Raw genomic sequence first — 70,525 nt, 5'->3', positions numbered from 1 at the left:
ACCCAAAACCATTTGGGTACCTAAAGTCAAGAACTAAACTTGTTTTGTAGGTTTATGCATCCGGGGGCTCAAGTTGGATACTCGACAACGGGTGCACAAACCATATGACAGGGGAGAAAAGGATGTTCTCCTCCTATGAGAAAAACAAAGATCCTCAACGAGCTATCACATTCGGGGATGGAAATCAAGGTTTGGTCAAAGGTTTGGGTAAAATAGCTATATCCCCTGACCATTCCATCTCTAATGTTTTTCTCGTAGATTCTTTAGGTTACAATTTGCTTTCTGTATCTCAATTATGTCAAATGGGCTACAACTGTCTTTTTACCGATATTGGTGTCACTGTCTTTAGAAGAAGTGATGATTCAATAGCATTTAAGGGTGTGTTAGAGGGTCAGCTGTACTTAGTAGATTTTGATAGAGCTGAACTCGACACATGCTTAATTGCTAAGACTAACATGGGTTGGCTCTGGCACCGCCGACTAGCCCATGTTGGGATGAAGAATCTTCATAAGCTTCTAAAGGGAGAACACATTTTAGGACTAACAAATGTTCATTTTGAGAAAGACAGGATTTGTAGCGCATGTCAGGCAGGAAAGCAAGTTGGAGCCCATCATCCACACAAGAACATCATGACGACCGACAGGCCACTAGAACTCCTACACATGGACCTATTCGGCCCGATTGCTTACATAAGCATCGGCGGGAGTAAGTATTGTCTTGTAATTGTGGATGATTATTCTCGCTTCACTTTGGTATTCTTTTTACAGGAAAAATCTCAAACCCAAGAGACCTTAAAGGGATTCTTGAGACGGGCTCAAAATGAGTTCGGCTTAAGGATCAAGAAAATTAGAACCGACAACGGGACGGAGTTCAAGAATTCTCAAATTGAAGGTTTCCTTGAGGAGGAGGGCATCAAGCATGAGTTCTCTTCTCCCTACACGCCACAACAAAATGGTGTAGTGGAGAGGAAGAATCGAACTCTACTGGACATGGCAAGAACCATGCTTGATGAGTACAAGACTTCGGATCGGTTTTGGGCCGAGGCGGTCAATACCGCTTGCTACGCCATCAACCGGTTATATCTACACCGAATCCTCAAGAAGACATCATATGAACTCCTAACCGGTAAAAAGCCCAACATTTCATATTTTAGAGTTTTTGGCAGCAAATGCTTTATTCTTGTTAAAAGAAGTAGAAAATCTAAATTTGCTCCTAAAACTGTAGAAGGCTTTTTACTTGGTTATGACTCAAACACAAGGGCATATAGGGTCTTTAACAAGTCCACTGGACTAGTTGAAGTCTCATGTGACGTTGTGTTTGATGAAACTAACGGCTCTCAAGTGGAGCAAGTTGATCTTGATGAGATAGGTGATGAAGAGGCTCCTTGCATAGCGTTAAGGAACATGTCCATTGGGTATGTGTGTCCTAAGGAATCCGAAGAGCCTCCAAAAGCACAAGATCAACCATCCTCCTCCACGCAAGCATCTCCACCTGAAAGTCGCCTAGAGGGGGGGGTGAATAGGGCAAAACTGAAATTTACAAATATAAACACAACTATAAGCCGGGTTAGCGTTAGTAATAAGGAAACAAGTCCGCGAGAGAGGGCACAAAACAAATCCCAAGCGAATGAGCAAGTGAGACACGGAGATTTGTTTTACCGAGGTTCGGTTCTTGCAAACCTACTCCCCGTTGAGGAGGCCACAAAGGCCGGGTCTCTTTCAACCCTTCCCTCTCTCAAAACGATCCACGGATCGAGTGAGCTTTCTCTTCTCAATCTCTTGGAACACAAAGTTCCCACAAGGACCACCACAAGATTGGTGTCTCTTGCCTCAATTACAAGTGAGTTTGATTGCAAAGAAAGGATCAAGAAAGACGAAAGCAATCCAAGCGCAAGAGCTCGAAAGAACACAAGCAAATCACTCTCTCTAATCACTATGGCGTTGTGTGGAATTTGGAGAGGATTTGATCTCTTTGGTGTGTCTAGAATTGAATGCTAGAGCTCTTGTAGTAGTTGGGAAGTGGAAAACTTGGATGCAATGAATGGTGGGGTGGTTGGGGTATTTATAGCCCCAACCACCAAATGTGGCCGTTGGGAGGCTGTCTGCTCGATGGCGCACCGGACAGTCCGGTGCACACCGGACAGTCTGGTGCCCCCTGCCACGTCATCACTGCCGTTGGATTCTGACCGTTGGAGCTTCTGACTTGTGGGCCCGCCTGGGTGTCCGGTGCACACCGGACATCTACTGTTCCTTGTCCGGTGCGCCAGTATGGGCGCGCCTGCCATCAGCGCGCGCAGAGCGCGCATTAAATGCGCAGCAGGTAGCCGTTGGCGCGGAGATAGCCGTTGCTCCGCTGGTCCGGTGCACACCGGACAGTCCGGTGAATTATAGCGGAGCGACTGAAGTGAAATCCCGAGGCTGGCGAGTTCCTGAGGCCGCGCTTCCTTGGAGCACCGGACACTGTCCGGTGTACACCGGACAGTCCGGTGAATTTATAGCGCGCCGGCCTGGAAAATTCCCGAAGGTGGCGAGTTCGCGTTGAAGTCCTCTGGTGCACCGGACACTGTCCGGTGGTGCACCGGACACTGTCCGGTGTACACCGGACAGTCCGGTGCTCCCAGACCTGAGGGCCTTCGGTTGCCACTTTGCTCCTTTGTTGAATCCAACACTTGGTCTTTTATTGGCTAAGTGTGAACCTTTTACACCTGTATAACTTATGCACTAGAGCAAACTAGTTAGTCCAATTGTTTGTGTTGGGCAGTTCAACCACCAAAATGAATTAGGGACTAGGTGTAAGCCTAATTCCCTTTCAATCTCCCCCTTTTTGGTGATTGATGCCAACACAAACCAAAGCAAATATAGAAGTGCATAATTAAACTAGTTTGCATAATGTAAGTGTAAAGGTTGCTTGGAATTAAGCCAATATAAATACTTACAAGATATGCATGGATTGTTTCTTACTTATAACATTTTGGACCACGCTTGCACCACGAGTTTTGTTTTTGCAAACTCTTTTGTAAATCCTTTTCAAAGCTCTTTTGCAAATAGTCAAAGGTAAATAAATAAGATTTGCAAAGCATTTTCAATTTTTGAAATTTTCTCCCCCTGTTTCAAATGCTTTTCCTTTGACTAAACAAAACTCCCCCTAAAAGAGATCCTCCTCTTAGTGTTCAAGAGGGTTTTGATGTATCATTTTTGAAATACTACTTTCTCCCCCTTTTGAACACAATAGGATACCAAATGAAAAATATTCAATACTGAGTTTTTGAAATTTGAAATAGGTGGTGGTGCGGTCCTTTTGCTTTGGGCTCATTTCTCCCCCTTTTTGGCATGAATTGCCAAAAACGGAATCATTAGAGCCCTCGAAGTTACATTCTCCCTCTTTGGTCAAAACAAATGAGTGAAGATTATACCAAAGATGGAGTCCCTTTGCTTGGTGCTCATGTTTTCTCCCCCTAGAACGGAGAGTTGCTTGGAGAGACGGCGAAGGATGAGTTACGTAGTGGAAGCCTTTTGTCTTCGCCGAAGACTCCAATTCCCTTTCAATACACCTATGACTTGGTTCGAAATAGACTTGAAAACACATTAGCCATAGCATATGAAAGAGATATGATCAAAGGTATACAAATGAGCTATGAGTGCAAGTTAACAAAAGAAATTCCTAGAATCAAGAATATTTAGCTCATGCCTAAGTTTGTTAAAAGATTGTTCATCAAGAGGCTTGGTAAAGATATCGGCTAATTGATCTTTAGTATTAATGTAAGAAATCTCGATATCTCCCTTTTGTTGGTGATCCCTAAGAAAATGATACCGAATGGCTATGTGCTTAGTGCGGCTATGCTCGACGGGATTGTCGGCCATTTTGATTGCACTCTCATTGTCACATAGCAAAGGGACTTTGGTTAATTTGTAACCGTAGTCCCGCAGGGTTTGCCTCATCCAAAGCAATTGCGCGCAACAATGACCTGCGGCAATATACTCGGCTTCGGCGGTGGAAAGAGCGACCGAATTTTGCTTCTTTGAAGCCCAAGACACCAAGGATCTTCCCAAGAACTGGCAAGTCCCCGATGTGCTCTTCCTATTGATTTTACACCCCGCCCAATCGGCATCGGAATAACCAATTAAATCAAATGTGGATCCCCTAGGATACCAAAGCCCAAACTTAGGAGTATAAGCCAAATATCTCAAGATTCGTTTTACGGCCGTAAGGTGAGCTTCCTTAGGGTCGGCTTGGAATCTTGCACACATGCAAACGGAAAGCATAATGTCCGGTCGAGATGCACATAAATAGAGTAAAGAGCCTATCATCGACCGGTATACCTTTTGATCCACGGACTTACCTCCCGTGTCGAGGTCGAGATGCCCATTGGTTCCCATGGGTGTCTTGATGGGTTTGGCATCCTTCATCCCAAACTTGGTTAGAATGTCTTGAGTGTACTTCGTTTGGCTGATGAAGGTGCCCTCTTGGAGTTGTTTGACTTGGAATCCTAGAAAATACTTCAACTCCCCCATCATAGACATCTCGAACTTCTGTGTCATGATCCTACTAAACTCTTCACATGTAGACTCGTTAGTAGACCCAAATATAATATCATCAACTTAAATTTGGCATACAAACAAGTCATTTTCAAGAGTTTTAGTAAAGAGTGTAGGATCGGCCTTTCCGACTTTGAATCCATTTGCAACAAGAAAATCTCTAAGGCATTCATACCATGCTCTTGGGGCTTGCTTGAGCCCATATAGCGCCTTAGAGAGCTTATAGACATGGTTAGGATACTCACTGTCTTCAAAGCCGGGAGGTTGGTCAACATAGACCTCTTCCTTGATTGGTCCATTGAGGAAGGCACTTTTCACGTCCATTTGATATAGCTTAAAGCCATGGTAAGTAGCATAGGCTAATAATATGCGAATTGACTCAAGCCTAGCTACGGGTGCATAGGTTTCACCGAAATCCAAACCTTCGACTTGGGAGTATCCTTTGGCCACAAGTCGAGCTTTGTTCCTTGTCACCACACCATGCTCATCTTGCTTGTTGCGGAAGACCCATTTGGTTCCTACAACATTTTGGTTAGGACGTGGAACTAAATGCCATACCTCATTTCTGGTGAAGTTGTTGAGCTCCTCTTGCATCGCCACCACCCAATCCGAATCTTGGAGTGCTTCCTCTACCCTGTGTGGCTCAATAGAGGAAACAAAAGAGTAATGTTCACAAAAATGTGCAACACGAGATCGAGTAGTTACCCCCTTATGAATGTCGCCGAGGATAGTGTCGACGGGGTGATCTCGTTGAATTGCTTGGTGGACTCTTGGGTGTGGCGGTCTTTGTTCCTCATCCTCCTTGTCTTCCTCATTTGCATCTCCCCCTTGATCAATGCCATCATCTTGAGGTGGCTCATTTGCTTGATCTTCTACTTCATCAACTTGAGCTTCATCCTTATTTTGAGTCGGTGGAGATGCTTGCATGGAGGAGGATGGTTGATCTTGTGCATTTGGAGGCTCTTCGGATTCCTTAGGACACACATCCCCAATGGACATGTTCCTTAGCGCGATGCATGGAGCCTCTTCTTCACCTATCTCATCAAGATCAACTTGCTCTACTTGAGAGTCGTTAGTCTCATCAAACACAACGTCACATGAGACTTCAACTAGTCCAGTGGACTTGTTAAAGACCCTATATGCCCTTGTGTTTGAATCATATCCTAGTAAAAAGCCTTCTACAGTTTTAGGAGCAAACTTAGATTTTCTACCTCTTTTAACAAGAATAAAGCATTTGCTACCAAAAACTCTAAAATATGAAATATTTGGCTTTTTACCGGTTAGGAGTTCGTATGATGTCTTCTTGAGGATTCGGTGTAGATATAACCGGTTGATGGCGTAGCAGGCGGTGTTGACCGCCTCGGCCCAAAACCGATCTGAAGTCTTGTACTCATCAAGCATGGTCCTTGCCATGTCCAATAGAGTTCTATTCTTCCTCTCCACTACACCATTTTGTTGTGGTGTGTAGGGAGAATAGAACTCATGCTTGATGCCCTCCTCCTCAAGGAAGCCTTCGATTTGAGAGTTCTTGAACTCCGTTCCGTTGTCGCTTCTTATTTTCTTGATCCTTAAGCCAAACTCATTTTGAGCCCGTCTCAAGAATCCCTTTAAGGTCTCTTGGGTTTGAGATTTTTCCTGTAAAAAGAATACCCAAGTGAAGCGAGAATAATCATCCACAATAACTAGACAGTACTTACTCCCGCCGATGCTTATGTAAGCGATCGGGCCGAATAGATCCATGTGTAGGAGCTCCAGTGGCCTGTCGGTCGTCATTATGTTCTTATGCGGATGATGAGTGCCAACTTGCTTTCCTGCTTGGCATGCACTACAAATCCTGTCTTTCTCAAAATGAACATTTGTTAGTCCTAAAATGTGTTCTCCCTTTAGAAGCTTATGAAGATTCTTCATCCCAACATGAGCTAGTCGACGGTGCCAGAGCCAACCCATGTTAGTCTTAGCAATTAAGCAAGTGTCGAGTTCAGCTCTATCAAAATCTACCAAGTACAGTTGACCCTCTAACACTCCCTTAAATGCTATTGAATCATCACTTCTTCTAAAGACAGTGACACCAATATCAGTAAAAAGACAGTTGTAGCCCATTTGACATAGTTGAGATACAGAAAGCAAGTTGTAATCTAAAGAATCAACAAGAAAAACATTGGAAATGGAATGGTCAGGAGATATAGCAATTTTACCCAAACCTTTGACCAAACCTTGATTTCCATCCCCGAATGTGATCGCTCTTTGGGGATCTTGGTTTTTCTCATATGAGGAGAACATCTTTTTCTCCCCAGTCATGTGGTTTGTGCACCCGCTGTCGAGTATCCAACTTGAGCCCCCGGATGCATAAACCTACAAAACAAGTTTAGTTATTGACTTTAGGTACCCAAATGGTTTTGGGTCCTTTGGCATTAGACACAAGAACTTTGGGTACCCAAACACAAGTCTTGGAGCCCTTGTGCTTGCCCCCAACATATTTGGCAACTACCTTGCCGGATTTGTTAGTTAAAACATAGGATGCATCAAAAGTTTTAAATGAAATGTTATGATCATTTGATGCACTAGGAGTTTTCTTTCTAGGCAACTTAGCATGGGTTGGTTGCCTAGAGCTAGATGTCTCACCCTTATACATGAAAGCATGATTAGGGCCAGAGTGAGACTTCCTAGAATGAATTCTCCTAATTTTGCTCTCGGGATAACCGGCAGGGTATAAAATGTAACCCTCGTTATCCTGAGGCATGGGAGCCTTGCCCTTAACAAAGTTGGACAATCTTTTAGGAGGGGCACTAATTTTGACATTGTCTCCCCTTTGGAAGCCAATGCCATCCTTAATGCCCGGGCGTCTCCCATTATAGAGCATACTTCTAGCAAATTTAAATTTTTCATTCTCTAAGTTATGCTCGGCAATTTTAGCATCTAATTTAGCTATATGATCATTTTGTTGTTTAATTAAAGCCATGTGATCATGTATAGCATCAATATCAACATCTCTACATCTAGTACAAATAGATACATGCTCAACAGTAGATGTAGAGGGTTTGCAAGAATTAAGTTCAACAATCTTAGCATGAAGAATATCATTTTTATCTCTAAGATTGGAAATGGTAGTATTGCAAACATCTAGTTCTTTAGCTTTAGCAATTAAATTTTCATTTTCTACTCTAAGGCTAGCAAGAGAAATGTTCAATTCTTCAATCCTAGTAAGCAAATCATCATTATTATCTCTAGGGTTGGGAATTGAAACATTGCAAACATGAGAATCAACCTTAGCTAACAAATTAGCATTTTCATTTCTAAGGTTGTCTATTGTTTCATGGCAAGTGCTTAGCTCACTAGATAATTTTTGACATTTTTCAATTTCTAGAGCATAAGCATTTTTTACCTTAACATGTTTCTTATTTTCTTTAATTAGACAATCCTCTTGGGAATCCAAAAGGTCATCCTTTTCATGAATAGCACTAATTAATTCATTTAATTTTTCTTTTTGTTCTATGTTAAGGTTGACAAAAAGGGTACGCAAGTTATCTTCCTCTTCACTAGCATTATCATCACTAGAGCTTTCATATTTAGTGGAGGATCTTGATTTTACCTTCTTTTTGCCGTCCTTTGCCATGAGGCACTTGTGGCCGACGTTGGGGAAAAGGAGTCCCTTGGTGACGGTGATGTTGGCGGCGTCCTCGTCGGAGGAGGAGTCGCTTGAGCTTTCATCGGAATCCCATTCCCGACAAACATGGGCATCGCCGCCCTTCTTTTTGTAGTACCTCTTCTTTTCTCTCCTCTTTCCCTTCTTGTCGTTATCCCTGTCACTGTCACTTGATAATGGACATTTTGCAATAAAGTGACCGGGCTTACCACACTTGTAGCAAACCTTCTTGGAGCGGGACTTGTAATCTTTCCCCCTCCTTTGTTTGAGGATTTGGCGGAAGCTCTTGATGACGAGCGCCATCTCCTCATTGTCAAGCTTGGAGGCGTCGATTGGTTGTCTACTTGGTGTAGACTCCTCCTTCTTTTCTTCCGTTGCCTTGAATGCGACGGGTTGAGCTTCGGATGTGGTGGGTTCGTCAAGCTCGTTGATTTTCCTCGAGCCTTCGATCATGCACTCAAAACTTACAAAATGCCCGATTACTTCCTCGGGGGTCATTTTAGTATATCTAGGATTACCACGAATTAATTGAACTTGAGTGGGGTTAAGGAAAATAAGAGATCTTAGAATAACCTTAACCACCTCATGGTCATCCCACTTTACGCTCCCGAGGTTGCGCACTTGGTTCACCAAGGTCTTGAGCCGGTTGTACATGTGTTGTGGCTCCTCCCCTTTGCGAAGCCGGAACCGACCGAGCTCCCCCTCGATCGTTTCCCGCTTGGTGATTTTGGTGAGCTCGTCTCCCTCGTGCGCGGTTTTGAGCACATCCCAAACCTCCTTGGCGCTCTTCAACCCTTGCACTTTGTTATACTCCTCTCTACTTAAAGAGGCGAGGAGTATCGTTGTTGCTTGAGAGTTGAAGTGCTCGATTTGGGCCACCTCATCCTCATTATAATCCTTATCCCCTATGGATGGTACCTGTGCACCAAACTCAACAACATCCCTTATACTTTTGTGGAGTGAGGTTAGATGAAATCGCATTAAATCACTCCACCTAGCATAATCTTCACCATCAAAAGTTGGTGGTTTGCCTAATGGGACAGAAAGTAGAGGTGCATGTTTAGAAATGCGAGAATAGTGTAGGGGGATCTTACTAAACTTCTTACGCTCTTGGCGTTTAGAAGTTACGGAGGGCGCATCGGAGCCGGAGGTCGATGTTGATGAAGTGTCGGTCTCGTAGTAGACCACTTTCCTCATCCTCTTTTGCTTGTCCCCACTCCGACGCGGCTTGTGGGAAGAAGATTTTTCCTTCTTCTCTTTGTGGTGAGAAGAAGATTTCTTCTCCTTCCCTTTGTTGGAGGAGATCTTCTTCTTCTCCTTCCTCTTGGTACGGGACTCTTCCGATGAAGTGCTCCCGTGGCTTGTAGTGGGCTTTTCGCCGGTCTCCATCTCCTTCTTGGCGTGATCTCCCGACATCACTTCGAGCGGTTAGGCTCTAATGAAGCACCGGGCTCTGATACCAATTGAAAGTCGCCTAGAGGGGGGTGAATAGGGCGAAACTGAAATTTACAAATATAAACACAACTATAAGCCGGGTTAGCGTTAGTAATAAGGAAACAAGTCCGCGAGAGAGGGCACAAAACAAATCCCAAGCGAATGAGCAAGTGAGACACGGAGATTTGTTTTACCGAGGTTCGGTTCTTGCAAACCTACTCCCCGTTGAGGAGGCCACAAAGGCCGGGTCTCTTTCAACCCTTCCCTCTCTCAAAACGATCCACGGATCGAGTGAGCTTTCTCTTCTCAATCTCTTGGAACACAAAGTTCCCACAAGGACCACCACAAGATTGGTGTCTCTTGCCTCAATTACAAGTGAGTTTGATTGCAAAGAAAGGATCAAGAAAGACGAAAGCAATCCAAGCGCAAGAGCTCGAAAGAACACAAGCAAATCACTCTCTCTAATCACTATGGCGTTGTGTGGAATTTGGAGAGGATTTGATCTCTTTGGTGTGTCTAGAATTGAATGCTAGAGCTCTTGTAGTAGTTGGGAAGTGGAAAACTTGGATGCAATGAATGGTGGGGTGGTTGGGGTATTTATAGCCCCAACCACCAAATGTGGCCGTTGGGAGGCTGTCTGCTCGATGGCGCACCGGACAGTCCGGTGCCCCCTGCCACGTCATCACTGCCGTTGGATTCTGACCGTTGGAGCTTCTGACTTGTGGGCCCGCCTGGGTGTCCGGTGCACACCGGACATCTACTGTTTCTTGTCCGGTGCGCCAGTATGGGCGCGCCTGCCATCAGCGCGCGCAGAGCGCGCATTAAATGCGCAGCAGGTAGCCGTTGGCGCGGAGATAGCCGTTGCTCCGCTGGTACACCGGACAGTCCGGTGCACACCGGACAGTCCGGTGAATTATAGCGGAGCGACTGAAGTGAAATCCCGAGGCTGGCGAGTTCTTGAGGCCGCGCTTCCTTGGAGCACCGGACACTGTCCGGTGTACACCGGACAGTCCGGTGAATTATAGCGCGCCGGCCTGGAAAATTCCCGAAGGTGGCGAGTTCGCATTGAAGTCCTCTGGTGCACCGGACACTGTCCGGTGGTGCACCGGACACTGTCCGGTGTACACCGGACAGTCCGGTGCTCCCAGACCTAAGGCCTTCGGTTGCCACTTTGCTCCTTTGTTGAATCCAACACTTGGTCTTTTTATTGGCTAAGTGTGAACCTTTTACACCTGTATAACTTATGCACTAGAGCAAACTAGTTAGTCCAATTGTTTGTGTTGGGCAATTCAACCACCAAAATGAATTAGGGACTAGGTGTAAGCCTAATTCCCTTTCACCACCAACTCAAAATGAGGATGAAGCTCAAGTTGATAAAGTAGAAGATCAAGCAAATGAGCCACCTCAAGATGATAGCAATGATCAAGGGGGAGATGCAAATAAGGAAGACAAGGAGGATGAAGAGCAAAGACCGCCACACCCAAGAGTCCATCAAGCAATCCAACGAGATCACCCCGTCGACACCATCCTCGGCGACATTCATAAGGGGGTAACTACTAGATCTCGTGTTGCACATTTTTGTGAACATTACTCTTTTGTTTCCTCTATTGAGCCACACAGGGTAGAGGAAGCACTACAAGATTCGGATTGGGTGGTGGCGATGCAAGAGGAGCTCAACAACTTCACTAGAAATGAGGTATGGCACTTAGTTCCACGTCCTAATCAAAATGTTGTAGGAACCAAATGGGTCTTCCGCAACAAGCAAGATGAGCATGGTGTGGTGACAAGGAACAAAGCTCGACTTGTGGCCAAGGGATACTCCCAAGTCGAAGGTTTGGATTTCGGTGAAACCTATGCACCCGTAGCTAGGCTTGAGTCAATTCGCATATTATTAGCCTATGCTACTTACCATGGCTTTAAGCTTTATCAAATGGACGTGAAAAGTGCCTTCCTCAATGGACCGATCAAGGAAGAGGTCTATGTTGAGCAACCTCCCAGCTTTGAAGACAGTGAGTACCCTAACCATGTCTATAAGCTCTCTAAGGCGCTTTATGGGCTCAAGCAAGCCCCAAGAGCGTGGTATGAATGCCTTAGAGATTTTCTTATTGAAATGGCTTCAAAGTCGGAAAGGTCGATCCTACACTCTTTACTAAAACTCTTGAAAATGACTTGTTTATATGCCAAATTTATGTTGATGATATTATATTTGGGTCTACTAACGAGTCTACATGTGAAGAGTTTAGTAGGATTATGACACAGAAATTCGAGATGTCTATGATGGGGGAGTTGAAATATTTCTTAGGATTCCAAGTGAAGCAACTCCAAGAAGGCACCTTCATTAGCCAAACAAAATACACTCAAGACATTCTAAACAAGTTTGGGATGAAGGATGCCAAACCCATCAAGACACCCATGGGAACTAATGGGCATCTCGACCTCGACACGGGAGGTAAGTCCGTGGATCAAAAGGTATACCGGTCGATGATAGGTTCTTTACTCTATTTGTGTGCATCTCGACCGGATATTATGCTTTCCGTTTGCATGTGTGCAAGATTCCAATCCGACCCTAAGGAATCCCACCTTACGGCCGTAAAACGAATCTTGAGATATTTGGCTTATACTCCTAAGTTTGGGCTTTGGTATCCTAGGGGATCCACTTTTGATTTGATTGGTTATTCGGATGCCGATTGGGTGGGGGTGCAAAATCAATAGGAAGAGCACATCGGGGACTTGCCAGTTCTTGGGAAGATCCTTGGTGTCTTGGGCTTCAAAGAAGCAAAATTCGGTTGCTCTTTCCACCGCCGAAGCCGAGTACATTGCCGCAGGCCATTGTTGCGCGCAATTGCTTTGGATGAGGCAAACCCTGCGGGACTACGGTTACAAATTAACCAAAGTCCCTTTGCTATGTGATAATGAGAGTGCAATCAAGATGGCCGACAATCCTGTCGAGCATAGCCGCACTAAGCACATATCCATTCGGTATCATTTTCTTAGGGATCACCAACAAAAGGGAGATATCGAGATTTCTTATATTAACACTAAAGATCAATTAGCCGATATCTTTACCAAGCCTCTTGATGAACAAACTTTTACCAAACTTAGGCATGAGCTCAATATTCTTGATTCACGCAATTTCTTTTGCTAGATTGCACACATAGCTCATTTCTATACCTTTGATCATATCTCTTTTATATGCTATGACTAATGTGTTTTCAAGTCTATCTCAAACCAAGTCATAGGTATATTGAAAGGGAATTGGAGTCTTCGGTGAAGACAAAGGCTTCCACTCCGTAACTCATCCTTCGCCGACGCTCCAAGTCACTCTCCATTCTTGGAGGAGAAAAAGCATGAGCATCAAAGAAAAGGACTTTGTCTTTGGGAGAGAGTAAGAGCCCAAAGCAAAAGGACCGGACTTCGTCTTTGGTATAATCTTAACTCAATCATTTATGGCCAAAGGGGAAGATAGCACTTCGAGGGCTCTAATAACTCCGTTTTTGGCGATTCATGCCAAAGGGGGAGAAAGTAAGAGCCCAAAGCAAAAGGACCGCACCACCCCACCAATTTCAAAAACTTCGTGTTTTCAAAGAATTTTATCAATTGTATCCTTTTGAGTTCAAAAGAGGGAGAAAGTAGTATTTCAAAATGATATATCAAAACCCTCTTGAACACTAAGAGGAGGATCTCATTTAGGGGGAGTTTTGTTTAGTCAAAGGAAAAGCATTTGAAACCGGGGGAGAGAATTTCAAATCTTGAAAATGCATCTCAAAATCTTATTCATTTGCCTTTGACTATTTGCAAAAGAACTTTGAAAAGGATTTACAAAAGAGTTTGCAAAAACAAAACATGTGGTGCAAGCGTGGTCCAAAATGTTAAATAAGAAAGAAACAATCCATGCATATCTTGTAAGTATTTATATTGGCTCAATTCCAAGCAACCTTTGCACTTACATTATGCAAACTAGTTCAATTATGCATTTCTATACTTGCTTTGGTTTGTGTTGGCATCAATCACCAAAAAGGGGGAGATTGAAAGGGAATTAGGCGTACACCAAGTTCCTAAATGATTTTGGTGGTTGAGTTGCCCAACACAAATAATTGGACTAACTAGTTTGCCCAAGTGTATAGATTATACAGGTGTAAAAGGTTCACACTCAGCCAATAAAAAGATCAAGTTTTGGATTCAACAAAGGAGCAAAGGGCCAACCGAAGGCACCTCTGGTCTGGCGCACCGAACTGTCCGGTGTGCCACCGGACAGTGTCCGGTGCACCACCGGACATGTCCGGTGCACCAGAGGACTCCAACGTGAACTTGCTACCTTCGGGAATTTCCAGAGGCTCTCGCGCTATAATTCACCGGACTGTCCGGTGTACACCGGACAGTGTCCGGTGCGCCAAGGAAGAGCGGCCTCAGGAACTCGCCAGCTTCGGGAAACTCTAACGGCTAGTCCGCTATAATTCACCGGACATGTCCGGTGTGCACCGGACTGTCCGGTGCAACTCCGGAGCAACGGCTATCTCCGCGCCAACGGCTACCTGCGGCGCATTAATTGCGCGCGCAGCGCACGCAGAAGTCAGGCGTGCCCATACTGGCACACCGGACAAGGAACAATAGATGTCCGGTGTGCACCGGACATCCAGGCGGGCCCACAAGTCAGAAGCTCCAACGGTCAGAATCCAACGGCAGTGATGACGTGGCGGGGGCACCGGACTGTCCGGTGTGCACCGGACTGTCCGGTGCGCCATCAAACAGACAGCCTCCCAACGGCCACTTTTGGTGGTTGGGGCTATAAATACCCCAACCACCCCACCATTCATTGCATCCAAGTTTTCCACTTCTCAACTACTACAAGAGCTCTAGCATTCAATTCTAGACACACCAAAGAGATCAAATCCTCTCCAAATTCCACACAACGCCATAGTGACTAGAGAGAGTGATTTGCTTGTGTTCTTTCGAGCTCTTGCGCTTGGATTGCTTTCTTCTTTCTTGATTCTTTCATTGCAATCAAACTCACTTGTAATTGAGGCAAGAGACACCAAACTTGTGGTGGTCCTTGTCGGAACTTTGTGTTCTAAGTGATTAAGAAGAGAAAGCTCACTCGGTCCGTGGGATCGTTTGAGAGAGGGAAGGGTTGAAAGAGACCCGGCCTTTGTGGCCTCCTCAACGGGGAGTAGGTTTGCAAGAACCGAACCTCGGTAAAACAAATCCACGTGTCACACTCTTCATTTGCTTGTTATTTGTTTTGCGCCCTCTCTCGCGGACTCGTTTATATTTCTAACGCTAACCCGGCTTGTAGTTGTGTTTATATTTGTAAATTTCAGTTTCGCCCTATTCACCCCCCCCTCTAGGCGACTATCAGAAACAAGTGGGGCAACTGGTGGGACTTTTGGTTTTATGTTTCTTGTAGGGAAGTCGAAGATCTGCCTGGGCTCCCTCCGGCCATTCTGTGCTCTCAATGCTATGTGGCGTTCCCTCGATTCGAGGTGGCGGAGGATGATGAGGACGAAGGGGCCCTTCGGTACGCTGCCCGCATGAGTAGCGGGCGCGATTTGGTTGAAGAATTTATCGGCTGTGGAGTGTGGCTCTTGGCACACGGCTGGGTACTTGGCGAAGTGTGCCCCCATCGGATGCCGACCCTGGGCGATCAGTTGGTGCAAAGTCCATCCTTCGCTGTGGATTTACGCGGCCAGAACCTGACCGCGTTTGTGCGCGAAGTGGAGGCCGAGGTCGCAAGGATTGTAGGGCGATATGTGCTGAAGACTGAGAACTTGCGGAGTTGGGATATCCGCGGTTCGAATGTTCGGTTGAATCGTGTTTTTGAGTTGAACCGTCTGCCATATGGCGGCTACCCGAGAGACGATGATGCCGTTGTTGGTGACCGCCGGGGAAAAAGGGCGGTGGCAGCGGTTGACGAAGGCCCTTCACGGGGAGCAGTACCAGCTGCGTCCGCTAAGAAGAGGAAACTAGGTACAGCAGTTGAGGGGTTGGGGGCTTCCGATCGTTTTGCTATGGATTTATTGGGAACTTGTGCGGCTCCCGGGGAGAGGATGTCTTCGCCCGAGCTCCAGGAATCTTCCGCGCGAATGCTGAAGGTTACCGGGGGTCGCTGGCCTAGGAATGTTTCGATCCCCCGGGCGGCGAGCGAGGACATTCGTACGTCTCGATTAGCTCGTGAGATGAAGATTTTTCCTTGCGGGCGGAATGTTGCTGCTGTTGTATCGGTAGTGATGGAAAAGGATCGCCAAGACGCGGCGCAGAAACGTCGGGCGTTCGCGAGGGTCGGGGACCCGCGCCGCGAGGTAAAGATGGCGTGGGGGGTCGCGAAGTCTGCCACCCCCGACACCAGCAAGCCTCCGTTGGGCGCGAACTCCACCGCCCCCGACCTCAGCAAGCCGCTCCCTGTCGTGCCCGCACAGGAGCGAAGGCCTCCATCCCCGCCACGTACTGCTGAGACGGAGGTGGGTGGGGCCGAGGTCTCCATGTATATTTCCGTAGATGACTATCTTGTGGGCGGCGTCGCGATGTTCGACGCCCATACAGGGCGGGGACCTGTTGGTGAGTTTTTTTGGAACTGGGTGTTTGACGAGACTATGGTGCAGGATCGGAAGCTGGGCAACTGTTGTTGTCTCGGCGCCGGTGGCGGCTGGGTCGGTCACCGTGGTGACTGGGCCGAAGGGGTCTTCGCAGGACCCATGGTCCAAGTTTTGCGCCAGCGGCGAGATCGCTTCGGCCGCCACCGCTAAGGACGTGGCGGGCTCAGTTGCGCAGCAACTGAAGCATGTAAGTAGCCTTCAGCGGTGTGTTCTTCTTATATGACTTCGAATTTGATGGTGTTTGATGCCAGGCGGTCGCCTTCGCCGAACGGATTGCGTCGGGGGCCCTGACCTCGGAGTTCGCTGCCGAAAGGCGACGACTCGAGGGGAGGATTGAGCGCCTCTGGACGCAGCACACTAAGGCCGTGCGGGACAAGTCGGCCGCGGAGAACAAGAGCCGCAACCTGATGGAGAAGTTGTCGGCTGCGGAGGCCGAAAAAGAGGACCTCGGCCGCCGACTGGCGGTGGAGAAGGAGGATGCTGACAAGGCCTGCACGGAGGCCCAGGCTGCATGCGCCGATGCCAACCTCGCTCTCCAACGTGCTGCGGAGGCGAGCCACGGGAGCCTGCACAGCTATCTGGACAAGGCGGAGGCCTCTACCCGCACAGAGGTTGACCAAGCGCGTGCGTTGCTTGTGGACGCGTATCGGCAGCTTGGTGCGCGTACGGCCCCCTTTGTTGCGTCCGGTAAGGAGGTGGGCTTCCGCTTTCTCGGTTGGTTGCAAGAGGAATTGGAGGTGCTTCCGTCGATCGTGACAGGTCTCATGTCCTTCGCCTCGCTCATCACCCGTGAGGGAGCCGCGAATGCCTTGTCCCGTGAGGAATGCAGGCACTTCGAAGTCTTTGATCGATCCGACGAAGACTTCAACCGCGAAATCTTCTAGGTCGAAGACGTGGTGCTAAAGCGGTCTGCTGGGGCGCTTTATGATAGGATGTGGGGCCCTCACGGTCGTGATACTGTCCGGAAAAGGTCTGACCGGGCGATGGAGCAGGTACATATTGTTATTATTTTATTTTATTTGTTTTTAAGAATATGTACTTGTATGTGGTGCTATTTTTGTAGATGGCGAATGATGAGGAGGTTGACGACTTGGGAGGCCTGGAGAGCATGATACCTCTGGCGGAGGGTGCAAGGGCGGGGATTGGGGAGCAGCCGGCGCCGCCAACTGGTGCTAGCGAAGACAACCCTGTGGTCGCCGCCGCGTTGCCTGAAGACACTTCGGTGGTAGCCGTGCGAGCTGCCGAAGACCCTGCAGCGTCAGCCGGCCCTTCGCAGGTGGCGGGATAGAGTTAGGGGCGTTGGATGTAGGGTTTTATTTTTTGATACTGAAAATCGGTTGCTGTGCAGGTTCCGACATCTGGGCCTGCGCAAGCAATCCCTACTGATGGTACTAATTTTGTAGCGGCCGCGAACGCAGTGCCTGCTAATGGTAGTTTGTCTGATTTTGAATTTGGGTCAGTGATAGGGGCGACGACAAGAAGGGAAAGAGGAGAGAAAAGATGAGGTACTACAAGAAGAAAGGCGGCGATGCTCATGTGTGCCGCGAGTGGAACTCCAACGAGAGCTCCATCGACTCCTCCTCCGACGAGGACGCCGCCAACATCGTCGTCACCAATGGACTGCTCTTCCCAAACATCGGCCACAAATGCCTCATGGCAAAGGATAGCAAAAGGAAGAAGGTAAAATTAAGATCCTCCACTAAATACGCATCCTCTAGTGATGTAGATAATTCTAGTGATGAGGAGGATAACTTGCTTACTCTCTTTGCCAACTTAAACATGCAACAAAAAGAAAAATTAAATGAATTGATTAGTGCTATTCATGAGAAGGATGAACTCTTAGACACCCAAGAGGACTTCCTAATTAAAGAAAACAAGAAGCATGTTAAGGTTAAAAATGTTTATGCTCTAGAAGTAGAAAAATATGAAAAATTATCTAGTGAGCTAAACACTTGCCATGATATTATTTCCAAACTTAGGAATGAAAATGTCAAACTAATTGCTAAGGTTGAGAAATCAAATGTTTGTAATGATTCAATTGACAATCTTAGAAATGATAATGCTAATTCTATTGCTAAGATTGAAAAATTAAATGCCACTCTTGCTAGCCTTAGAAATGAGAATGAAAAATTAATTGCTAAGGCTAAAGAATTAAATGTTTGCAATATTTCTATTTCCAATCTTAGAGATGAAAATGCCATATTACATGCTAAGATTGTTGAATTAAATTCTTGTAAACCCTCTACATCTACCGTTGAGCATGTTACCATTTGCACTAGATGTAGAGACATTAATGTTGATGCTATTCATGATCATCTAGCTTTAATTAAGAAACAAAATGGTCACATAGCTCAACTTAGTGCTAAGATTGATGAGCATGACTTAGAAAATGAAAAAATTAAATTTGCTAGAAGCATGCTCTATAGTGGGAGACGCCCTGGCATTAAGGATGGCATTGGCTTTCAACAGGGAGGCAATGTTAAACTTAATGCCCCTCCTAAAAAATTGTCAAACTTTGTTAAGGGCAAAGCTCCCATGCCTCAGGATAACAAAGGTTACATTTTGTACCCTGCCGGTTATCCCGAGCACAAAATTAGGAGAATTCACTCTAGGAAGTCTCACTCTGGCTCTAATCATGCTTTTATGTATAAGAGTGAGACATCTAGTTCTAGGCAATCAACCCGTGCTAAATTGCCTAAGAAGAAAACTCCTATTGCATCAAATAATCATAACATTTCATTTAAGACCTTTGATGCATCATATGTTTTAACTAACAAATCAGGCAAAGTAGTTGCCAAATATGTTGGGGGCAAACACAAGGGCTCCAAGACTTGTGTTTGGGTACCCAAGGTGCTTGTTTCTAATGTGAAAGGACCCAAGACCATTTGGGTACCTAAGAACAAGGCCTAAAATTGTTTTGTAGGTTTATGAATCCGGGGGCTCAAGTTGGATCATCGATAGCGGGTGCACAAACCACATGACAGAGGAGAAAAAGATGTTCTCCTCCTATGAGAAAAACCAAGATCCCCAAAGAGCGATCACATTCGGGGACGGAAATCAAGGTTTGGTCAAAGGATTGGGTAAAATTGCTTATCTCCTGACCATTCTATTTCCAATGTTTTTCTTGTAGATTCTTTAGATTATAACTTGCTTTCAGTTTCTCAATTATGTAAAATGGGCTACAACTGTCTTTTTACGGATATAGGTGTTACTGTCTTTAGAAGAAGTGATGATTCAGTAGCATTTAAGGGAGTGTTAGAGGGTCAGCTATATTTGGTATATTTTGATAGAGCTGAACTCGACACTTGCTTAATTGCTAAGACTAACATGGGTTGGCTCTGGCACCACCGACTAGCCCATGTTGGGATGAAGATTCTTCATAAGCTTCTAAAGGGAGAGCACATTTTGGGACTAACCAATGTTCATTTTGAGAAAGACAGGGTTTGTAGCGCATGTCAAACAGGGAAGCAAGTTGGTGTCCATCATCCACACAAGAACATCATGGCGACCGACAGGCCGCTTGAGTTACTCCACATGGACCTATTTGGCCCGATAGCTTACATAAGCATCGGCGGGAGTAAGTATTGTCTTGTAATTGTGGATGATTATTCTCGCTTCACTTGGGTGTTCTTTTTGCAGGAAAAATCACATACCCAAGAGACCTTGAAAGGATTCTTGAGACGGGCTCAAAATGAGTTCGGCTTGAGGATCAAGAAAATAAGAAGCGACAATGGGACGGAGTTCAAGAACTCACAAATTGAAGGCTTCCTTGAGCAGGAGGGAATCAAGCATGAGTTCTCTTCTCCCTACACTCCACAACAAAATGGTGTAGTAGAGAGGAAAATAGAACTCTATTGGACATGGCAAGGACCATGCTTGATGAGTACAAGACTTCGGATCGGTTTTGGGCCGAGGCGGTCAACACCGCATGCTACGCCATCAACCGGTTATATCTACACCGAATCCTCAAGAAGACATCATACGAACTCCTCACCGGTAAAAAGCCCAATGTTTCATACTTTAGAGTCTTTGGTAGCAAATGCTTTATTCTTGTTAAAAGAGGTAGAAAATCCAAATTTGCTCCTAAGGCTGTAGAAGGCTTTTTACTAGGATATGATTCAAACACAAGGGCATATAGAGTCTTTAACAAGTCCTCTGGACTAGTTGAAGTTTCTTGTGACATTGTGTTTGATGAGACTAATGGCTCTCAAGTAGAGCAAGTTGATCTTGATGAGCTAGATGATGAAGAGGCTCCATGCGTCGCGCTAAGGAACATGTCCGTTGGGGATGTGTGTCCTAAGGAATCTGAAGAGCCTCCACATACACAAGATCAACCACCTTCCTCAATGCAAGCATCTCCACCAACTCAAGATGAGGATCAAGCTCAAGATAATGAAGAAGAAGATCAAGAAGATGAGACACCTCAAGAGTAGAGCAATAACCAAGGGGGAGATGCCCATGATCAAGACAAGGAAGATGAACAAGATCTAAGACCGCCACACCCAAGAGTCCACCAAGCAATCCAACGAGATCACCCCGTGAACTCCATCCTCGGCGATATTCATAAGGGGGTAACTACTCGATCTCGTGTTGCTCATTTTTGTGAACATTACTCTTTTGTTTCCTCTATTGAGCCACACAGGGTAGAGGAAGCACTTCAAGGTTCGGATTGGGTGCTGGCGATGCAAGAGGAGCTCAACAACTTCACAAGGAATGAGGTATCGTATTTAGTTCCACGTCCTAACCAAAATGTTGTAGGAACCAAGTGGGTCTTCCGCAACAAGCAAGATGAGCATGGTGTGGTGACAAGGAACAAAGCTCGACTTATGGCCAAGGGATACTCACAAGTCGAAGGTTTGGATTTTGGTGAAACCTATGCACCCGTAGCTAGGCTTGAGTCAATTCGTATATTACTTGCTTATGCTACTTACCATGGCTTTAAGCTTTATCAAATGGACGTGAAAAGTGCATTCCTCAATGGACCAATCAAGGAAGAGGTCTATGTTGAGCAACCTCCCGACTTTGAAGATAGCGAGTACCCTAACTATGTATATAAACTCTCTAAGGCGCTTTATGGGCTCAAGCAAGCCCCAAGAGCATGGTATTAATGCCTAAGAGATTTTCTTATCGCTAATGGATTCAAAGTCGGAAAAGTCGATCCTACTCTCTTTACTAAAACACTTGCAAATCATTTGTTTGTGTGCCAAATTTATGTTGATGATATCATATTTGGGTCTACTAACGAATCTACATGTAAAGAGTTTAGTAGGATCATGACTCAAAAATTCGAGATGTCTATGATGGGGGAGTTGAAGTACTTCTTAGGATTTCAAGTGAAGCAACTCCAGGAGGGCACCTTCATTAGCCAAACAAAGTACATTCAAGATATACTCAACAAGTTTGGGATGAAGGATGCCAAGCCCATCAAGACACCCATGGGAACTAATGGACATCTCGACCTCGACACGGGAGGTAAATTCGTAGATCAAAAGGTATGTCGGTCGATGATAGGTTCTTAACTCTATTTATGTGCTTCACGACCGGATATTATGCTTTTCCGTATGCATGTGTGCAAGATTCCAAGCCGATCCTAAGGAAGTTCACCTTAGGGCCGTAAAACGAATCTTGAGATATTTAGTTTATACTCCTAAGTTTGGCCTTTGGTACCCTAGGGGATCCACATTTGATTTAATTGGTTATTTCGATACTGATTGAGCAGAGTGTAAAATTAATAGAAAGAGCACATCAGGGACTTGCCGGTTCTTGGGAAGATCTCTGGTGTCTTGGGCTTCAAAGAAGCAAAATCCTGTCGCTCTTTCTACCGCCGAAGCCGAGTATATTGCCGCATGTCATTGTTGCGCGCAATTGCTTTGGATGAGGCAAACCCTCAGGGATTATGGTTACAAATTAACCAAAGTTCCTCTTCTATGTGATAATGAGAGTGCAATCCGCATGGCGGATAATCCCGTTGAGCATAGCCGCACTAAACACATAGCCATTCGGTATCATTTTTAAGGGATCACCAACAAAAGGGGGATATCGAGATTGCATATGTTAACACCAAAGAACAATTAGCCGATATCTGTCGACGTTTTGACCCCGGGGGGTCCCTGGACCGACGAGTAAATTGTCGCTGCGTGTCCCAGCCCAGATGGGTCGACGCGATACGGAACACAAGGGGGAAAACAGTAAGGGGAAACCGCGGCCTCGTGTTGTCCTGCGCCCAAGGCGGGTGCGCTTGCAGTAGGGGGTTACAAGCGTTCGCGTGGGAGAGAGAGAGAGAGCGTGAGCCTGTGCATCAGCCCGTCCTCCCGCGCGACCACCTTCTCGTACGAGAGCCCTGGACCTTCCTTTTATAGATGTAAGGAAAGGGCCCATGTGTACAATGGGGGTGTAGCAATGTGCTAACGTGTCTAGCAAAGGGGAGCCAGAGCCCTATGTACATGCCGTCGTGGCTGTCGGAGAGGTGTTGCTGTCCTGTTCATGTGATGTCGTGGCCGTCGAAAGAGCGCTTGAGCCCTGTGGAAGTACAACTGTCGGGGCTGTCGGATCCTTGCTGACGTCTCCTTGCTTCCGTAAGGGGCTGAGAACCGCCGTGGTCATGGAGCACGCGGGGTGCCATCATTACCTGTTTTACCGGGGCGAGCCAGATGGGACGCCGGTCTTGTTTCCCGTAGCCTGAGCTAGCTAGGGGTAGGGTAATGATGCCCCCCCCTGTGACGTGGTCGGTCCGAGCCCGAGGTCGGGCGAGGCGGAGACCGTCTTCCGGAGTTGAGGCTGAGTCCGAGCCCTGGGGTCGGGCGAGGCAGAGATCGTCTTCCGGAGTTGAGGCTGAGTCCGAGCCCTGGGGTCGGGCGAGGCGGAGATCATCTTCCGAGGTCGAGGTTGAGTCCGAGCCCTGGGGTCGGGCGAGGCGGAGACCGTCTTCCGAGGTTGAGGTTGAGTCCGAGCCCGGGGGTCGGGCGAGGCGGAGACCGTCTTCTGGAGTCGAGGTTGTGTCCGAGCCCTGGGGTCGGGCGAGGCGGAGTCCGTCTTCCGAGGTCGAGGTTGAGTCCGAGTCCGGGGGTTGGGCGAGGCGGAGACCGTCTTCCAGAGTCGAGGTTGTGTCCGAGCCCTGAGGTCGGGCGAGGCGGAGTCCGTCTTCCGAGTCGAGGTTGTGTCCGAGCCCTGGGGTCGGGCGAGGCGGAGTCCGTCTTCCGAGGTCGAGACGGGGGCCGAGCCCTGGGGTCGGGCGAGGCGGAGCTTCCTATGGCGCCCGAGGCTGGACTTAGTTGCTGTCGACCTCACTCTGGCGAGTGGCACACCAGTCGGAGCAGGGCAGGCGACGCTGTTTTCCTGTCAGGTCAGTCAGTGGAGCGGCGAAGTGACTGCGGTCACTGCGACCTTATCGACTGAGGAGCGTGCGTCAGGATAAGGTGTCAGGCGATCCTTGCATTGAATGCTCCTGCGATACGGTCGGTTGGCGTGGCGATCTGGTCAAGGTTGCTTCTCCGCGAAGCCTGCCCGAGCTGGGCCTCGGACGAGTCGAAGGTGCGGCCGTTGCTTGAGGAGGCCCCCAGGCGAGGCGTGAATCTGCCTTGGTCTACTGTTCCTGCCCGAGGCTGGGCTCGGGCGAGGCGAGATCGTGTCCCTTGAGTGGACGGAGCCTTGACCGGAATCGCGCCCATCAGGCCTTTGCAGCTTTGTGCTGATGGGGGTTACCAGCTAAGATTAGGAGTCTTGGGGGTACCCCTAATTATGGTCCCCGACAATATCTTTACCAAGCCATTAGATGAGCAAATTTTTACCAAACTTAGGCATGAGCTAAATATTCTTGATTCTAGGAATTTTGATTGATATTTTGCACACATAGCTCATTTATATACCTTTGATTATGTCTCTTTCATATGCTATGACTAATGTGGTTTCAAGTGCATTTCATGCTAAGTCATAGATTGAAAGGGAATTGGAGTCTTCGATGAAGACAATGCTTCCACTCCACTCCATCGATTTATTCATCCTTCGCCGTCACTCCACATCGCTCATACATTATTTACCATAGGGGGAGAGAGTAGTTAAAAGGGCTCTAATGACTCCGTTTTTGGCGATTCATGCCAAAGGGGGAGAAAGTATTAGCCCAAAGCAAAAGGACCGCACTACCACCAATTTAAAATTTTAGTCTTTCAATTTGTATTTAAAGAAGTTTTTCAAAAGAGAATTTCAAATTGGTATCTTATTTGTGATATAATTTCGAATTGTTATACCCTCTTCAAAATTAATATCTAAAACCCTCTTGAACACTAAGAGGAGGATTTCATTAAGGGGGAGTTTTGTTTAGTCAAAGGAAAGGCATTTGAAACAGGGGGAGAAAATTTCAAATCTTGAAAATGCTTCTCAAAATCGTATTCATTTACCTTTGATTATTTGCAAAAGGACTTTGAAAAGAATTTACAAAAGAATTTGCAAAAACAAAACATGTGGTACAAGCGTGGTCCAAAAATTTAATATGAAGAAATCAATCCATGCATATCTTATGAGAATATATATTGGTTCAATTCTAAGTAACCTTTGCACTTGCAATTATGCAAACTAGTTCAATTCTGCACTTTTATATTTGCTTTAGTTTGTGTTGGCATCAATCATCAAAAAGGGGGAGATTGAAAGGGAAATAGGCTTACACCTTTTTCTAATTGATTTTGGTGGTTGAATTGCCCAACACAAATAATTGGACTAACTAGTTTGCTCCAGTCTATAAGTTTTACAGGTGCCAAAGGTTCACAATAAACCAATAAAAAGACCAAGAAAGGGTTCAAACAAAGAGAGAAAAAAGACAACCAAAGTGTGCCCTGGTCTGGCGCACCGGACTGTCCGCTGTGCCACCGGACAGTGTCCGATGCACCACCGGACAGTGTCCGGTGCACCAGGGAACCAAACTCTGAACTAGTCACCTTCGGGATTTGTAGGAACCACTCCGCTATAATTCACAGGACTATCCGGTGTAGCACCGGACTGTCCGGTGTGCCAGCGGAGTAACGGCTACTACAGCGCCAACGGTCGCCTGCAACCGCATTAAATGCGCTACAGTGCGCGTAGAAGTCAGGCACACGCCAGAAGACGCACCAGACAGTCTATAGGACCTGTCCGGTGCACCACCGGACTGTCTGGTGGCCCAGAAGACAGAAGCTCCAACGGTCGAACCCTAACGGTTGGGTGACGTGGCTGGCGCACCGGACAATGTCCGGTGGGGCACCAGACTGTCCAGTACGCCATTCGACAGCAGCCTTCACCAAACGGCTAGTTTTGTGGTTGGGGCTATAAATACCCCAACCACACACCATTCATAACATCCAAGTTTTCAGACTTCCTACACCTTATAAGAGCTATAGCATTCAATACAAGACACACCAAAGAGATCAAATCCTCTCCCAAGTCCAAAGATCATTCCACAAATAGTGACTAAGTGAGAGAGTGACTTGTGTTCATTTGAGCTCTTGCGCTTGGATTGCTTTTCTTTCTCATCCTTTCTTGTAATCAACTCATTTGTAACCAAGGCAAGAGACACCAATTGTGTGGTGGTCCTTGCGGGGACTTAGTGTCCCGTTTGATTGAGAAGAGAAGCTCACTCGGTCTGAGTGACCGTTTGAGAGAGGGAAAGGGTTGAAAGAGACCCGGTCTTTGTGACCACCTCAACGGGGAGTAGGTTTGCAAGAACCGAACCTCGGTAAAACAAATCATCGTGTCTCACTCTTTGTTTGCTCACGATTTTTCTTTCGCCCTCTCTCTCGGACTCGTTTATATTTCTAACGCTAACCCCGACTTGAAGTTGTGCTTAAAGTTTGTAAATTTTAGATTCGCCCTATTCACCCCCTCTAGGTGACTTTCACTTTGCACTCACCGGTGCACGCTACACTAGCTACAGTAGACGCGGAGCTGGTCACTCGACACTAGATCTAGAGGTGCACTCTTGTATCAATAAACGCAGAAGACAATACTATTTAGATAAGAAAAATGATAATATATGATGTATAGAGATGGAAAATAATACTTTATTGAGGTAGTGGGGTATAGAGGATTGATTTAGAGTGAACTGTTGTAGAGGATACATAATATAGAGGGAGATAGAACGATGACGTGGCGCGTGATTAGGATATAAAGAGAAGAAAATAGAGTGAACAACTAAAGGTAGTCTTACGTGCCGCGGCCGTGGCTGTAGCCCCGGTCGTAAATCCGCCACTTCGTGTTGCTGTGTTGAGTGAGAGTGACGGGCGGATCTGCGCGACCGCGACCCAGCGTACACTTTGGATGTGTCAACTCGACGGTAGCGGACGATCAAGATTGGATTGCCCGCTGGCTAAAACTTTATCTCGACACCTACAAACCTACAATAAAATTTGTGAATGTAATTTATAAAAGACTATCCACACTCACATTACTCTAAATTCGTATTCTAGAAATAATATTATAACCTCGTCAACAAGATTATCTACTCTACACCATAATCTTCGCAGTTATATTTATTTCATATATCCCCTCTGTTGCAGAGGTCATGGAGTACTTTATGTGACTAGCAAGTGCTTTCTTCCATATGTGATTGACATTTCCAACTAATACCTTGTTCGGTTATTTCTATTATATATAGATTGGATGAGATTGGAAAAAAATTAGAAGAACTTTGATTTGTTTATGATTTAAATCCACCAACTTCCACTCAATCTATATGGATTAAGAGCCCTAACTGGTCTAATATTAAATAGAGATGAGATTTTGATCCATCCTGTATTGGACCGCTGATGCTTTGGTGGGCTGGCCCCTGGTGGCGACTGGCGAGTACCCCGGATTGCATCCGAGCGAGTAGCGGACGGCCAGGATTTGGATTGGAAGGAGAGGGAAGGGAAGAAAAGCCCCTTTCTCTCACTGCTCTCCCCACTCCCCACCCCACTATTCCTTTCTGCTGAGCTCAGGAAATCCCCTCTGGTCTCCCCGTCCCCCATTCCACCCGCCGCCGCCGACGCGCCGCGCCTGTTCAAGGTGAGTCCACCACCGAGGCCCCTCTTCTCCGCGTACCCTGTTGTAGCTGCCTCCCTCGCGAGGTCCGCGGTTTCTTTTGGCCTTTTGCTCCGTTTACTAGGCTACGGTAGTGTAGGGTAGGGTAGGGTTTGGTCCGCTGCTGATGCCAGCGAGGCTCCATCGGTTCATTTGCATTGCTCGATTGCTTGGTGTCGGTATCGCCGTTCGCCGTTGTGTTGGCTGCGCTTTCAATCTGTGCCGCGCTGCGCTTTCTCCCGTTGTTTCGTGGCCTATGCTAGACTAGGCTAGATTTAGTTTATCCCTCCGGCGACCACAAGCCCGCCCTGCCTGTCTGGCGTTTCGGTGGACTCGAGCGCGAACAATCCACCTACACTGGGTTTCTGGATTCGCATGGTTGTGTCCTCGCCAGTGACGTACTGCCTGTGTGTGTGGCTCCTTTGACTCTTTTTCCCCTCACGCAGATGAATGTGGAGAAGCTCAAGAAGATGGCGGGTGCTGTGCGCACTGGAGGAAAGGGCAGCATGCGCAGGTGCCTCATCTTCCTCCTCCTGTCCTCTGCGGTGGTAGTGATCGGTGCATTTACTTTTCACCTAGCTAATCGTAGGCTACTTGATCTGAGCCTGCACATTAAAGTGTCATGTGTGAATGGACGAATGGCTGCACTATATTCATCGTCATGACTCATGAGTATCTTCGCGTCATTACAGTTCACATAGTTTTTTTGGTAACGTTTCATAGATACAAAAAGGTAATATTAAACCGTGTGATTTGGTTAACGTATGGATGGAAAAGAAAAGGTAATATCTGAACTGTGGTTGTCGTTTGCGCATTCTGTTGTGCAAAATGGCAGGCAGGCTGGATTCAGCTTTAATTTGTGCTAACTTGCATCTTGGGCATCCACGTGTATACCGTGTGTATACCGTTCTGCGGTAACCGTAGATGTTGTCTTTTTGTTGCAAGCTGTGTGCCAACACATCCTATTGTAGCTGTTGCAGATATCTAAGCACCGAAGCCTTTTGCGTTTGTGATATGATATGTTTTATTGAGTTGCTTCTGGACCCATAGTCCCATGCTAACAATTTATGAGGGAAAAAATGCTGACAGGAAGAAGAAGGCAGTCCACAAGACCGCAACCACCGATGACAAGCGGCTTCAGAGCACGTTGAAAAGAATTGGAGTGAACACTATTCCTGGTATTGAGGAGGTCAACATCTTCAAGGATGATATTGTTATCCAATTCCAGAACCCTAAAGGTAAATCCCGCCATGCGAACACGTTACTTCTGCATATTATAGAAGTTGTCTGACATTATCAATCTTTCTCTGTTTCCTGCAGTGCAAGCATCCATTCCTGCAAATACATGGGTAGTCAGTGGAGTACCCCAGACAAAAAGTGAGTGGATTATTTGCTTTTGAACCCGTGTGTGCCTGATTGTCGCTCAAGAACCCTGTTTTTTGTGCAGTAACACAGATACTTAGCTGATGTTTGACACAGTTTGCTGCTTTACTATCATCCAGCCTTGGTTCTCATGTCATTCGTAGCCCCATGGGCAAATAGTATTTATTGATATTCAATGGTTAAATGCTGGGCCTTGCTTACCTTTGTATCTTTAATTATTCTTGACATGCTGTAAAAGCAAGGGTTGCAAGTTTTAGAACTTACTACTGATGGCGTGAATTCGAATGGCTTCTATTCTCTAAATGGTAGTTCCTTTTATATATGTTCCATGATCCTTACAACATTGAATTGTGTAGTATGAAAAAAACTTTCTGTAAAGCAACATTTATTAACGTTTAACACAAGCTATGATTTTTTTGTTACTCCCGTTATGATTCCCTGACATGCTGTAACTGGTTTCTCTCTTTATGTTTTTTTAGGAGAAAAGGCTGTAGGGTAAACGGTAAACCCCTACAGCGCGATTTTGTTTAATATAAAAATTACCCGGGAGGAAACATGGATAAAAAAGAAAGAAAATAAAGAAAAAAGCAAGCTATCGAGAGTTTAGCCATAAAACCACTATAGAAAAAAGCAAGCTATAGAGAGTTTCTCTCTTTATGTTAGATAAGAAACTCATTTCTCATTGGCTTTCTTACTTGAACAGGTCTACAAGACCTTCTGCCAACAATTATCAACCAACTGGGTATGACACCTTTCACATTGTTTTGTCGATTTCACTCTAATTGTTACTGCTTGCGTAACCTAGCTTCCTCCTCTTCAGGCCCTGATAACCTGGAGAACCTCAAGAGGCTTGCTGAGCATTTCCAGAAGCAGGTACCTGGTGCCGAAGCCAGCGCCAGTGCAGCTGCACAGGATGATGACGATGTCCCTGAGCTTGTCCCAGGAGAGACATTTGAGGAGGCTGCGGAGGTGAAGGAGGTGCCTGAAGCGGAACCGGAAGAGAAGAAAGAGTCGTAATTTTGTTGCGTGTCATATCCATTGTTTGTGAAGGGTCGTTATGTGTTACCATACACCATGGGAGAGACCTGGTCATCTATGAACCCCCTGATGTTCCTCATTCGTTTACATGTCCTCCAGTTTTTCAGTTTCTTATTTACCTGGGTTTTGGTCCAAACCTGACAACTCAGCATTTGGTTTGGCGTCAATTGTGCTTCAGGTTCCAAAAAAAACATTACTGCAGTATGATTATGTTGAGGGTGTAGGCCAGACCGGCACATATTTTCATCGAGCCAGAGTTTCAGCCAATGTTTGTTTTCTCGGTTGGCGTCCACAGCAGTTCCATATACAGACCAAATTTTGCAAAAGCAAAAAAGATAGATTTTGGTCAATGGTGCCAGAAGAACTGGGCGCGGCTTTACCCTGTGGTTCTCTGAATAGAAACTGTTGGGGGCGCGGTTGGTTTGGGTAATGGACTAACACTATGCTGCTCACATATTTATAGCGTGATGGGAAAATAACGTTAAACCATGTTTATTTAAATCTACCAGTAATTGGATACCGCTATAGAAATTGATACCGACATATTTAAACTTGTTGTCGTTGGTACCGTTATTTACGTTACGAAATACATTTGGTAGACAAAACGGCACCTATACGAGTGTGTAGCGTCGCTATGCCATTCCACCACTTGGAAACAGCCGACTTTTGTTGCTGTCTGGTTTGAACCATACCTTAACATCAGCAAGTAACATCTGAATGGAATAAGCATCGTTTCGGTTGGCCGGTGAGATAGACAAACAGCCTGTTGCCGGGCAGGCAGTCAAACGTAAGTGGCACCAGACTTTGCGCAGTATCCAATTTCTTCATAAATACACTCGATTCAAGACGTACAACTAGTGCATGCAACATAAAGCCTTCTGTCACAGCTGATGGTTTCCCCATATTGGGATCACCATACAAAAAAATTGGCCTGCTCATCACACAGGCCATGGGATGGCGTGTCAAACGAAGGACCAGTTGACGAAGCAGAACGCCAGGCAGTGGACGCTGCTGTCCTCGCCGAGCACCTTCCACGCTACAGCTTGGTCGAATGAGACATGCCGACCCATTCCTGACATGCACACGCCCGACGGCAGGTACGCGTAGCCCTAAAACAACCAAGACGAATGTTAGCTGTTGGGTGGGCGTCTCAGATTCAGTATCAAGGATGGTTGTGTTCTGATTTCTAACCTGTTCCATTAGTTTTGAGATATCTGAGAATATTGCTTTCCTTCCTGACTCGTCGAAGATCTTGTCTAGCGTCAGGTCTTGCAGCGCAATAAGAGATGTTTCTAACATGTCGAGCCCTGCCTTGTTTGCAAACGTAAACATAGGTTTCTCCTGAAACAACAAAGCAGGCACCAGCATGATTATCAGGAAAAGGGCATTTACTAGTCTGCATTGCATCATTCAGCCAAGTTAGTAGGGTGCAGGCTCATCTGCTCTCATGCATATTCCATACACGATTTATTATTAGGTATACAAAAGGCATCATGAAAATTTTACTGTGGAAGCATTAACTTGTCAAAGGGATCTGCCTCTGCTTTAGAAGATTGGAATATTGCGGACTTGAGTACAACTCTTCTGGTACCTTAAAAGAGCAGCACAGAACAGCATCTGGATGATGCCAGAGCATTTTCAACAATGCTTCACCAGCTTCATCTGATTGATTGAGTAATTCCACACCTAGATGGTAGCTGTATTGGGCCCCAAAAGAATAGCCATGAGATTACAATAAATAAATAAATAAATAAATAAATAAGAATCAAACCATTTATGTGAGATATCAGAAACAGCATGGGAAGAAAATTACAACTTCACTTACTGATAACTCTGGCAAACCCATCTAGCAAGTGTGGCAGCTTCAGGGAAGCCAGAAAGCATCCTCTGCCCAGCATTTAGACCAGATTGGGAGGGAGATATAGCCATCGACACCCTTTGCACAGCAGAAACAACACTACGCACATATTGACGGGCCATAGTAGCAACACTGTCCTGAAGGTGCATCTCATAAGGGAATTGAAAGGCGATTGTCAGCACAGATCTCAAATTACAGTCATCTGGAGGTGCATCCCCTGAGGCTTGGGGTGCAGCAGAACCCACATCAAGACTAGATGCCAAATCTAGCGTCCTACCAGAGGATACACCATCCTGCATGAGATATAATGGTCAAAAACTGCATTCAAGAATACATATTTTAGCAGCAGACAGCTAAATGACTAGGTAACAAATCATAGCTAGCTAGAACATAACGCCATATGTTCTTTAAAAATATTACAATCCTCTTGAATGTATGATAATATGGCTAACAAACTATCATTCTAACATAATTCGAAGTGTCAGATGAACACTTATACTCTTGATCCAAATTCCAAACCAAGTGACATGTTAGTCTTTGCTAGCAAATCGTGCATATGGCCGTGCAAAACACTGTTGTGCAATATAGACTGCACTGTTTACATAGTGAAGTTTAAAATAGAAGATGAAGATGAGTAAACTACTGGAGAAAGTCTTAAGATAATTGTAAACATAATAGACAAGGAAATGAAGCGACCGCCCAAGCAACGAAAAAGAAAAGGTAATGTTGTTAGTGATGCTTAACTGTTTTCATATCAAGTGGTATGACACGAAAGCCAGAGGAAATCAATGGAGCATCATCCGGAAAATGCTCATCAATTGGTGCAAACACAAGCTGGAAGGAGGAACCCACAGATTTCTCATCTATTCCAGTGCAAAGCTGAAAATTAAAACAAGTGACTGGTTAGCAAATCACGGTCTTAATACAAATTGCTCAAGATAATCTCTTTTAGAACCTTGATCTATTTCTTTATTCAAGACCCCAATTAGGATCGCTAAACAAACATGTGCCTGTTGTGAAACCAAAATCAGTAGCCAGATCTCATTTCGTGCACAGTAAAAGAGAAAACTTAACTAAATATCAACAAGCCTCATTTCTGAGCTTACAGGACAATTTTAATGTCAAAGAGCCTATAAGTGCAACTTTGAGCAGCCACTACATCATAAGAGCTATATAATAACCATTCTGTTAATTAAAAAAACATCAGCCTTGCTACCTTTTGGTTCAGTGAGAGGCAATGCAGGATTTCGAAACAAAAGAATAGATGGGGCTCAAATATTTACCTGGAGAAGGTGGATGTCCCTTGAAAGAAGGGCTTCATCATGAGTAAGAGGTTGTCCTTCAAGGCGGACAACTTCAAGAATCTGTGAATCATTCAGCAGTCAATGAATTATAAGTCACATGGTACATCCAATATAACTAAGTCAACAATGAGAACAGAACTAATGATGGAAACAAAATCAATTAGTTTTACAAAGACACAGGCTTTCCACGAAAGAACTGCAAGCATACCTCCTCGTTCTCCACTGTGTGAGCAAGTGGCATGATCATCTGCCCCCCAGAAAATCTCATGGGTCGCAACCCAGGAAGTGAGCACGCACTGGTCTTCAGTGATGAAGCCAAATACGCATCAATATTGTAATCAGCCCATTCAGATCTATGCTCCCTCAGAAATCGGACCAGTACTGCCGGTGGGACGCTCTAGAATACCAATAAAGAAACATGTTTAAAAAGGCATACCATATGGGAAAGGACGAAAGGTAGGTTCAGAAATAATGTTAAAAGCATTTATATCAGTAGCAAATTTTTTATTTTCAAACTGGGCTGGAGCTCCTCCAATGACCTTACAGGGGTGAAACTCAAATTTCTAGTGTCAAATGTGCACCCACCACTGCATTTAAGCAGAATTCCTAGATATCTAGTGTACAATGTTTATGTACAATCAAAAAGTCATCTGTTGCGCCTCCTTCTGCTTACCACTGATTGTGGTACAAGATCAGTCTCAAAATTCAGAAGTTACTGTAGCTCTCGGTACATAGTTGGTACTATAAATAACGTGCACAACCCGAAATGTATTCAATAAAGTGCAAATCAAACAAGGATGATATAACGTTTTTTATTAAGAGGTACAAGGTAATATAACAAAACTCTGCAATTCATTTGTTTATTTGTGCACAATGCAACATGCAATAGTTCCTGCTTTTCCCTCTTTATTTCTAAATATAAAATATGCAAAGACTGTATAAATAATGCCTTCACACGAATAATGATCACCCTTACCTGCAGTAACATGGATGCCTTCGCACAAATAATGCCTCCAGGCGCTCCAAATGTAATCCCAGCATTGCTATTATTCCTAATTTTCTTGGTTGAGTTGCAAGCAACAACAACGTCTTCAATGCCATCTCCCCCCATTACAGACCAACCATCATCGTTGAAACCACTAATGGCATCATTAAACCCCCTAATGGAAGAACAAGAGACTTTTATGTTTTAAACTAGACAGCAAGATGTACATGAAAGTCGGGGTTAAAGTTCAATAAAAAAATTACCTGCTTAGTCTTTGACTAAAGGTCCGTAGAACTGCAGGTTGCCTTCCCAAGGCATACACTACTTCTCCACTTGTTTCTTGAGCAATTTGTCTAAGGTGGCGCAGTGCCTGAATACGCAGAGCAGCTAGCATTTAGTATAGTGCTAATAATGAACTATTCAAACACATCCGCGGAACTAAACCCTAAATGCAACCAAATAGTACAGCCAGTCATTAGTTAGAGCATATAGAACATACTTTTTCATTCATAAATAAATAGAAACTGATTACTGGCAACCTTATTAAAGAATTCTGAAGTTTTAAACTAAAGATATCATAGGGCAAAAAAAATTAAGCATGTACCACAGTAGTCATTTTCTGAGCAACTACTCTAGAAGACTCATATAGTGGTCGAAGCACTTCAGGAACACTCCATGCCTGAAAGATGAAACCCAATACAATCATTAATGGACAACATACATACTAATGGCATCAAAAGGTTAAAACAAAAGACAAAATGGAAACCAGACCTCGAGATCTAGATGGTCCACTATATGCACAATCGAACCTCCACCTTCGCATGGGCGCACTAAATACCCACTTGGAAGCATCTCAGCCCTAACAAATTGCTGTGCAGAAGCTGCATTTGGACCGCCTCCAGAACCAGTCAAGGATCTCTCACAGACCTTGGAGATTAAGGAAGATTAGCAAATAATGGTATCCTGATTCCTCCGCTGTCAAGATAAAAGCAAATAAAAACTGCAGTTCTGATCACATACCACAAGGCTGCCATCTTCCATTGTTGTCGTGTATCGCAACGTCCAAAAGTCACGTGCAGGAACTAAAGTTGTTGGGGCGTACATCTGCACATACAAATATTACCATCCACATAATGGGTCATACAGTTCACCAGAAATGCTGAAGAAACATAACCAATGAAGCAAAATAGAAATGCCCACCTGCATGTAGATAAGTTCAATTGTTCCCCCATTTCCAGCTGGAAACATTGTAAACACTTCCAGACTTCGACAATCACGGAACCAAGAGGGACGATCTTTCAAGATTTCTATGACCTGCATGACACAGCTATATCAGGATCAAATAATTTCTTGAAAGTAAATGCTAAAATTTGTATCAATTATTGATTGATAGGCAAAATATGAAAAAAATCCAAGGCCCTTTGTAAGATAATATAAATGGTCCATGACTTTCTTCAAGATTGCTTAGATGTAAGGAGGTATGTCATACACAAATGATTAGATATATAAAAGTGTCTAACCATATCCAGAGGTTACACAAATCACTTGCAAATGTACATAATAATAGAACAAAGAAAAAAAGAGGGACAATCTTAAAGGTAGCACAATGTCCCAAACAATTTAAATACTTACTTTTGTTGGTTCTAGATTCACCAAACCACAGGCGCGGGCAGCAACGCCACGGCAACCATGCGAAATGGCCACAATACCAACCGAATCCGGACCAGGCTAATCAGAAAACAAAATGTAGTTAGCAAGTAGCACTTATCTGTAAAAAATGTAACTTAAGGGAAAGAACAAGAATTGAGAGTTGACTTATAACCTTCATCCCAGGCATCTGGACCCAATCAATAGCTGTCCCAGTAGCCTTTGAGAGGAACTCTGTGAAGGTCTCCTCCGCAATCGCAAGGAGTCTGAAACAAGATTTGAAATGGCACTATGATTAGGACAGTCTCAATGGCAAGGTTACGCAACAAAAATCCTTCTCCAGATGGCCAGAACGATTCACTTACCCAGAAGGGTTACTTGCATCCCTTATAGCGTTTGGAGGGGCAGTGACATTTGATTCACAGCTTGTATCATTGGCCAATGAAGTCTGTAAGAATTCAATAGATTGTGTCAGGAAATTGCAGGGACAGAATACTCCAGTAGGCATTATACCCAGGGGCCAAATTCAACACCACCATCACATGGACATCAGGTTTCAGTGGGTGCTGCATGCACCAGCCCGAATAACAGCATAATGTAGCATCTCATTGGCATAAATTTGCTGGCACTATCAACTTTTGGAAGTCACCCGACGCTAGTACAGTACAGTACTTAAGGTACACAATAATGCAGGAAACTGGACTCCACTTCACCGACACGGTACAAATACGGCATCAGCAAATGACTTTTAGCATTAGCATGGCTTGTAAGCAACTTACGTTCTGCAGCTGCTGCCGCATGTGCGCATTTTCATGAACCAACTGAGAGACTTGCTTCTGAAGACGCTCATTCTCTTCCATAAGAAGCTTGTTCATTGCCGTCAGCTTTCTGTTGACAGCCTGAAGCCGCGAAGACTCCTTCCGCTGCTTATCGCGGCACCTACAACAGGGATCAAAACGTGAGACACATTTTTCCACTAGAGCTGAGCTAGTAGGCTGTGACTTGTCAGATTTAGTTACCTTCGGTTCTGGAACCAGACCTTGATCTGCTTCGGCTCAATGTTGGAGAGTATAGGACACTCGCGCAGCAGTTGCTGGCGCCGTGAGGAGCTTGGCTTGGGGCAATCGATGTAGAGCCGCTCGAGCACCTCAACTTGCTCCGGGGTGTAGCGCACGTATTTCCCCGAGTCCATCCCGGGAACCTTGTCAAATCCTCCGCTGTCGCTGCTTCCCCCTCGCATCGCCACCGCTGCAGCCATTGGTTCCCTTGCTCCCTCGGCAACGCAGAATCGTAGCCGCGCAAATCTCGCGCTTCAACTCCCCGCTCGCGAAGATCCCTGGGAGGCAAAGGAAATGGAGGGATGCAGTGAGCTACGGCAGCGCCGAATTTTGCTACGGCAGCCGTGGAGGGCAAAGGTACAAATGCTGGGCCGGGGGGAGCGAGACTCGCTACGCGCACAACAAAATTGTGCGTGTGTAAAATCGGATTTCCGAGAACGGAGGGAAGGCGAAATGGAGTGGTAAAGTAAGAACTGGAGTTGGCCAAAACAAACAAGACTAAAAAAAAAATCTAGGAAAACTATTGGTGGAAATGGCAGGCACCTGAAGCGATGAAACCGGAAGCATCAGTGGGCACGCGCAGACAGACACCAAAAGCGGCACAGATCCACGCAGCACAGACGGGACGAGAGGAGAGCAAATTGCAAAAGCAAGCGGGAAGGCAAGGTAGGTAGATCCTAGAGCGCGGAGGTCTGACCTGCGTGGGCGGGAAAGCAAACGCGCGGCGAGGCCGACCGTGAGAGGAAGGCAGGCGCACGACGCAGCGAGCGGACAGGCTCCTCACAGCCTGCCCGAGCCCGAGCCGCCTCCCGCGGCGCCTCGCATCGATCGCCGGAGGGGGGGGCGCTTGGCACGGTCGGACGGATCGGGTCTGGCGGCGGCAGCGCGACGGCCACCGCAGGAGATAGAGCAGGCACCTGGTCAGCGTCCGGCGCGCGGTGCGACTGCGAGCTAGGGTTCGCGGGGGTGCGGCTGTGGCGTCGTGATTGATTGAGGGGCGAAGAGGGGGGGGGGGGGGGGGGGGGGGGGGGGGGGGGGGGGGGCGGGAGCAGGAGGAAGGGGGGGCGTAGGGGATGGGGAAAGGTGACAGCCTTAAAGCGGAGACAGAGACGTGGAACAGCGGCAGCAGTCGTAGCTGTAGCTCGCAATGCAGGCGGCGAGAAGGGATCGCTCGCAGTCGCAGCAGTGGCACTGTGCTGCCGAAGCAGACGGCCTATATACCAGCGGTCGGACTCGGAGCGGAGCCGGATGACGGAGGAGGAGAGAGGGAGGGAGGGAGACGGTGGCCGCGCAACGGGCGGTGCACGAACACCGGCGGGAGGTTGCGTGGGGGCGGGCGTGGCGCGTGATTGATGATTGAACCGCGCGGGGGGCCCACGTCGCCGGGACAAGGGACACGGTATGAGGGGTCCGCAGGGCGTACGTCTCCGTGGGGTAGAAGCAGGAGGGTGGTGTCCGGGAAGCGGACGCGCGCATCGAGGAGCGCGCGGGGTGGGGGCCGCGCTCAAATCGGCGTTGGAATGACGGGGCTGCCCCTGCGCCTGTGGTCCCCTGATCGCCGTTCGTCGGTGTGTGGCTGGACCCGGTGCACGGCGGTGGCGTCGCAGGTAAGGACGACGTGCCTCCTGTACCCGTACGGCCCCCCGTCCCGTTCCGGTGCAGTTGCAGCGGAAGGCGACCGGCCGCCGACGTGCGGGCCACCGCGCGCCCCAGCACGCGAGCGCGCACTGCGGGCCTGTCACCTGTGTAGGCTGTGTGGCCCTGGCCGGCCTCGCTCCCTTTTTTTTACTACCTGCGCTGCGCTTTGGCCTCGGCTGTTTTCGCTTGCTCCCAAACGGCGCCTTTTACTGCAGCTGAGAGAGAGAGCAAACAGCAACAGTGTCGCTCTGCAAAGGCACTAATGGTATCTTAAGGAAGGGATAAGCTATATGTCAGCAAAGGAAGAATGACCTGCAAAGGCGACACGCACGCATGGGTTTGGGTACATAATAAGCGTATATCCTTAGGCTAGGCTAGAATGGATCAATTTGCGTGAAATAAATAAATAAATAAGGTGGGTGGTCCAGGCGGATACGTGGTGAATTAGTATCTTTATAAGCGGCACACATGCACGCGAGAAAACAAAGAAGCCGGTGAGGAGGAGGGGGCAACATTCAGATGACTTCGAAGGGATATTATAAGATAGATGCTCCAGATCGGAGATAAATTAGACTTAAAAAATAAAATTATCACAAATCCTACTTGAACATTGCGCCTAAATGTATTTTTCTACCGAACAACGATTTCAATACTATTCTAACCTGACAATTAAGTAAAACAAAAACTTAAATACAATTACATAAATATAAATGGCTATAAACGCTATGTTTTTTTCAATGTATCGAAGAGTCAGAACCCCCTCATTAGTCTTTGTTAGATCACCCGCACACATGTGTCGCTCCCCCTTAATCCGCACTGCAATAGGGCAAGAAATTAGTCGAGCCAAGATCTCGGTGGATGACTCGCTCGACTCACGAGCGAGCCACACCCTAACAAATATTATTGCATCATATAGTAAATTAATATTATGTAAATATGTGATGTAGGATCATGTTACGAGTAATTTAAATTATAAATTATCATATATTCATCATCAAATGTTAAAATAAAAAACGAGCCAGATATATAGCGAGACTCGGCCTTATTTTCTAGCCCTAGTTTGTACAACAAAAGTGCTATCTACATGCCGATATTTATTACTTCAGCATGGTGAACCACCTACAACCATTTACACCTTTAAGTTGGATCGTCTACAAGCACTCCGGATAATCACTAATCTCTCAATCGCCACCAAGCCATCTAGGTGCTACCCACCACCAAGGTTAACATCCATAAACTCTCAGTTGACCTATACACTTACTACTACTCTATAAGGTTGTAAGGAGAGCGTCTACAGGGTACACCATTGAGCACCACGAAAAATCAAATCCAGAATTTTTTTCAAACTCGCTCTAAATTTAAAATGAATTTTAAATTTCGTTTCAAAATGTTTGTTTGCGAGTTGATATCAACAAATAAAATATAGTGGGCTATATTCTCTCCAAAATCCTCCTCAAAATATCCTATAAATATTTTCTCAATGACGCCCTCAATTTATTTACAGAAATACTGCACAAATATTACATCGATAATTCTCCATATATTTTTCTCCTGAGAAATACCTTCAGAATCATTTTTAAAGTCCATACAAATATTTTCTTCGTAATTTTCCTCATGCTCATACATATACGTACGCCTCCGATGTCTTACGGTGAGCTTTACAAGCTAATTTCACTTATACATGACTAATACATGTTTATCTCTCACTAATCCTCGTCTCCTCCCCCTAATCCCCCACCTTGTCTATAAATAGAGGGGCAAGGGCCTCCCCTCCCCTCAAGCCATCCCAAACCATTTTATAGCAACTCACTTCTCCCCCACTCCTACTCTCACACAAGCACATGTGTGTCATGCGTGTATGAACCAAACATGCTTTAAACGATGATTTTTTATATAACATTATGTAAGAAGGAGCCACCGGGTTGGGGTTCGTGGTGGTCGGATCCCATGTGTGTCATGCGTGTATGTATTGTGTTTCAGTTCGAGCTTTCTGTGGATGCTAGTACTAAGATTGTCTCCAACAGCTATCATATCATGTCCGTACTTGAAACTTCACCCCTATTTTACACGATCTGCTACGGACAGCCTAATAGCGTGACAGACATTCACCCTATGTGCATATGTAAATATTACTCGCTCCATTCACGTTTTGTTATTTTTTAAATATATAAATTTTCATTATGTATTATAAGAAGTTTTGTTAGTTTTAAATACATAGTTTTTATTATATATCTAGGTATAGCTTATATCTAGATACGTAGTAAAAGGGAAATATGAGCATATAAAAATCAAAACATCTTATAATTTAAAAAGAGAGGGATTAATGGGCAGCTCCTCCCGTCATCTATCCTATGCTTGGTTATTGGTCGATCCAAGTGACAATAAGACGAACGTTTTTTTTTCATTTGACTCTCTCTATAAATATTTTTTTAGGTTTAGACAAAATAAATATTGTCTCTCAATAACAATAAGCGTCGCTAGAATATTCATCCGAGTGCTACTCCAGTTGTTTAGGAAAGGAACAGAGACTGGTGGAGGCTTTGATGGCTGCGCACGGTTGTTGGCAGGCCCACAGCGGATCCGAAGTTTCGGAGGCGTGGGAGCCAAGCCTGCTCTGCTCGGTGCCTTGGACTAGTAGTGCTCGTGCTCGCCCACTCCACTCCCTACCACGCATGCTACTCCTACTCGTAGCACATCAGCAGCATTGCATGCTCTGATATATGGCGATGCAGCAATACAATAACATATATATATATATATAGTTAGGACCGGTTTGGATTAGAAATCGCAGACCACACCCTGTGTCCGAAACGAGTCCAGATGTCATCTTTAGAACTGAACGCTTTGAACACTAGTAATGCGTAACTTTAGAGAGCTGCATGATAGAATGTTTGTTGATAAATAAAAGAAACTTAGTTTTAACAACAAAGCTGGAATAGCTCAGTTGGTTAGAGCGTGTGGCTGTTAACCACAAGGTCGGAGGTTCAAGCCCTCCTTCCAGCGAATATTTTTATGTTTTCTTTATTTTTAAGTTAAGTTTTACTTGAATCAAATCTCATATTTTTTTCTTTTTGTTTCAAATCAATCATTTTATTTCACATGTTTTTTGTGTTCTTTTTGCAGAAAATAGCTCCCATCTTTTATGCATCATTTCCAAAATTTTCTACCATTCCAACTATTTATCTTTCTAGCGTTCCAAAATTTTCTACCATTCCAGTTATTCGTCTTCCTAGCTTTTGCTTTATTTTTCAGGAAAAAAAGGTTATTTCACTCAAGAGAAGTCTATTTTGGGATTTTCTTAGGTTTGCGAGGATGGGCTATGTGCATACTGTAGTGTACATAGATAAAAATAACCCTTTGTTATGCATCCTTTCTAGTTTTCATTACTCATCTTTCCTGTGTTTGTTTTTAAAACTATTTTTCACTCAAGGGAAGCATTTTCGGGTGATCCTATATGTTTGCAAGGATGTACCCAACATGTGTATGTCTTCAACAAAGCGGGTTTTTGAAGACACTACTCTTCCTTCCTGTCATCATCGTCACGTGGGTATGAGGGATGAAGGAGCTTGTTGTTGGGTAGCACCAAGGATTCCCTCGTGTATAACTTCAACCCATAGTAGATTGGTTGTTTCTTATTGAAAGGAAAATGAGCTTAATCATAGTCTTTCGATCTCTCTTCAAGTGACTAACCTAGTGCTATATTATTTTATTCTATTTTTTTATCAAAATTATATAGGGCAACGTGATATTTTATCATGTGCTCGTTTGTATCTAAGATGGTGATTGAAATACTGAAGTCAAAACCCATCGTTGCTAGACACACACGACTACTAGGCACGAGAAAAAGCCCTAAAATGGCCAGGTAGGGATGACCATGGCCAGGTAAGGATTCCCTCGTGTAGAACTTCAACCCATAGTAGATTGGTTGTTTCTTATTGAAAGGAAAATGAGCTTAATCATAGTCTTTCGATCTCTCTTCAAGTGACTAACCTAGTGCTATATTAGTTTATTCTATTTTTTTTATCAAAATTATATAGGGCAACGTGATGTTTTATCGTGTGCTGGTTTGTATCTAAGATGGTGATTGAAATACTAAAGTCAAAACCCATTGTTGTTGGACACACACACGACTACTAGGCACGAGAAAAAAGCCCGAAAATGGCCAGGTAGGGATGACCATGGCTCGACCCCAAATCTATGCCGTGAGACTCTAGTTTTAGTGCACCAGAGAATCTGGGAGCATAGAACAGGAGCCGTTGGACTGAATTTCACCTATGACTCTAAGCTATTGTTTTAGCAGTCAATTAGAGCAACTCCAATAGTTCTCTAACAAGAACTTGCTAAAATCATGTTAGGAAGTTGCTAAATAGCTATTTGAAGTAAAAAACAACTTAGTCTTCAATAGTTGCTCATATTTAGGAAGTAGCTCGATTTTGAATCTAGCTTTGGCAACCTTGCTCTCATGAGATCTGGCTGACGGTAAGGTTGAGAGCAGAGAATGTTGAGGGCGGAAGAGAAAAGGCCAGTCAACATGAACTATGAAGGAGTGGTGGTTCGGTGGCGCAACCTATGAGGTAGCTGGGTCCGACAGTGTTGGAGAAACTTGTGTCACACGTGTTTGACATAGCTACCCCACTATGCTAGAAAGTGGAAAAAAGAACGTGCTATACTTAGATATCTCACTGTGTGGGAAAAAAATAATCACGCTAGTGTGAAGAAATTGACGTCAACTGTATTTAGGGAGTTCCTATCAAGTTGTTAAATGCGGAGAGTAAATAGAATTAGATATCAACTAACTAAATTTAGCAAGTATATTTAGAGAACCATTGAAGAAGCATTTTTCTGTTTATTTTTTAAATTTAAGATTTAGAGAGTTGTTTAGAGAACTATTGGAGTTGCTATTATAGGAGGTGTTGGAGATGCTTAATTAAAGATGCTGGTCCACTACGGCCAATAACCATAGCCCGTAAGCAAGTAGCCTGTCCGGGCCAACCCAACAATCCATTTTCGCATAGGGCTGGCTTGTGGCGGGCTATATAAATGAACACACCCGCCGGGCCGTGAGCGGGTGAGCCCATCCGATCCACCTCTGTTCCACCACGCTGCTGGCTGCTGAGGATGGAGGCGGGGAGGGAGAGCTCCAAGGCCAAGCGCGCGCGCGCCGCCATGGTAGGCTAGCTACTACCGCCACTTCCACCGCGAATCTCTCCCTCCCTCCTCCGGTCCGCGGTTACTTTTGGTGTTGTTGTTTTTTTTGCTTTCTGATGAGTTTGGAGGTGGTGAGCCAGTTCTGAAGTGTTTGGAGTTCGTCGATTGTTCGCTGGCATGCACGCCTCGAAATTTCGGCTCGGGAGTTTGTTGATCGCTTGCTGGGTTGGTCGGTACTAGGGGTTTGTGTTCCTTTTTGTTGTTTAAATAAATTCGGCATCTAATCTGGCAGTTCGAAATGTCCAGCGTGGGTTTTTGAATTGTTTGTCGGGAGGTTTTATTCCAACCTTAATTTTCGAATTCGCAATTGTGATCCGTCGTCCGTGTGCGGTTTGGTGAACCTTGCAGAGCAACGAGGACGACACGACGAGCCAGGGTAACGCAGGAGGTGGCGCGGCGGCGTCCGCCGCGGAGACGGAGGGGGACGAGATGGCCGTGGTGGCGGCAGAGGCGGAGGCGGAGGCGGACGAGCAGGTGGGGTCGGCGGAGACGGAGGAGCACATCCAGCGCATCCTCCTCGCCATCGACAACTACACCCGCCAGGTGCGCACCCTGCAACGCCGAGGCAGGCGATGGGGCGATCGGCATGAGCGGCGGCGCTTACGCGTGCGTTTTCACGCGTGCAGGTGTCTGACATGCTGGATGCCGGGCGCGCGCTGTTCAAGGACCTCGCCGCCGACTTCGAGGACCGCCTCTGCTCGTACGTAGGAAACTTCACCCACCGGGCCCGCCATTCTCTCCCGCGATCCGCTCGCTGACCGGCGGAGTGTGTCCGTCGTGCCGTGCGTGCAGGATCCACAAGGAGAGGGTGGAGCGGTGGGAGGAGGAGATCCGGGAGCTGCGCGCCCGCGACGTCGCCAACGAGCAGGCCCGCGCCCTCCTCCACAACGCCCAGCTGCACCTCCTCCACACCGTCCGCGACTAACCGATCGCCCAATCCATCCAGACCTCAGTAGCAACAACTTACCTGCACATCACTGTTGCCTGTCTAGAATGATAGTGCTGTACTATGCATGTGTGCACATCTGAATGCTGTTCAAATGTTTCTTGTTTCGGCAGCAACTGCATGCATCAAAACTTGTTCTACGTGAATTCTAGATGTCTGTTCAAAGTGCTAAAATATGCAAGACCACACACCATTTTACTTAGGCTAGGGGCACAGCATCTTGAGGAAGTGATTTCTGTTCAGGCGCCACCTCCTGCTTCCAGGCTCTAGACGCACGGTACCCCTTCATGTTCCTCTCCATCACCCTCCTGGCTGAACACGAACGCCTATCCGTTGCCGGACGCTCGGGTCCCGGGTTAGTCGAGGAGCACCACGTGGTTCGCGTTCGCAAAGTTTTGTATACTGTGATTTGTATGTATGCCCTTGGGCAAAGATATGCCAGACCCACTTTGATCAGCAATAAAAACAACTCCCCTCCAAGATAGGGCCCCTTTCTTTGAGGGAAATCTAGAGGCTCCCTTTGCTTCTGATTCTGCCGTCCACAAGTAACATCCTTTAGAATCATCAGCGCAATGAACTAGTACTGGGATGCTGGGCTACTTTTACTGCAGTTTGGCAACGGTCTGGACGGTTCTGCAATGAACTTGAAATCATACTAGTGCTGTGACCCCACTTCTCTTCTCTTTCCACTTCGTCGCAGTGCAATGAAATGTATGGATTATTCAGAGTATTAAACACGGTGCTTCCAAACATATAATACGTGATATATATTAGAAATCATGACCCATACAGGTTACAACAGGGCCTGGACAAAATCACATTGCTGGATGTGGGGAAATCGGTCTGCTAATCACAGTGATTGTGTGTGATACGTGTATACATTATCAAGTGAGATGTCATGTGCCGTAACACCTCAATGATCTGACCTTGTTCAGCTATCTTCTATGACCTCACTCTGGCAAGCCTTTCCCTTATCTGGTCTAGCTCACCGTCATCAACAGCCTCTGCTATAGCAGTTCTCTGCACAATAATGGCCAATAGTGCAAGCTCAGAGAGGTGTTCAAGAAATCTAAATATGAACCGGCACAATGCAGAAGGATACATAGGGACTAATATATTACCTCCTCAGGTACACTTGTTGAAGGCTGCTTCATCTTCTCCTTTTCCTTCCTGACAGCATCCGGGAGCTCAGAGGCGGTCTCCCCAGCGATTGCAGTGAGGACCTTGTCAACCTCCTCTTCAATTTCCTCCTCCATGTCCTCGCTGTCCAGCGTTGAATCTAAAGCATCGTTGACCATTTCTTCCATCACACCAGCCTACACCACATAAACGACGAGGCAAAAATTACTACAGCTAGTTTAATGCAAGATAGTCCTTTGGAGAGTATGAGTGATCACAGCGCAACCTAGCAGGCATTGTACCTTTGTCATCTCTTTGCTGAATTCCTGCATTGTGGCTGCGACCTCGGGGGCTTTCATGAGGCCGTTGACAAGTTTCATCACTTCAGTGCTCTTGGACAAGTGGCCTACTGTCCTAGCTGTAGCTGAAAGATTACGGTATTCCCAGCTTATTGTCAGTACAGCTTGTACAACCTCTAAGTTTCATACAATCATACTGCGATTACTATATTGCACTTATGAGTGTCATTACCATGTTTACGGATAAGGACACAATAAAGAATGATCCACATGATCTATGTCAGTGGTTGAAAGAAAGGAACAGAGGGAAGCTAGTCCGACGTTAGGTAACGAGGAACACACACAAGGTTATAGTTCTTGTCAGTAGGAGGTATTCTACTAAAAATTTTCTTGGAAAAATTCCTGGTATGCTATCAGATTTTATACTCATTCCCTTGTGTGCCACTGAGTGGCATATAGATACATTTTTTGTGTGTATGACATGTGGAGCCAACATTTTTTGTGTGTATGACATGTGGAGCCAGTGGCACACAAGGAACGAGTATATTTTCCGATGGCATACAAGGAATTGGCACATGACGTTTCACTTCATCTATTTCTACACTTATATACACCTATACGTAGAAATAAATAAGGTTAATTAGGCTTCAGCCTGAGACACCGAGACAAGTATTAGATGGGAACATGGCATCCAACCAGTGGACAAGTGCAGTGGTCGGTTAAGTCATAATCACATAGCATTCCAAAAAATGTAAATACCAAACATGGAAGGAAGGTCGATTCAGTTCAGTCACAACCTTGTTTGCCTAGTACCAACGGGTGGGATAGTTAGTTATTAGTACCAACGATTTCGCCAAGGTGCATGGAGATGGAGTTGAGCTGGGCCTTGTTCTCGTACAGGCGGTTGACTGCCTTCCTCGAGCGCACCACCTCCATGGCCAGCGCCTTGAAGAAGGCATCACCAGACAAACAAGGGGTCGGTGAAAAGTGAAACCAACAGATCGTCCGTCAACAGATTGATTCGAGATGGGTGCCTACCTTGGCGGATCCCATGTCGTTGCGCTTGGCGGCCTCCCTGATGGCCTTCTCCACCTTCTTCTCCTCCCTCTGCACATCTGCAGCACATCGAGGTCGAGGGCGACAGCCTGGACTTCGTTAGTCCACACTCGGCGAGGGTGAGTCTGGGTCCGGAGAATGGGAGAAGCGGGCTGCCTCGCCTCGGATCTGCCGGTCGATGTTGCGGCCCTCGTTGCGGAGGCGGCGCTGCCACTCGCGCAGCTGCTGCTGCGGCGTCGGCTTCGGCTTCAGAAGGCTCTTCACCGTCTCCATCTTCCCCACTCCGTTCTCGCTCTCCCGGCCCGCAATGCGCAGCGGCCGCACCGCGTGGGGACGACGCGGTCGCTGCGATTCTGCTGCAAGCCCCAGAAGAGAGAGAGAGAGAGAGAGAGAGAGAGAGAGGAAGGAAACGGACGAGCTGTGGGATGGAAAGCCTGTAACTGGGAAGAAGATTCTCTGGCTGGGCTGGGCCTTTTTAACAAAAAAGGGCCTCTAACGGCCCAGGTGAAAAGGCCTCGCTGGCCATTATTGCCTTGGAAAAAGTGCTTTCTAATTCGATTGCGGTACAAGCAGGCCGGTGGGGCAGGCGGGAGGAAACAGAACGCAGGATAAAACATTTATGGCTAGTTTGAGATTCACAATTTTTCAAGGGATTTCTATTTTCGTATGGAAAAATGAACTAATTTATTTTGAGAAAATAGAAATTCCTTGTGAAATTGTGGTTCCCAAACTAGCCCTTAGGACTAGTTTGGGAACCCCATTTTCTAAGGGGTTTTCATTTTTTCAAGGAAAATTAGTTTTTTTTTCTTGGGAAATTGGAAATCCCATGGAAAAATAGGGATGGCAAATTATTAACCCTAATAAAAAACATTTATTTAACCAAGGAACAACAGCACAATCAGGTAAAATATTGTTTAGTATATTTGCCTTAGAGCAGTACCAACCATCCATGTCATCTGGTTTCTATAGCATTAATTTAGCTGTCATATAAGCAATTTGGTGACATGGCAAGAAAATTAATATAAAAGATGAAGAAATGGTTTTCTCCATAAGAAACTAGGTCTACACGCGCAACAAAGTCACAAGAAACCACCATTTTAGTGTTGGAGATGAGCATCAAGTTTGTATCTGTAGAGCCCACACGTAGCTCACTCGCCACATCGTCACATCCACATTTATTACGACAACACAACAACAAAAATAGCGTTGGAACTTATAGTTTCTACTAGGTATGTGTCTGTGCGTTGTACGAAAGTAAAAAATTAGTATAAAACATAGATATAGAACGACAAACATCACTATACTATGCAAAATTCTATTTTAGTCTGCGCATGCCTGTGCATCTCAACGACACACAAATTATTGAATACTAGTCGGTTGCCCGTGCGTTGCGACGGCTCACAAGAATAGCCACATAAACTATCCACCAAAAAGATCTCAATGTTTTTTTATTGATTGTCTCTGCTCTTCGCATAATATTTTTTATAAACACACGGGCATCATAGGTAGCAAATCAGAGACCTCATCCCTCGCCTCCCCCACTTCCAAGGTTTCGTAGAGCAGGAGGGGAAGGGGAGAGGCGGGCATACCTGTTTGTTGCCGGAGAAGGACACGACGAAGACCTGGGCATCTGGAGGCGACATAGGTAGTATACCACTAGTTATATATAAGGAGAGAGCATGCAAGCGGGGAAACAAGCCCAGCCGGAGCAGCTCCAAACCGAGAGACACCTGCACCAGGCGTCAGTCCGAGAAGGGCGGGAGAATGCGAGTGTCTTCCCAATCCTGGACCCGCCGAAGAGACATAACACCACCACCAACTCCATAGCATATGCTGACTACTGCCACGCTACGAGTCTTGGTTGTCCAATATCTCAGACCTGGACTCCTCATCGCCAAGATAACCTAAGTGTGGCAGGCGTCACCATGTCCTCCTCGATGGCACGCACAGAGAAAGACTAGGAGCATGATCGACTCGCCCCGTACCCACGTCGACGAGTGTCGGTCGGCTCGCGACTACGACCGTGGGCGGGGGCAGCAGGTTGGGGAGGAAGAACAGGACGAAGGCCGGGAAGATGAACGAGACGTCCGACGACGACGAAAATGATGGTGCGCGTATGATGTGAAACGTCCTCGTGGACATGCAATAGCCACTGTGCGAGTCGGTGTCGGAGCTGGTGTAAGACGAATACAGGGAGGAGGCGCCTGCTCCTACGCCCTCTGTCGAGAATGTGGTGATGCGGAGGTGGAGGCATGTGGGGAGAGAGAAAAGAAACGGGATGGTGAACGAAGTGGTGGCAATTGAGACGAGGACCATCATTATCGTGCGGAGGTATAGATGGCCAAATGGGCCATGTCTGGCGAGCCAACCCGAGGCACGACCCATTTAATAGTGTCTGGGCCAACCCGGCACGAGCGTTGTGCGGTGTTTGGGTCGTAGCCTCGGCACGAGCGTTGTGGATGTAATTTTACACAAGCTGCATCCTGTGCCTATAAATAGATGAACAGTAACACCGTACTGTTTACGCTGACTAGTATTCACTCGCGCGTCACACCTAGATTTTTGCCTTCTGTCAAGTCAAAGGTATAAATGTAATTCAATATTGTTCATGTTTATTCATGATGGCATAATAAAGATATACTAATGATAACATATGATTATTCATGTTATTTCCCATGTTTCATATGATTCTACTTTCATTATGATATACTGAAATGATGAAGGTACGTCCTTCATAACCTTCGTCTGAAGATCATTATATCCTAAGGGAGATAATGCTTCGAAGGACGAAGGTATCTAACCATTAATGTTTTGTGTTGCCTTGTTCTTAAATCATAGCATTTGAGAACAAGTCCCCAACAATAAGGTCAAATTCCTGAAAGATTTTTAACAATGGTGAAACACAGAGAACTACAATAAAAATAAATTATCATGAAATGTACAAAGCATGGACTATCAAGACACTTGAAAAAATCTCTTGTGCTTCTACTTGAAAGGGAATTAGGCTTACACCTAAGTCCTAAATAATTTTGGTGATTGAATTGCCCAACACAAATCTTTGGACTAACTAGTTTGCCCAAGTGTATAGATTATACAGGTGTAAAAGGTTCACACTCAGCCAATAAAAAGACCAAGTTTTGGATTCAATAAAGGAGCAAAGGGGCAACCGAAGGCACCCCTGGTCTGGCGCACCGGACTGTCCGGTGTGCCACCGGACAGTGAACAGTACCTGTCCGGTGCACCAGGGGACTCAGACTCAAACTCGCCACCTTCGGGAATTTCCAGGGCGACTCGGCTATAATTCACCGGACTGTCCGGTGCGCCAAGGGAGGTCGGCCTCAGGAACTCGCCAGCTTCGGGAAACTCAAACGGCTAGTCCACTATAATTCACCGGACTGTCCGGTGTGCACCGGACTGTCCGGTGCGACTCCGGAGCAACGGCTATCTCCGCGCCAACGGCTCTCTGCCGCGCATTTAATGCGCGCTCTGCGCGCGCAGAGGGCAGGCTCGCCCATGCTGGCACACCAGACAGCAAACAGTACCTGTCCGGTGTGCACCGGACACCCAGGCGGGCCCACAAGTCAGAAGCTCCAACGGTCAGAATCCAACGGCAGTGATGACGTGGCAGGGGGCACCGGACTGTCCGGTGTGCACCGGACTGTCCGGTGTGCACCGGACTGTCCGGTGCGCCATCGTGCAGACAGCCTCCCAACGGCCACTTTTGGTGGTTGGGGCTATAAATACCCCAACCACCCCACCATTCATTGCATCCAAGTTTTCCACTTCTCAACTACTACAAGAGCTCTAGCATTCAATTCTAGACACACTAAAGAGATCAAATCCTCTCCAATTTCACACAAAGCCCTAGTGACTAGTGAGAGTGATTTGCCGTGTTCATTTGAGCTCTTGCGCTTGGATTGCTTCTTTTCTTTCTCACTTGTTCTTGAGATCACAACTCCATTGTAATCAAGGCAAGAGGCACCAATTGTGTGGTGGCCCTTGCGGGGAAGTTTTGTTCCCGGCTTTGATTTGAGAAGAGAAGCTCACTCGGTCCGAGGGACCGTTTGAGAGAGGGAAGGGTTGAAAGAGACCCGGCCTTTGTGGCCTCCTCAACGGGGAGTAGGTTTGCAAGAACCGAACCTCGGTAAAACAAATCTCCGTGTCTCACTTGCTTATTCGCTTGGGATTTGTTTTGCGCCCTCTCTCTCGGACTCGTTCATATTTCTAACGCTAACCCGGCTTGTAGTTGTGTTTATATTTGTAAATTTCAGTTTCGCCCTATTCACCCCCCCTCTAGGCGACTATCAATTGGTATCAGAGCCCGGTGCTTCATTAGAGCCTAACCGCTCGAAGTGATGTCGGGAGATCACGCCAAGAAGGAGATGGAGACCGGCGAAAAGCCCACTACAAGCCATGGGAGCACTTCATCGGAAGAGTCCCGCACCAAGAGGAAGGAGAAGAAGAAGGACTCCTCCAAACGGAAGGAGAAAAAGGCTTCCTCTTCTCACCACCAAGAGAAGAAGGAAAAATCTTCTTCCCACAAGCCGCATCGGAAAGGCGACAAGCACAAGAGGATGAGGAAGGTGGTCTACTACGAGACCGACACTTCATCAACTTCTACCTCCGACTCCGATGCGCCCTCCGTCACTTCTAAGCGCCAAGAGCGCAAGAAGTATAGTAAGATCCCCCTACGCTATCCTCGCATTTCCAAACATACACCTTTACTTTCCGTCCCATTAGGCAAACCACCAACTTTTGATGGTGAAGATTACGCTAGGTGGAGCGATTTAATGCGATTTCATCTAACCTCGCTCCACAAAAGCATATGGGATGTTGTTGAGTTTGGTGCGCAGGTACCATCCGTAGGGGATGAGAACTATGATGAGGATGAGGTGGCCCAAATCGAGCACTTCAACTCTCAAGCAACAACAATACTCCTAGCCTCTTTGAGTAGAGAGGAGTATAACAAAGTTCAAGGGTTGAAGAACGCAAAGGAGATTTGGGATTTACTCAAAACCGCGCATGAAGGTGATGAGCTCACCAAGATCACCAAGCGGGAAACGATTGAGGGGGAGCTCGGTCGGTTCCGGCTTCGCAAAGGGGAGGAGCCACAACACATGTACAATCGGCTCAAGACCTTGGTGAACCAAGCACGCAACCTCGGGAGCGTAAAGTGGGATGACCACGAGGTGGTTAAGGTTATTCTAAGATCACTTATTTTCCTTAACCCTACTCAAGTTCAATTAATTCGTGGTAATCCTAGATATACTAAAATGACCCCCGAGGAAGTTATCGGGAATTTTGTAAGTTTTGAGTGCATGATCGAAGGCTCAAGGAAGATCAACGAGCTTGATGATGCCACCACATCCGAAGCTCAACCCGTTGCATTCAAGGCAACGGAGGAGAAGAAGGAGGAGTCTACACCAAGTCGACAACCCATAGACGCCTCCAAGCTCGACAATGAGGAAATGGCGCTCGTCATCAAGAGCTTCCGCCAAATCCTCAAGCAAAGGAGGGGGAAGGATTACAAGTCCCGCTCCAAGAAGGTTTGCTACAAGTGTGGTAAGCCCGGTCATTTTATTGCTAAATGTCCTATATCTAGTGACAGTGACCGAGGCGACGACAAGAAGGGGAGAAGAAAGGAGAAGAAGAGGTATTACAAGAAGAAGGGCGGCGATGCCCATGTTTGTCGCGAATGGGACTCCGACGAGAGCTCAAGCGACTCCTCCGACGACGAGGACGCCGCCAACATCGCCGTCACCAAGGGGCTTCTCTTCCCCAACGTCGGCCACAAGTGCCTCATGGCAAAGGACGGCAAAAAGAAGGTTAAATCTAAATCCTCCACTAAATATGAATCCTCTAGTGATGACAATGCTAGTGATGAGGAAGATAATTTGCGTTCCCTTTTTGCCAACCTTAACATAGCTCAAAAGGAAAAATTGAATGAATTGGTTAGTGCTATTCATGAAAAAGATGACCTTTTGGATTCACAAGAGGACCTCCTTATTAAGGAAAACAAGAAACATGTTAAGGTTAAAAATGCTTACGCTTTACAAGTTGAAAAATATGAAAAATTATCTAGTGAGCTAAGCACTTGCCGTGAGATAATTGACAACCTTAGAAATGAAAATGCTAGTTTAAATGCTAAGGTTGATTCTCATGTTTGTAATGTTTCAACTCACAATCCTAGAGATAATAATGATAATTTACTTGCTAGGATTGAAAAATTAAACATTTCTCTTGCTAGCCTTAGATTAGAGAATGAAAATTTGATTGCTAAGGCTAAAGATTTTGATGTTTGCAATGCTACCATTTCCGACCTTAGAACTAAGAATGAAATGTTGCATGCTAAGGTTGTAGAACTTAAATCTTGCAAACCCTCTACATCTATTGTTGAGCATGTTTCTATTTGCACTAGATGTAGAGATGTTGATGTTAATGCTATTCATGATCACATGTCGTTAATTAAACAACAAAATGATCACATAGCAAAATTAGATGCTAAAATTGCCGAGCATAACTTAGAAAATGAAAAATTTAAATTTGCTAGAAGTATGCTCTATAATGGGAGACGCCCTGGCATCAAGGATGGCATTGGCTTCCAAAGGGGAGACAATGTCAAACTTAAAGCCCCTCCTAAGAACTTGTCTAACTTTGTTAAGGGCAAGGCTCCCATGCCTCAGGATAACGAGGGCTACATTTTGTACCCTGCCGGTTATCCCGAGAGCAAAATTAGGAAAATTCATTCTAGGAAGTCTCACTCTGGCCCTAATCATGCTTTTATGTATAAGGGTGAGACATCTAGCTCTAGGCAACCAACCCGTGCCAAGTTGCCTAGAAAGAAAACTCCTATTGCATCAAATGATCATGTTATTTCATTTAGAACTTTTGATGCTTCTTATGTGCTTACAAGCAAATCCGGCAAGGTAGTTGCCAAATTTGTTGGGGGCAAACACAAGGGCTCCAAGACTTGTGTTTGGGTACCCAAAGTTCTTGTTTCTAATGCCAAAGGACCCAAAACCGTTTGGGTACCTAAAGTCAAGAACTAAAATTGTTTTGTAGGTTTATGCATCCGGAGGCTCAAGTTGGATACTCGACAGCGGGTGCACAAACCACATGACCGGGGATAAAAGGATGTTCTCCTCATATGAGAAAAACCAAGATTCCCAACGAGCTATCACATTCGGGGATGGAAATCAAGGTTTGGTCAAAGGTCTTGGTAAAATTGCTATATCTCCTGACCATTCTATTTCCAATGTTTTTCTTGTAGACTCTTTAGATTACAATTTGCTTTCCGTTTCTCAATTATGTCAAATGGGCTACAACTGTCTCTTTACTGATATAGGTGTCACTGTCTTTAGAAGGAGTGATGATTCAATAGCATTTAAGGGTGTGTTGGAGGGTCAGCTATACTTAGTAGATTTTGATAGAGCTGAACTCGACACATGCTTAATTGCTAAGACTAACATGGGTTGGCTCTGGCACCGCCGACTGGCCCATGTTGGGATGAAGAATCTTCACAAGCTTCTAAAGGGAGAACACATTTTAGGATTAACAAATGTTCATTTTGAGAAAAACAGGATTTGTAGCGCATGCCAGGCAGGAAAGCAAGTTGGGACTCATCATCCACACAAGAACATCATGTCGACCGACAGGCCGCTTGAGCTACTCCACATGGATCTATTCGGCCCGATTGCTTACATAAGCATCGGCGGGAGTAAGTATTGTCTTGTAATTGTGGATGATTATTCTCGCTTCACTTGGGTATTCTTTTTACAGGAAAAATTTCAAACCCAAAAGACCTTAAAGGGATTCTTGAGACGGGCTCAAAATGAGTTCGGCTTAAGGATCAAGAAAATAAGAAGCGACAACGGGACGGAGTTCAAGAACTCTCAAATTGAAGGCTTTCTTGAGGAGGAGGGCATCAAGCATGAGTTCTCCTCTCCCTACACGCCACAACAAAATGGTGTAGTTGAGAGGAAGAATCGAACTCTATTGGAAATGGCAAGAACCATGCTTGATGAGTACAAGACACCGGACCGGTTTTGGGCCGAAGCGGTCAACACCGCCTGCTACGCCATCAACCGGTTATATCTTCACCGAATCCTCAAGAAGACATCATATGAACTCCTAACCGGTAAAAAGCCCAACATTTCATATTTTAGAGTTTTTGGTAGCAAATGCTTTATTCTTGTTAAAAGAGGTAGAAAATCTAAATTTGCTCCTAAAACTGTAGAAGGCTTTTTACTTGGTTATGACTCAAACACAAGGGCATATAGGGTCTTTAACAAGTCCACTGGACTAGTTGAAGTCTCATGTGACGCTGTGTTTGATGAAACTAACGGCTCTCAAGTAGAGCAAGTTGATCTTGATGAGATAGGTAATGAAGAGGCTCCATGCATCGCGCTAAGGAACATGTCCATTGGGGATGTGTGTCCTAAGGAATCCGAAGAGCCTCCAAATGCACAAGATCAACCGTCCTCCTCCATGCAAGCATCTCCACCAACTCAAAATGAGGATGAAGCTCAAGTTGATGAAGGGCAAAATCAAGAAGATGAGCCACCTCAAGATGATGGCAATGATCAAGGGGGAGATGCAATTGATCAAGAAAAGGAGGATGAGGAAGAACCAAGGCCGCCACACCCAAGAGTCCACCAAGCAATACAACGAGATCACCCCGTCGACACCATCCTCGGCGACATTCATAAGGGGGTAACCACTCGATCTCGTGTTGCACATTTTTGTGAACATTACTCTTTTGTTTCCTCTATTGAGCCGCACTAAGCACATAGCCATTCGGTATCATTTTCTTAGGGATCACCAACAAAAGGGAGATATCGAGATTTCTTACATTAACACTAAAGATCAATTAGCCGATATCTTTACCAAGCCTCTTGATGAACAATCTTTTACCAGACTTAGGCATGAGCTCAATATTCTTGATTCTAGAAATTTCTTTTGCTAGCTTGCACACATAGCTCATTTGAATACCTTTGATCATATCTCTTTTATATGCTATGACTAATGTGTTTTCAAGTCTATTTCAAACCAAGTCACAGGTATATTGAAAGGGAATTGGAGTCTTCGGCGAAGACAAAGGCTTCCACTCCGTAACTCATCCTTCGCCATCGCTCCAAGAAAAGGACCTTGTCTCTGGGGGAGAAAGTAAAAGCCCAAAGCAAAAGGACCGGATTTCGTCTTTGGTATAATCTTAACTCATTTACTTATGACCAAAGGGGAAGAAATTACTTCGAGGGCTCTAATGATTCCGTTTTTGGCGATTCATGCCAAAAAGGGGGAGAAATGAGCCCAAAGCAAAAGGACCGCACCACCACCACCAAATTCAAAAACTTAGTGATTTCCAAAAGTATTTATCATTTGGTATCCTATTGTGTTCAAAAGGGGGAGAAAGTAGTATTTCAAAAATGGTATATCAAAACCCTCTTGAACACTAAGAGGTGGATCTCTTTTAGGGGGAGTTTTGTTAAGTCAAAAGAAAAGCATTTGAAACAGGGGGAGAAAATTTCAAATCTTGAAAATGCTTTACAAACTCTTATTCATTTACCTTTGACTATTTGCAAAAGATCTTTGAAATGGATTTACAAAAAGAATTTGCAAAAACAAAACATGTGGTGCAAACGTGGTCCAAAATGTTACATAAGAAAGGAACATTCCATGCATATCTTGTAAGTAGTTATATTGGCTAAATTCCAAGCAACCTTTACACTTACATTATGCAAACTAGTTCAATTATGCACTTCTATATTTGCTTTGGTTTGTGTTGGCATCAATCACCAAAAAGGGGGAGATTGAAAGGGAATTAGGCTTACACCTAAGTCCTAAATAATTTTGGTGATTGAATTGCCCAACACAAATCTTTGGACTAACTAGTTTGCCCAAGTGTATAGATTATACAGGTGTAAAAGGTTCACACTCAGCCAATAAAAAGACCAAGTTTTGGATTCAATAAAGGAGCAAAGGGGCAACCGAAGGCACCCCTGGTCTGGCGCACCGGACTGTCCGGTGTGCCACCGGACAGTGAACAGTACCTGTCCGGTGCACCAGGGGACTCAGACTCAAACTCGCCACCTTCGGGAATTTCCAGGGCGACTCGGCTATAATTCACCGGACTGTCCGGTGTACACCGGACAGTGTCCGGTGTGCCAAGGGAGGTCGGCCTCAGGAACTCGCCAGCTTCGGGAAACTCAAACGGCTAGTCCACTATAATTCACCGGACTGTCCGGTGTGCACCGGACTGTCCGGTGCGACTCCGGAGCAACGGCTATCTCCGCGCCAACGGCTCTCTGCCGCACATTTAATGCGCGCTCTGCGCGCGCAGAGGGCAGGCTCGCCCATGCTGGCACACCGGACAGCAAACAGTACCTGTCCGGTGTGCACCGGACACCCAGGCGGGCCCACAAGTCAGAAGCTCCAACGGTCAGAATCCAACGGCAGTGATGACGTGGCAGGGGGCACCGGACTGTCCGGTGTGCACCGGACTGTCCGGTGCGCCATCGTGCAGACAGCCTCCCAACGGCCACTTTTGGTGGTTGGGGCTATAAATACCCCAACCACCCCACCATTCATTGCATCCAAGTTTTCCACTTCTCAACTACTACAAGAGCTCTAGCATTCAATTCTAGACACACTAAAGAGATCAAATCCTCTCCAATTCCACACAAAGCCCTAGTGACTAGTGAGAGTGATTTGCCGTGTTCATTTGAGCTCTTGCGCTTGGATTGCTTCTTTTCTTTCTCACTTGTTCTTGAGATCACAACTCCATTGTAATCAAGGCAAGAGGCACCAATTGTGTGGTGGCCCTTGCGGGGAAGTTTTGTTCCCGGCTTTGATTTGAGAAGAGAAGCTCACTCGGTCCGAGGGACCGTTTGAGAGAGGGAAGGGTTGAAAGAGACCCGGCCTTTGTGGCCTCCTCAACGGGGAGTAGGTTTGCAAGAACCGAACCTCGGTAAAACAAATCTCCGTGTCTCACTTGCTTATTCGCTTGGGATTTGTTTTGCGCCCTCTCTCTCGGACTCGTTCATATTTCTAACGCTAACCCGGCTTGTAGTTGTGTTTATATTTGTAAATTTCAGTTTCGCCCTATTCACCCCCCTCTAGGCGACTATCACTACTTGCTAGCTCTTCAACTACATTGTCAAATTCCTGAAAGATTGTTAACAATGTGGAAGCACTGAGAATTAGAATAAAAATATTTCGCTTGGGAATGCACATCAAGTCATCGAAAATAATTTGCCTTGTACTTCTACTTGCTAACACATTGAAGGAATGGAAACACTTGCATGTTTTATCAGTTCCCTACTCTAGATCTTTGATGGATCAAGTGATACAGAAACGATGACTTCTCTGGTAGCAACACAATCCACATATATACATAGATATTCAAATATAGAAAATACCTGCCCAAGATCATACATGCAATGATCATAACAGTGAAGTATGAGTACGAAAATAGCTCGATGTTCAACATACCATTGCCAAAAACCATACAGATCAAGTATCTAGGTGCTCACGATGTCCAACATAACGACATCTGACTTGAGCACTATGCTAGTTAGTACAAGCTAGTGCTGAAAAAGAGGGGCGAAAAAAACCAACACCTTGAAACTTGAAAGTCAAGCATATGTGAGGATATATTTGAAGTTATCTACTACATACCTTATCCATGTCTCTTTGTCTGATAATAAGGGTGCCTGGAGCTTTAGGGTTGTATGAATTATTAACCCTAACTGGAATATCACCTTCTCTAGCAGGTCTCATCGATTGTGGATGCAAAACTTGCATTGGAGTGCACAATCCTAATGAACCTAAATTTCTCGTTTCTATTCAATAGAGTGACTAAGACTGACATCATGAGCTATATGTTCAATTCATATTATGATTAGTAAAGTCAAGCAACAATCAATATAGCTTTAAAAGGTAAGAGAAGGAACAAAGGTTTATTTATTGAACCCTAGTAATGCACTAAAGGTCTTTCATTTTTGAAAAGTATGTAACTAAAAGAATCTTTTATTCACTGAGAAGGAGCCTGGCCACACTATACAGGGGTCAAGTCCTGAAAGCCTACAATAAACATGAATTATCCTATGTCTGATATCCTTGTTCACTAAGCGCTATAAATTCAAGAAAAAAATATATGTCTTAGTTCATCGCTGACTGCTGAGAATTGAGATAGGCAATTGGGCATACCAGATCTGGCGTACTGTCGTCAGTTGTCCAGGCGCCATGGATGGTAGGAGACGTCGAGGTTGGAAGGGGGCCAGATGGATCCGTGGGCAGTGGCTCGGTAGGGGCTGGGTCCACGCGGACATCCTGAGGGGGGCATCATGTCGGGGGAGAGGGGGTGCGGCCATCCAGGCGGGGGCTGGGTCCACGCGGACATCCTGAGGGGGCATCATGCCGGGGGGAGAGGACATCCTGAGGGGGACATCATGTCGGGGGGAGAGGGGGTGTAGCCATCGCGGCGGGGGCTGGGTCTACACGGACATCCTGAGGGGGCATCATGCTGGGGGGAGAGGACATCCTGAGGGGGCATCATGTCGGGGGAGAGGGGGGTGCGGCCATCGCGGCGGGGGCTGGGTCCACACGAACATCCTGAGGGGGCATCATGCCGGGGGGAGAGGACATCCTGAGTGGGGCATCATGTCGGGGGGAGAGGGGGTGCGGCCATCGCGGTGGGGGCTGGGTCCACTCTTTTCATTGGCATAGCTTATTTGTTTATATAGTTAATTGTTTTTGTTATAGAAAAATAGATTAATTCATTAAATTAATACCACTTTTTTGAGGTTGATAGTTTATTTGTTGGGAAAGAGTGGATCCTTCTCATTTCAGGATTAATCATCTTGAGTTCTCTGTTGAAAATGTATAACTCCCCCGAAATTTCAATTGCGCTTATATTCATCACTGTAGGACTTGGGTTCAAGCTTTCACTAGCCCCTTTTCATCAATGGACTCCTGACGTCTACGAAGGAGTGTGGTTCGTTCGACAAATTCCTACTTCTATCTGAGGTGTTTGGGTTTTGCAAAACTCCATAGACATGCAGAAGAGAAATGCTATCCCCACTCCGACCAAGACAGAACTTTTACCAAAAGTTTATTGTGATCTTTTTGTTCAAATAACAATTAAGGTGAAGCAGGGTCAGGAACAACAAATCTCTTTATGATAAATAGATCCATTTTGCAAGCTCGTTACCACGTGGACATCCTGAGGGGGACATCATGCCGGGGGAGAGGGGGTGTACCATCGCGGCGTCAGGGTGTACCATCGCGGGTGGCGACGTCATTAGGTTCTTAATAGAGTAGTTAGTAGTTTTCGGGTTGTGACTACACTTAGTTGTTTATTTTAGTATTTGTTTCATTAGAATGTTAATCTATACTACTATATTAAGAATCCAATTTAGACACCTAGTACTACCACGACTTCACCATCCGCTGACACTTTGGGCCCACCCCACGCGCCCCACCTCGGCGTCGCGTCGTGGCTTGTGGGCTCCATACCCACCACCTGACCCATCCGTGCAGCTACCATAATAATTATATATAAAAATAATGTAAAACAAGTACTCGAACTCACAACTACCTACTCCAGAAATGTAGGACTAACCACAAGATCACATGTACATTAATATTAAAAGTAAAAATTAATTATATTTAAATAAATATTTCAATATCTATTTATATATATAATGTATAAAAACCGTAACAAAGCACAATGAACTGGCTAGTTGGAGGAAGAAGACAAGAGAGGTATTGGTTATTTCATCAGACGGTGACGTGTGACCAGCAAGTAGACGCATGCACATCCGGAGTATGGACCGATCTTTTGTCTACATGCATGAAACAGAATCCGAAGTGGCCAACTGTGATTGACGATCCAACAGTGAACTAGAGGAGGAAAGATCAGCTAATTTTCTGATTAGAATATATTAACTCCGTCTCAGAATAAATCAATTTTAAATGTACAGTAGATATGGAGTATTCAGATGTGGACTAGTAGATTGGTTTGGTAACCAGTGAATTTGAGGGGATATATGGGAATTGAATAGGAATTCCTCCCCTCTAATTATCTGGTCATCAAATCAGCTCTAAGGGGACGTTTGATTCCAGTTTAGTTTGTCCCACATCAAATGTTTAAATATCAATCATGAGTACTGAAAGGGAATTAAGCTTACACCTATTTCCTAAATGATTTTGGTGGTTAAATTGCCCAACACAAATAATTGGACTAACTAGTTTGCTCTAGTGTATAAGTTATACAGGTGCCAAAGGTTCACACTTAGCCAATAAAAAGACCAAGAAATGGGTTCAACAAAAAGAGCAAGGGATAACCGAAGGCAGCCCTCGTCTGGCGCACCGGACTGTCCGGTGCACCAGGGGACTCCAAGCCAAACTCTTCACCTTCGGAAATTTTCAGAGGCGGTTCGCTATAATTCACCGGACTGTCCGGTGCACCACCGAACAGTGTCCGGTGCTCCAGAGGAGAGCAACTCTAAACTCGCCAGCTTCGGATTTCTGCTTCGCTATAATTCACCGGACATGTCCGGTGCACACCGGACTGTCCGGTGAGCCAGCGGAGCAACGACTACTTCGCGCCAACGGTCGTCTGCAACACATTAAATGCGCGCCAGCGCGCGCAGAGGAGCAGAGCACGCGCGGGTGGCACACCGGACAGTCTACAGGACTTATCCGGTGCGCCACCGGACAGCCAGGCGGGCCCACACGTCAGAGCTCCAACGGTCGGAACCCAACGGCCTGGTGACGTGGCTGGCGCACCGGACTGTCCGGTGCGCCATGCGACAGCAGCCTCCACCAAACGGCTAGTTTGGTGGTTGGGGTTATAAATACCCCCAACCACCCCACATTCAAGACATCCAAGTTTTCTGAAAGGGAAATGTGCCCTTGGGCCATTTCTAAGTGTTTTGGTGATTTAGTGTCCAATACAAGTGCCTAAGTGTCAAATGGTGGACAAAGTACAAATCAAGTATAAAGGTATGTTTCTCAGACTTAGTACATTGTTTTAGAGACTAATGTATTGTGTCTAAGTGCTGGAAACAGGAGAAATCGAATTGGACAAGAAATGGATTTGTTCAGCCAAGGTCAGCTCTGTCTGGGTGCACCGGACTGTCCGGTGGTGCACCGGACAGTGTCCGGTGCCCCAGGCTGGCTCAGGCGAACTTGTCGCTCTCGGGAAGTAATTAACGGCGTACGGCTATAATTCATCGGACTGTCCGGTGTGCACCGGACAGTGTCCGGTGAGCCAACGGTCGGCCGGGCCAACGGTCGACCGCGCGATCCGCGCGGGACACGTGGCCGAGCCAACAGCTAGTAGGGGGCACCGGACTGTCCGGTGTGCACCGGACAGTGTCCGGTGCGCCAACGGTCGGCTTCGCCAAATAAGGAAAGAGATCCGCACCGGACAGTGTCCGGTGGTGCACCGGACTGTCCGGTGCGCCAGGCGACAGAAGGCAAGAATTGCCTTCCCGGATTGCTCTCAACGGCTCCTAGCTGCCTTGGGGCTATAAAAGGGACCCCTAGGCGCATGGAGGAGAATACAAAGCATTCTTTGAGCACTCTTGATCACTCACACTCCATTCTTGCGCACTTGTTCGACATTCTAGTGATTTGAGTTCCGTTCTAGTGTGCTAGTCTTTTGAGCTTAAGTCTGGGTCTTATGTGTGCGTATTTGCTGTGATCTTTATGTCTTGTGTGAGCTGCTAATCCCTCCCTTACTCCGTGCTTCTTTGTGAACATCTTTGTAAGGGCGAGAGACTCCAAGTTGTGGAGATTCCTCGCGAATGGGATATAGAAAAGAAGAGCAAACACTGTGGTATTCAAGTGGGTCTTTGGACCGCTTGAGAGGGGTTGATTGCAACCCTCGTCCGGTGGGACGCCACAACGTGGAAGTAGGCAAGTGTTGTACTTGGCCGAACCACGGGATAAACCACTGTGTCTACCTGTGTTGATTCTCTTGTGTGTATTGTGTTTCGCTAAGACTCTTCTCTAGCCACTTGGCAATACTGTGCTAACGCTTAACCAAGTTTTTGTGGCATTAAGTTCAAGTTTTACAGGATCACCTATTCACCCCCTCCCTCTAGGTGCTCTCATTTTCACACTTCCAACCACTTACAAGAGCTAGGCATTCAATACAAGACACACCCAAGTGATCAAATCCTCTCCCAATTCCACAAAAACACCAGGGTTAAGTGAGAGTGATTTGTTGTGTTCTTTTGAGCTCTTGCGCTTGGATTGCTTTCTTTCTCATTCTTTCTTGCGATCAAACTCACTTGTAATTGAGGCAAGAGACACCAATCTTGTGGTGGTCCTTGTGGGAACTTTGTGTTCCAAGTGATTGAGAAGAAAAGCTCACTCGGTCCGAGGGACCGTTTGAGAGAGGGAAAGGGTTGAAAGAGACCCGGTCTTTGTGACCACCTCAATGGGGAGTAGGTTTGCAAGAACCGAACCTCGGTAAAACAAATCCGCGTGTCACACTCTTTATTCGCTTGCGATTTGTTTTGCACCCTCTCTCTCGGACTCGATTATATTTCTAACGCTAACCCGGCTTGTAGTTGTGATTAATTTTGTAAATTTCAGTTTCGCCCTATTCACCCCCCTCTAGGCGACTTTCAATTGGTATCAGAGGCCGGTGCTTCATTAGAGCCTAACCGCTCGAAGTGATGTCGGGAGATCACGCCAAGAGGGAGATGGAGACCGGCGACAAGCCCACCGGCGACAAGCCCACTATAAGTCACGGGAAGGCTTCATCGGAAGAGTCCCGCAATAAAAAGAAAGGGAAGGAAAAGAAATCCTCTTGCCACAAGTCGCATCGGAGTGGCGACAAGAAAAAGAAGATGAGGAAGGTGGTCTACTATGAGACCGATACTTCATCACCTTCCACCTCCGGCTACGACGCGCCCTCCGTAACTTCTAAGCGCCATGAGCGCAAGAAGTTTAGTAAGATCCCCCTACGCTACCCTCGCATTCCTAAACATACGCCTTTACTTTTCATCCCATTAGGCAAACCACCAACTTTTGATGGTGAAGATTATGCAAGGTGGAGTGATTTAATGCGATTTTATCTAACCTCACTCCACAAAAGTATATGGGATGTTGTTGAGTTTGGTGTACAGGTACCATTCGTAGGGGATGAGGATTATGATGAGGACGAGGTTGCCCAAATCAAGCACTTCAACTCCCAAGCCACAACCATACTCCTCGCCTCTCTAAGTAGGGAGGAGTATAACAAGGTGCAAGGATTAAAGAGCGCCAAGGAAGTTTGGGACGTGCTCAAGACCGCGCACGAGGGAGACGAGCTAACCAAGATCACCAAGCGGGAAACGATCGAGGGGGAGCTCGGTCGCTTCCGGCTTCGCAAAGGGGAAGAGCCACAAGACATGTACAACCGGCTCAAAACCTTGGTGAACCAAGTGCGCAACCTCGGGAGCAAAAAGTGGGATGACCACGAGATGGTTAAGGTTATTCTTAGATCACTTATTTTCCTTAACCCTACTCAAGTTCAATTAATTCGTTGTAATCCTAGATATACACTAATGACTCCCGAGGAAGTAATCGGGAATTTTGTGAGCTTTGAGTATATGATCAAGGGCTCAAAGAAAATCAATGAGCTAGATGATCCCTCCACATCCGAAGCACAACCGGTCGCATTTAAGGCGATGGAGGAGAAGAAGGAGGAGTCTACACCGAGTAGACAACCAATCGACGCCTCAAAGCTCGACAACAAGGAAATGGCGCTCGTCATCAAGAGCTTCCGCCAAATCCTCAAGCAAAGGAGGGGGAACGATTACAAGCCCCGCTCCAAGAAGGTTTGCTATAAGTGTGGTAAGCCCGATCACTTTATAGCAAAATGTCCTATTTCTAGTGACAGTGACAGGGGCGACGACAAAAAGGGGAGAAGAAAGGAGAAGAAGAGGTACTACAAGAAGAAGGGCGGCGATGTCCATGTTTGTCGCGAGTGGGACTCCGACGAAAGCTCTAGCGACTCCTCCGACGACGAGGACGCCGCCAACATCGCCGTCACAAAGGGACTTCTCTTCCCCAACGTCGGCCACAAGTGCCTCATGGCAAAAGACAGCAAAAAGAAGAAGGTTAAATCCAAATCCTCCACTAGATATGAGTCCTCTAGCGATGATAATGCTAGTGATGAGGAAGATAATTTGCGTACTCTTTTTGCCAACTTAAACATGCAACAAAAAGAAAAATTAAATGAATTGATTAGTGCTATCCATGAGAAGGATGATCTCTTGGACTCCCAAGAGGACTTCCTTATTAAAGAAAACAAGAAACATGTTAAAGTTAAAAATGCTTACGCTCTAGAAGTAGAAAAATGTGAAAAACTATCTAGTGAGCTAAGCACTTGCCATGAGACTATAGACAACCTTAGAAATGAAAATGCTAATTTTTTAGCTAAGGTTGATTATAATGCTTGTGATGTTCCAATTCCCAATCTTAGAAATGATAATGATGATTTGCTTGCTAGGATTGAAGAATTGAACATAACTCTTGCTAGCCTTAGGAATGAAAATGAAAAATTAATTGCTAAAGCTAAAGATTTTGATGTTTGCAATGCTACCATTTCCGACCTTAGAAGTAAGAATGATATATTGCATGCCAAGGTTGTAGAATTAAAATCTTGCAAACCATCTACATCTACCATTGAACATACTTCTATTTGCACTAGATGTAGAGATGTTGATATTAATGCTATACATGATCACATGGCTTTAATTAAACAACAAAATGATCATATAGCTAAATTAGATGCTAAAATTGCCGAGCATAAACTTGAAAATGAAAAATTTAAATTTGCTCGTAGTATGCTTTATAGTGGGAGACGCCCTGACATTAAGGACAGCATTGGCTTCCAAAAGGGGGACAATGTCAAACTTAATGCCCCTCCTAAGAAATTGTCCAACTTTGTTAAGGGCAAGGCTCCCATGCCTCAGGATAACGAGGGTTACATTTTGTACCCTGCCGGTTATCCCGAGAGCAAAATTAGGAGAATTCATTCTAGGAAGTCTCACTCTGGCCCTAACCATGCATTTATGTATAAGGGTGAGACATCTAGTTCTAGGCAACCAACTCGTGCCAAGTTTGCTAAGAAGAAAACTCCAAGTGCATCAAATGATCATGACATTTCATTTAAAACCTTTGATGCATCTTATGTTTTAACTAACAAATCCGGCAAGGTAGTTGCCAAATATGTTGGGGGCAAACACAAGGGGTCAAAGACTTGTGTTTGGGTACCCAAAGTTCTTGTGTCTATGCCAAAGGACCCAAAACCATTTGGGTACCTAAAGTCAAGAACTAAACTTGTTTTGTAGGTTTATGCATCCGGGGGCTCAAGTTGGATCATCGATAGCGGGTGCACAAACCACATGACAGGGGAGAAGAAGATGTTCTCCTCCTACGAGAAAAACCAAGATCCCCAACGAGCTATCACATTCGGGGATGGAAATCAAGGTTTGGTCAAAGGATTGGGTAAAATTGCTATATCACCTGACCATTCCATTTTCAATGTTTTTCTTGTAGATTCATTAGATTACAATTTGCTTTCCGTTTCTCAATTATGTCAAATGGGCTACAACTGTCTTTTCACTGATGTAGGTGTCACTGTCTTTAGAAGAAGTGATGATTCAATAGCATTTAAGGGTGTGTTAGAGGGTCAGCTATACTTGGTAAATTTTGATAGAGCTGAGCTCGACATGTGCTTAATTGCTAAGACTAACATGGGTTGGCTCTGGCACCGCCGACTAGCCCATGTTGGGATGAAGAATCTTCATAAGCTTCTAAAGGGAGAGTACATTTTAGGATTAACAAATGTTCATTTTGAGAAAGACAGGATCTGTAGCGCATGCCAAGCAGGAAAGCAAGTTGGTGCTCATCATCCACACAAGAACATCATGACGACTGACAGGCCACTGGAGCTCCTACACATGGATCTATTTGGCCCGATAGCTTATATAAGCATCGGCGGGAGTAAGTACTGTCTAGTTATTGTGGATGATTATTCTCGCTTCACTTAGGTATTCTTTGTGCAGGAAAAATCTCATACCCAAGAGACCTTAAAGGGATTCTTGAGACGGGCTCAAAATGAGTTCGGCTTGAGGATAAAAAAGATTAGAAGCGACAACGGGACGGAGTTCAAGAACTCACAAATCGAAGGCTTCCTTAAGGAGGAGGGCATCAAGCATGAGTTCTCTTCTCCCTACACGCCACAACAAAATGGTGTAGTGGAGAGGAAAAATCGAACTCTATTGGACATGGCAAGAACCATGCTTGATGAATACAAGACTTCGGATCGGTTTTGGGCCGAGGCGGTCAACACCGCTTGCTACGCCATCAACCGATTATATCTACACCAAATCCTCAAGAAGACATCATACGAACTCCTAACCGGTAAAAAGCCCAACATTTCATATTTTAGAGTCTTTGGTAGCAAATGTTTTATTCTTGTTAAAAGAGGTAGAAAATCTAAATTTGCTCCTAAGACTGTAGAAGGCTTTTTACTAGGATATGATTCAAATACAAGGGCATATAGAGTCTTTAACAAGTCCTCTGGACAAGTTGAAGTTTCTTGTGACGTTGTGTTTGATGAGACTAACGGCTCTCAAGTAGAGCAAGTTGATCTTGATGAGATAGGTGATGAAGAGGCTCCATGCATCGCGTTAAGGAACATGTCCATTGGGGATGTGTGTCCTAAGGAATCCGAAGAGCCTCCAAATGCACAAGATCAACCATCCTCCTCCATGCAAGCATCTCCACCAACTCAAAATGAGGATGAAGCTCAAAATGATGAAGTAGAAGATCAAGCAAATGAGCCACCTCAAGGTGACGACAATGATCAAGGGGGAGATGCAAATAATCAAGACAAGGAGGATGAAGAACAAAGACCGCCACACCCAAGAGTCCACCAAGCAATTCAACGAGATCACCCCGTCGACACCATCCTCGGCGACATTCATAAGGGGGTAACCACTAGATCTCGTGTTGCACATTTTTGCGAGCATTACTCTTTTGTTTCCTCTATTGAGCCACACAGGGTAGAAGAAGCACTACAAGATTCGGATTGGGTGGTGGCGATGCAAGAGGAGCTCAACAACTTCACTAGGAACGAGGTATGGCATTTGGTTTCACGTCCTAATCAAAATGTTGTAGGAACCAAATGGGTCTTCCGCAACAAGCAAGACGAGCATGGTGTGGTGACAAGGAACAAAGCTCGACTTGTGGCCAAGGGATACTCCCAAGTCGAAGGTTTGGATTTCGGTGAAACTTATGCACCCGTAGCTAGGCTTGAGTCAATTCGTATATTATTAGCCTATGCTAGTTACCATGGCTTCAAGCTTTACCAAATGGACGTGAAGAGTGCCTTCCTCAATGGACCAATCAAGGAAGAGGTCTATGTTGAGCAACCTCCCGGATTTGAAGATAGTGAGTACCCTAACCATGTTTATAAACTCTCTAAGGCACTTTATGGGCTCAAGCAAGCCCCAAGAGCATGGTATGAATGCCTTAGAGATTTCCTTATCACTAATGGATTCAAAGTCGGAAAGGCCGATCCTACACTCTTTACTAAAACACTTGAAAATGATTTGTTTGTATGCCAAATTTATGTTGATGATATTATATTTAGGTCTACTAATGAATCTACATGTGAAGAGTTTAGTAGGATCATGACACAGAAATTCGAGATGTCGATGATGGGGGAGTTGAAGTACTTCTTAGGATTTCAAGTGAAGCAACTCCAAGAGGGCACCTTCCTAAGCCAAACAAAGTATACTCAAGATATCCTAAGCAAGTTTGGGATGAAGGATGCCAAACCCATCAAGACACCCATGGGAACCAATGGGCATCTCGACCTCGACACGGAAGGTAAGTCCGTGGATCAAAAGGTATACCGGTCGATAATTGGGTCATTACTCTATTTATGTGCATCACGACCGGATATTATGCTTTCCGTATGCATGTGTGCAAGATTCCAAGCCGACCCTAAGGAAGCTCACCTTACGACCGTAAAACGAATCTTGAGATATTTAGTTTATACTCCTGAGTTTGGGCTTTGGTATCCTAGGGGATCCACTTTTGATTTAATTGGTTATTCGGATGCCGATTGGGCGGGGTGTAAGATTAATAGAAAGAGCACATCGGGGACTTGCCAGTTCTTGGGAAGATCCTTGGTGTCTTGGGCTTCAAAGAAGCAAAATTCCGTAGCTCTTTCTACCGCCGAAGCCGAGTATATTGCCGTAGGCCATTGTTGCGCGCAACTACTTTGGATGAGGCAAACCCTTAGGGACTACGGTTACAAATTAACCAAAGTTCCTCTTCTATGTGATAATGAGAGTGCAATCCGCATGGCGGATAATCCCGTTGAGCATAGCCGCACTAAACACATAGTCATTCGGTATCATTTTCTAAGGGATCACCAACAAAAGGGAGATATCGAGATTGCATACATTAATACTAAAGATCAATTAGCTGATATCTTTACCAAGCCACTTGATGAACAAACTTTTAACAAACTTAGACATGAGCTAAATATTCTTGATCCTAGGAACTTCTTTTGTTGATTTGCACACATAGCTCATTCATATACCTTTGATCATGTCTCTTTTATATGCTATGACTAATGTGTCTTCAAGTGAATTTCAAACCAAGTCATAGGTGTATTGAAAGGGAATTGGAGTCTTCGGCGAAAACAAAGGCTTCCACTCCACTCCATAACTCATCCTTCGCCGTCGCTCTGAGCAACTCTCCGGCTTTGGTATAATCTTCACTTATATGTTTTATTTGCCAAAGGGGAGAAAAGTAGTTCAAAGGGCTCCAATGACTCCGTTTTTGGCGATTTATGCCAAAGGGGGAGAGAGAGCATGAGCCCAAAGCAAAAGGACCGCACCACCACCTACTAATAATTTTCAATTGGTTAATTTCAAATTGGTATCTTACTGTGTTCAAAAGGGGAGAAAATAGTATTTTAAAAAAATCAATATCTTAAAACCCTCTTGAACACTAAGAGGAGGATTTCATCTAGGGGGAGTTTTGTTTAAGTCAAAGGAAAAGCATTTGAAACAAGGGAGAAAATTTCAAATCTTGAAAATGCTTCGCAAAATCTTATTCATTTACCTTTGACTATTTGCAAAAGGACTTTGAACAGAATTTACAAAAGAATTTGCAAAAACAAAACATGTGGTGCAAGCGTGGTCCAAAATGACAAAAATAAAGAAACAATTCATGCATATCTTATAAGTATTTATATTGGCTCAATTTCAAGTAACCTTTGCACTTATATTATGCAAACTAGTTCAATTATGCACTTCTATACTTGCTTTGGTTTGTGTTGGCATCAATCACCAAAAAGGGGGAGATTGAAAGGGAATTAGGCTTACACCTATTTCCTAAATGATTTTGGTGGTTGAATTGCCCAACACAAATAATTAGACTAACTGGTTTGCTCTAGTGTATAAGTTATACAGGTGCCAAAGGTTCACACTTAGCCAATAAAAAGACCAAGAAATGGGTTCAACAAAAAGAGCAAGGGATAATCGAAGTCAGCCCTGGTCTGGCGCACCGGACTGTCCGGTGTGCCACCGGACAGTGTCCGGTGCACCAGGGGACTCCAAGCCAAACTCTTCACCTTCGGGAATTTTCAGAGGCGGATCGCTATAATTCACCGGACTGTCCGGTGCACCACCGGACAGTGTCCGTTGCTCCAGAGGAGAGCGACTCTAAACTCG

The 70,525-nt window shown here is 45.6% G+C and overlaps 4 protein-coding genes and 1 non-coding gene across 9 annotated transcripts; 3 read left to right on the top strand and 2 right to left on the bottom strand.

The window, feature by feature from the left end:
- Positions 1-27,139: 27,139 nt before the first annotated feature.
- On the top strand, positions 27,140-29,828 carry LOC100422791 (uncharacterized). Its single transcript, NM_001346798.1, has 6 exons — positions 27,140-27,209; positions 27,671-27,738; positions 28,314-28,462; positions 28,545-28,601; positions 29,311-29,349; positions 29,428-29,828. The coding sequence occupies exons 2-6, from the start codon at positions 27,671-27,673 to the stop codon at positions 29,622-29,624; spliced, it is 510 nt and encodes a 169-aa protein (NP_001333727.1). The 5' UTR covers positions 27,140-27,209; the 3' UTR covers positions 29,625-29,828.
- Positions 29,829-30,338: 510 nt separating this feature from the next.
- On the bottom strand, positions 30,339-37,974 carry LOC100037826 (rolled leaf 2). 5 transcript variants are annotated; one of them, XM_008662182.4, is made up of 19 exons: positions 37,195-37,974; positions 36,459-36,775; positions 36,219-36,378; positions 35,805-35,887; positions 35,615-35,705; positions 35,425-35,520; positions 34,993-35,106; positions 34,813-34,896; positions 34,564-34,719; positions 34,397-34,471; positions 34,056-34,162; positions 33,784-33,967; positions 33,016-33,204; positions 32,787-32,867; positions 32,248-32,382; positions 31,471-31,796; positions 31,167-31,342; positions 30,837-30,986; positions 30,339-30,754 (listed from the first exon to the last, which is right to left on the bottom strand). In XM_008662182.4, the coding sequence occupies exons 2-19, from the start codon at positions 36,695-36,697 to the stop codon at positions 30,345-30,347; spliced, it is 2,856 nt and encodes a 951-aa protein (XP_008660404.1). In that variant the 5' UTR covers positions 36,698-36,775; positions 37,195-37,974; the 3' UTR covers positions 30,339-30,344.
- A 3,090-nt stretch (positions 37,975-41,064) lies between these two features.
- On the top strand, positions 41,065-41,138 carry TRNAN-GUU (transfer RNA asparagine (anticodon GUU)). Its single transcript has one exon. It is a non-coding gene; the product is annotated as a tRNA-Asn (tRNA).
- Positions 41,139-43,184: 2,046 nt separating this feature from the next.
- On the top strand, positions 43,185-44,755 carry LOC103630678 (uncharacterized). The gene is made up of 4 exons (XM_008651736.3): positions 43,185-43,304; positions 43,692-43,886; positions 43,970-44,043; positions 44,136-44,755. Exons 1-4 carry the CDS (start codon positions 43,254-43,256, stop codon positions 44,266-44,268), a joined length of 453 nt encoding a protein of 150 aa, XP_008649958.1. The 5' UTR covers positions 43,185-43,253; the 3' UTR covers positions 44,269-44,755.
- A 279-nt stretch (positions 44,756-45,034) lies between these two features.
- On the bottom strand, positions 45,035-47,132 carry LOC100273289 (uncharacterized). The gene is made up of 6 exons (NM_001360230.1): positions 46,925-47,132; positions 46,746-46,822; positions 46,550-46,652; positions 45,711-45,832; positions 45,411-45,605; positions 45,035-45,309 (listed from the first exon to the last, which is right to left on the bottom strand). Exons 1-6 carry the CDS (start codon positions 47,034-47,036, stop codon positions 45,232-45,234), a joined length of 687 nt encoding a protein of 228 aa, NP_001347159.1. The 5' UTR covers positions 47,037-47,132; the 3' UTR covers positions 45,035-45,231.
- Positions 47,133-70,525: the final 23,393 nt, after the last annotated feature.

The sequence above is a fragment of the Zea mays genome, chromosome 1 (assembly GCF_902167145.1).
Source record: "Zea mays cultivar B73 chromosome 1, Zm-B73-REFERENCE-NAM-5.0, whole genome shotgun sequence".
NCBI lineage: Eukaryota > Viridiplantae > Streptophyta > Magnoliopsida > Poales > Poaceae > Zea > Zea mays.
This window is presented reverse-complemented; position numbering and strand designations above follow the sequence as displayed.

Bases quoted from the DNA above. Each gene is read 5' to 3' on its own strand.
- LOC100422791 (NM_001346798.1), top strand. From the start codon at position 27,671: ATGAATGTGGAGAAGCTCAAGAAGATGGCGGGTGCTGTGCGCACTGGA. The intron at 27,739-28,313 runs GTGCCTCATCTT...AAATGCTGACAG, and splicing joins GGAAAGGGCAGCATGCGCAG to GAAGAAGAAGGCAGTCCACA. The intron at 29,350-29,427 runs GTATGACACCTT...CCTCCTCTTCAG, and splicing joins AACAATTATCAACCAACTGG to GCCCTGATAACCTGGAGAAC.
- LOC100037826 (XM_008662182.4), bottom strand. From the start codon at position 36,697: ATGGCTGCAGCGGTGGCGATGCGAGGGGGAAGCAGCGACAGCGGAGGA. The intron at 33,968-34,055 runs GTAATTTTTTTA...TTCTTCCATTAG, and splicing joins TTTAGTCAAAGACTAAGCAG to GGGGTTTAATGATGCCATTA. The intron at 30,987-31,166 runs GTTAATGCTTCC...TTGTTGTTTCAG, and splicing joins GAGGCAGATCCCTTTGACAA to GAGAAACCTATGTTTACGTT.
- LOC103630678 (XM_008651736.3), top strand. From the start codon at position 43,254: ATGGAGGCGGGGAGGGAGAGCTCCAAGGCCAAGCGCGCGCGCGCCGCC. The intron at 43,887-43,969 runs GTGCGCACCCTG...TCACGCGTGCAG, and splicing joins TCGACAACTACACCCGCCAG to GTGTCTGACATGCTGGATGC. The intron at 44,044-44,135 runs GTACGTAGGAAA...CCGTGCGTGCAG, and splicing joins TTCGAGGACCGCCTCTGCTC to GATCCACAAGGAGAGGGTGG.
- LOC100273289 (NM_001360230.1), bottom strand. From the start codon at position 47,036: ATGGAGACGGTGAAGAGCCTTCTGAAGCCGAAGCCGACGCCGCAGCAG. The intron at 46,823-46,924 runs GCGAGGCAGCCC...GATGTGCTGCAG, and splicing joins CATCGACCGGCAGATCCGAG to ATGTGCAGAGGGAGGAGAAG. The intron at 45,606-45,710 runs GTACAATGCCTG...TATGTGGTGTAG, and splicing joins TCAGCAAAGAGATGACAAAG to GCTGGTGTGATGGAAGAAAT.